General features: G+C 47.6%; 3 protein-coding genes across 6 annotated transcripts in view; all 3 read right to left on the bottom strand.

The window, feature by feature from the left end:
• Window positions 1-5,843, bottom strand: part of Tnrc6b (trinucleotide repeat containing adaptor 6B) — a 206,444-nt gene extending 200,601 nt beyond the window's left edge. For 2 of the 3 annotated variants that reach the window (XM_028789977.1, XM_028789979.1), the window contains exon 1: window positions 5,726-5,843. The gene's annotated coding sequence lies outside the window, so the exon portion shown is untranslated. The remainder of the gene's footprint in view (window positions 1-5,725) is intronic. The other variant, XM_028789980.1, reaches the window with a different exon arrangement.
• An 11,670-nt stretch (window positions 5,844-17,513) lies between these two features.
• Window positions 17,514-45,025, bottom strand: Fam83f (family with sequence similarity 83 member F). 2 transcript variants are annotated; one of them, XM_028790022.1, is made up of 6 exons: window positions 44,504-44,962; window positions 27,833-28,000; window positions 27,258-27,379; window positions 25,293-25,978; window positions 20,099-20,113; window positions 18,951-18,985 (listed from the first exon to the last, which is right to left on the bottom strand). In XM_028790022.1, exons 1-6 carry the CDS (start codon window positions 44,960-44,962, stop codon window positions 18,951-18,953), a joined length of 1,485 nt encoding a protein of 494 aa, XP_028645855.1. The 2 variants fall into 2 exon arrangements, with proteins under 2 accessions (XP_028645854.1, XP_028645855.1); XM_028790021.1 differs by lacking the exon at window positions 20,099-20,113 and having other exon boundaries at window positions 17,514-18,991; window positions 44,504-45,025.
• A 22,532-nt stretch (window positions 45,026-67,557) lies between these two features.
• Window positions 67,558-70,974, bottom strand: part of Grap2 (GRB2 related adaptor protein 2) — a 76,209-nt gene continuing 72,792 nt past the window's right edge. Inside the window, exons 7-8 of the mRNA XM_028789846.1 lie at window positions 69,456-69,572; window positions 67,558-69,007 (exon numbers count right to left, since the gene is read on the bottom strand). Coding sequence (XP_028645679.1) covers window positions 68,828-69,007; window positions 69,456-69,572 — 297 coding nt within the window. The 3' untranslated portion in view covers window positions 67,558-68,827. The remainder of the gene's footprint in view (window positions 69,008-69,455; window positions 69,573-70,974) is intronic.

Genomic DNA, 70,974 nt, shown 5'->3' with positions numbered 1-70,974 from the left:
GCCTAGAACTCACAGAGATCCTCCTGTCTCTGCCTCACGATTAAAGACATGGACCATCACATCCACCCGAAAACTTTATTTCTGATCCAACCTGAAAACTGTAACGTCTAAACAGTTATTTGTTTTTGTATTTTCTACTCTGTGTGAGGGGATTGTATATACATGTTGTATATATGTGTATTATGTGCAAGTCTGTGTGTGTGTGTGTGTGTGTGTGTGTGTGTGTGTGTGTGTGTGTAGGCCTAAGGCTACTATCAGGTACCTTTCCTCTCGTTTTGTTTTGTTTTGTTTTTCGAGACAGGGTTTCTCTGTGTAGCCCTGGCTCTCCTGGAACTCACTCTGTAGACCAGGATGGCCTCAAACTCAGAAATCTGCCTACCTCTGCCTCCCAAGTGCTGGGATTAAAGGCATGCGCCACCACTGCCCGGCTACCTTTCCTCTCTTGCTTGCCACCTTTATTTTTTTCTGACAGAGTCTCCACTGAAGCTCATTGATTCAGCTAAGCTGGCTGCTGGCCAGTGGGTTTCAGCAATGCTTCTTCTCAACTTCCCTCCAAGGCTGGGGTTGCAGGCATGCACAGCCAAGCCCAGCAGTTTACAGGAGTTCTAGGGATCCAAACTCAGGTCCTCATGCTTATAAAGGCATCGTACTAAATGAGTCATCTCCCCAGCCCTGCACAGTTATTTGTTTGGTTTTCGAGACAGGGTTCTCTTTGTAGACCTGGCTGTGCTGGAACTCACTCTGTAGACCAGGCTGGCCTTGAACTCACAGAGATTCGACTGCCTGTCTCCCAAGTTCTAGGGTTAAAGTTATGCACCACTAATCCCTAGCTATCACAGTTATTTTTAACTTTTTTTTTTTTTGAGATAAGGTCTCACTGTATAGTCCAGGTATCCTAGAACTCATTATGTAGACCAGGCTAGCCTCAAATTCATAGATCTGTTTGCCTCTGTCTCCTGAGTGCTGGTATTAAAGGCATCTGTTACCATGACTAATTTGAACAGTTTTGTTTTAAGAAGCAAATCTACTCTGAATATACCAAGTTATATACACTAAATATCCTTAGGCTTCTGAACATCAGTAATACCTCAATAAAGGGGGGAAAATACAAATGTACTCTCAAAAAGGGGGGAATATAAAAATATGATAGAGAGCTAGAGATTTAGTTTAATGGCAAAATGTCAGTGCCCAGCATTTACAAAGCCCTGGATTCAATCAATCCTTAGCATTGCCCCAAAAGCCATATACCTTTCACATGATCTAGTGTCTTCAAAGGATAGAGTGTTAACTACTATCTGACTAGAAATATTTTTAAAGTACATATGGTACACACCTTTAATCACAGCACTGAGAAGACAGAGGTAGGTAGGTCTTTGGATTTGAGGCCAGCCTGGTCTACAAAGTGAATTTAAACAGAGCCAGGGAGGGCTGCACAGAGAAACCCTGTCTTGAAAACAAAACACACAAAAATCAATATATAGATCTATAGATTTCCTAGCACAGGTCAGGTCAAGAGCAAAAATGAGGAAGGCAAAGCTCTGTTCCCAAAGCATCCAAGGCCCAAGGGGGAAGATGTCAACACACATAGCCCAGGACAATCAAGCTATTACTCACTGATGAGAAGAGGGAGGCTATGGACTACTGGCACTGGCTCTAATTTATCAGATAATCATTAGTGTGTGTGCCTTATCATCTGTGATTACAACGCAAACTGACTGTAAACAGTTACAATATAAAAATAATATGAAAAGAAATGACATTAAATATGATACAGTGGCATGTTACTGGTACTCCTAGCTATTCAGCAGGCTAAGGTGAAGAATCACTTGAGCCTAGATGTTCCAGGCCAGCCTGGATAACAAAAGAGAATGCATCTTTAAAAAAATAATAATAATGCTATAAATCTCCGGAGAAGTGGCTGGAGAGATGGCTAAGAGATTAAGGGCACTTGCAGCCTTTCCAGTGCTCAGATTCCAGCATTCACGTGGATGGTTCACAACCACCTCTGCCTAGCTTCTGGGACTCCAACACTCTCTCTCTCTCTTCTGGTCTCCATTGGCACATATGTACACATACATATCTGTACACACACATAGAGTTCCAGAGATTATAAGAATTAAATATTAGAGCTCTCAGGTTCCCCTGTGCTTCCCTCAAAGAGATTTAGCATGTTTGGATTATAAAGATGTTTCTAAATGAGAAAAACTGAATTATGCAAAGGACAGTGGCTGGAATTACCTAGGCCTGGCCTTCCAGTATGCTGAAGACATACTTAAGATCTGTTCTGTCTAATATAAGGTAGCCACAAACAACACATGGCTATAGAGCATCTGAAATCTGATTAGTGTGGCTTGAGATGTTTTAAGTGAAAATACATTCTAGTTTTCAAAAACTTAACATGAAAAAAGACTTTTAAAATACCCTAGTACTAGTTTTTTTTTGTTGTTTTTACTGATAACATATTTAAATACTAAGGTTTTGAATGTTTTGAAGTGAGTAAAATGTTACAAAAAATCAATTTCACCCTTTCTTTCTACTTTTTAATGTGGCTACTAGAAAATTTTAAATGACATATGTGGTCCACATTTGTGGTTTGTTTTCTATTTCTATTGGACAATACTAGTGCAGAGATCTGTAAATAACAGGCAAAGGTACTTAAATCCTTTAGGCAATCAAACACCACTGAGGATTTCTAACCTAAGTGTTTGTGGTATATTTGGGAAGGAGCAGAAAACATAAAGCAAACTTTCAAGAAGATTAGTGTGGGGGCAATGTGTAGGGGTGAAACACTAGAGGCAGTTGTCAATGTCAAAGGCAGCAAATGTCAAAGGGCAAGCAGGCTGCTCTGTTGGAACCTATACAACATCTCTAGAATCAACATGCTGCAGAGAGGAGAAAGAAATCAAGACCAGCTGAGACAAGAAGAATAACAGGTGCAATGCTAACCCGGCCTGAACAACCAGAGTGTAATGCTCGTTCAGTCAGCAAGCTCAACACTGTGATTTCAGACCTATCTTTATGTGGAAAGCTCTCTTAAGAGTGGCATCAAATCTCAGACACTCTTGGGAAGAAGTAGGCAGCAAAGGCTACAAGAAATTAAAAAATAACAATAAATAATAAAAGTAAAAGTCAAAATCATAACATAGTCATCAAATGTTTTTCAGGAGTCTCCTGTATACCTGACACTTGAACAGGCTCTGGCATTAATGGCAAATGAAATATACATGGCCTTGAATCACAAGCTGTTAACTACAAAAATGAACTGGAGTTCTAAGAGACCTGAGTGGAAATAAGGACTTAGTGGACAGAGATGGAGAGAAAAAGTCTTCAGAAGCTGGACACCATGGCTCACACCTATAATCCCAGCATTCAAGAGGCTAAGGCAGGCCAAGAGTTCAAGTCCAGCCTGGGCAACATAATGAATTCCAGGATATCCTGGTCCAGAGTGAGATCTTAAAACAAAACAACACCCATAAAAGGGAGAGAAGGTGATGGACTGACTCTTTTGAGATAGCAAAGGTTAATCCTCCACTGGGGAAGTTGAGACACAAGGATCATGAGTATGAGGCTAGGTAGGCCACATAACAAGACCTAAGGGAAAAAGAAATTTAAAAATTCAAACAAAAACAGAGCTTTGCAGTATTATGTTCAATGAATATGTCAATTGAAAATCAAAGGTTAGATGTATTTTTTTAAGGTGCTTAGTTCTAAAACAAGAATAGTCTCAATTTGACATTAACTTCTTAAGCCAGGCTCAGACAATGAAATCTTAGCGATGAAGTCAGTGGATTCTCCTTTCCTACCTCTCTCTGCTTCTCAGGGTTCTTTTTGCTTTTCTTCTTCTGGATAATCCAGGAGTCGAAAATAAAACAAGCAAAAGATAAAAACAAAACAAAAAAGCCCAACAACAAATAGACCCCAGATTAAACCTAGCTGTATGGCTCTTGGGAGCCCTGTCCTCATCCCTACTGCAATGAGAGCTTTTGCTCTACAAGTTTCAAGTAAGGATTTAAAGACTAACAGAGAGGAAGACATATATAGTGTAAGCACACAATGAACAGCAGCCGGTACTGACATGGAACAAAAGTATTGTTTTGATTTTAAAACATTTAAGAAACCCTGTCTCAAGATAAAAATAAAAACCAAAAACCATTTAAGAGCTTCTATTTGGGGTGATGATTTCAAGGATATGATGGGTTAACAGAGACATGTAGCATGGACAGGTTTGTTTTGTTTTGTTTTACTCTTTTAAGTGCTATCAGAAACTACACTACTCAGATAACCAAGTTTAAGAGAAGCCCTTAAAAACAGTGAAGAACTAAGCTGGGCCTCTTTAACCAGCACTCTGGAAAGAGAGGCAGGTGGTAGATCTCTATGAGTTCCAGGCCAGCCTGGTTTACAAAGCAGTTCCAGGCCAGCTGGGGCTACACGACAAGACTTTGTCACAAAAACAAAACAAGACAAAACAAAACACACAGAGGCATGCATCATAACCCTCCCTCATCACTGCATCCCAAGTGGGACAAACCAGTCTGATCTGTATTCTGGATACTGGTTATCCAGTATGTGCCTACCTGTAGAGACTACTACACTGATATCCCTCCCACTTCCTACACTGAAACTCACACTACACAAGTGCAAGACAACAGTCTACATGCTCTGCTCTTTAAGGAGCGGTTACAAACCACCGCGAACACATAGTTTTAAAGTCAAGAACTGAAATCTCCCACAAGCGAAGAGAAACATTTCACAAAAGGCTAGGATGTGTGATTTTTGTACAGCTTACTGCTATGTTTAACTGTGAAGGAGGTACAAATGATGTTTTATTCACGGAGTTTTGGTTCGTACTCTTTATTCAGAATCTAAGCAGCCAAAAGACACAAGAGAAAACATGAAGCTGAAAGTCTCAGACGGGTGACCTGAGTGCAAGTCTAAGGATGGAAGAGATGCTGCTGTTCTTGGGTGTTGTGATAGCCACTGTAGTGAATTTCGCTGGACCAGATATTTATTTAGCCATTACGGACTAACAAATCCGTTAGTTTGAAATTAAAGGGCACCGGACGAGCAGAAGGTAGCAAACCCTCCCCAGGGCTGTTTCCAACTCTTCTCATCCCTCCGCCCCTCGTCTGTTTCCTCCAAAGTGAGCGTCGCCTCTCCACAGCCCCCACCCCCACCCCACGCAGCTCTCGCGGGATGCCCGTGGGACCATGCCATCGGTCCAGCACACATGCCTGCACGCCCGCCGCGCGGGGACACCGGATGCTTGCGCCCCACCGCCAGGCATTTGCAGCTCAGAGGGCCCTAGGCGACACGAAGCGCTCGGACAGCCGCCGGCCCACCCGGAAGCCCTTTCCTCGGCTCACACCTGCAGGCGCGTGACGCCGGTCTGTCCCGGCCCCAATACTTGGGACACTCCGGTCCTCACGACCGACGTGACCGCGCGTCCCTCACACACCCCTCCCCCGCCTCACGTCTGCCCATCGCGATCTCCGGGCGAGCGCCCCAGCCCGCCGCGGCCCACTTGGATCGCGCGCGCTCCCCCCCGCCCCTCCCGCCCGGCTCGCCCCCGTCGCGCGCGCTCGCGAGGACACGCACACGCTGCACCTCAGTGGGCCGTGCCGCGCGCCCCCGAGGGAGTCCTCAGTCGCCCACCCTGGGTCGCCCGGCTCGGCCTGGCGGCTCGCGAGAAAGAAGAAGGCCCGCGCGGCCCACGGTCCTCACTCACCGCTGAGCCGCGCCGGCTCCGAGTGCGCGACGTTCCGCTGTGGAGCCCAGCGGTGACCGCGGTCTCCGCTTCTCCGCAAGCTGTGGAGGCGACGTCACAGGTAGGCTGAGAGGCGAGAGGGGTCACTGTGGCTCGCTTCACCTTCCCGAAGCTCGGGGACCCCAGAAACTAAAAACAAAATAAACAAACTTTCCCCTCCGCCTCCCTCCCCCAAAACCACAACACAAACACTCTGGCGCCCGCCCACAGCCCCTCTCCATTGGCCTCAGGCAGGATGCCTCTAGCTTTCACTGGTTAGCTTTCGTGCCCGTCAAACCACTGTTCCGCCTTCCCTAAGTCCTCGCCGCTGCCATCTCCCCTCATTGGATAAGTGCTTCCCGTTTGCCGAGCTAGGATTGGTTGAGCAGCCTGCGCCAATCATGAGGGGACACACCCCCTCAGCATCCCAGAGGCCGCTTCCTCGGTCGCGGACTCCGAGAGACGAAGGGGAAACTAGAGCATGATGGCGGCGGAGCTCGCCTAGCGCAGTCATCGTCTCTTTCCTCTTTTTTAGCTCATTAATGCCTCTCTCAGGGGCTGTTTCTCCCAAGCTCCTTTCACCATTCGAGACTGCACTAATAACGGAATCTATACGTGCAGACTCCTTGATTTATCCCCTCCGAATTGCTGAGTGTGGGTTGGTTGTGCGTCATTGGACTGTCAGGGTGTCACTCCCAAGTCACATTCTTAAGCTATTGGTGGAACAGCCAGAAAGCGGCCAACAACAAGGGCCCATGCCATTGGTTTGATTCTACTGTCCCCCACTCCTCCCCCCACCCCCAACCCCGGCATCTTATTGGGCACTTCGGTGTTGTCCGTCAGATCCGGATTCACCACACTATGGTTTGGCTGAGGAGCCGAGCGTCTTCGGTCATTGGAAGTTGACAGTGATAACTACTATCATTTATTGTATTGTATCCCAAATATGGTGCTCAATTCTTTACAGGAACTGATTAAACCCCAATTTTACAGAAAGCAAAGCCAAAAGAGGTTAAGAGACTTACCCAAGGTCACCCATTTAGAAAGAAGTTTTGGGGTACACAGTGGTTCCTAGGCCTGTATGACTCATTTACATACATGCCTTAGTGTCTCTGAATAGTATCTGTCAGTCAACCCAGCATCTTAAAACTGTTTCCTTCAGAACCCAAATTCCTGGCAATTAGAAAGATTGTCATTAATATTATTGGAGACTAATTTTGGAGAGGTCAACATTTTCTCTATGATATCCTTCTCCTAGGAACCAATCTTCCTCGTCCTAAGTTAAACAATAAATTTTTCCTGACGAGAAGCACATTTAAATCTATATTCTCTTTCTTCGTCTTTGTAAATGGCTATTTTTTAACCATCCTTATGTGCCCAAACAACACTCAAACCCACCCCAGCCCTCTTTAGCTTGTTCCTTTGGAAGAATACCGGAGAGTTCGAAGTTTGGAAAAATTAAGTCTAGAGTGAGATAAAGAATAAATCCCTTTAGAAATAATTGATTCCATGCAAATGGAACAGTCCTCTGCCTCCTGGAAAGCTTCCAGAGCTGCTGATGTCGAGCAACCCATGTGTGTGCTCCTGGCTTCTGGCCACTGGATTCTTTCTCTGTGACAGCTTTAATGGAAGTGAATCCACATTTCAGCCAGGATGCTTAAGACTCACTGCCAAAGTGCCAGCAGCCTCAGCCTCTGGGAGTGAAATGATCTCCAGGAACCTACTGCTGGACTCTAACCCACATCTGGGTATGTTAGCATTTTACCATCCCGAATCCCTGTCCCTTGTAGCTGAGGCGGTTCATAGCCCTTGTTCCCCTTCGCTATCCAAGCTGTTGTGTAATCTCATTGTCACTGGTTTAACAATAAAACGGCCACTGCAGCACAGCAAGGGGCTCAACACTTAGAGCCTTTCCGCAGAGGAAGACAAGGTGGTTCACAAGCATCAGTTACGAGCAAATGGCAGGTATTCCTAGGATAATTCAAGGACAGGCAGGAAAACACAAGTCAAATTCTAATAAAGGACCTAAAGAGATGAAACCCAATGACTCCAAGCATAAAATTCATACTAGCATTAAAAACGGAGATTAGGAACCAGATACCATAACGAGAAATGTCAAGCGTTCAAACCTTCCTAGTCTTCAAAGTTGACAGTTTTTGTATCACTTAAAAATATTTACTTCTGGGGCTGGAGACATGGCTCAGCCATTAAGAGCACTGACTGCACTTCCAGAGGTCCTGAGTTCAATTCCCAGCAACTACATGGTGACTCACAACTATCTGTAATGGAATCTGATGCACACTTCTGGTTCGGATGTACTCACATACATTAAATAAATAAATCTTTTTTAAAAAGTTTACTTCTATGTTTATTTACATGTATGTACATCTGTATCTTTCGTGTGTGTGTGTGTGTGTGTGTGTGTGTGTGTGTTTTACTCATGAAGGCCAAAAGATGACTCTGGGTATCCTGGAACTGAAGTTAGAGATCATTATAAGCTGCCTCTAACACTGGTGTTGAGAATCAAACAGGTTCTCTGGAAAAGTAGCGAATGTTTTTAACCGAGCCACTGCCTCCATCCCTTGTACCTCAATCTTAACCCTCAAGATAATGGTTGGTTTTATATGAATTATTGGGCAAATCCCTGTTGTAACTTCTTTGAAATAGTTTTCTTCATCATCTCTGTGTACCTTTATATTGATCTATCTATAAAAGACCCCCCAGTAAATAATTGTTCAGTAATTACATAGTGAGTTCATTAAGAACTTTCGTAAAGTCCAAGCGTTGCTCTACAGATTTAAATTTGTTTTCTTTGTTGCCAGAGACCTCACTGTTGTGGAGGGGGCAGCAGGTACAAAAACAATCATAGTGTAGTACTGTGAGACTGTGTCCTGGAGGAACATCTGAGGGACTGGGGACCCAGTCTGGGAAGGATAGGGCTCTTGACTTTCAAGTAGAAGTGACATGTATAAGAGCTACAGGGCAAGTGTGGTTAGCCAGGAAGAGCTGCTAAGGGGAAGAAGAGGATAAAGAGAACCATAGGAACATCCAGGAGTGGTACCAAGTCTCTTCTTTCTATAATCCATGTCTTTGCCATTTCCATATAAGATTGCTTTTCTGACAACAATATGATTGTTGCAAAGCCCAGTATAAGGACACAGACCTGTAATCCCAGCATCTGGAAGGCTGAAGAAGAGAAGGAAGGGTAGAGAGTTCAGAGCCAGCCTAGGCTATATAGTAAGACTTGTGTCTAAGAAAAATCTAAAAAGTAGCTCTGGATAAATGGAACATTTGCTCAAAACAACAATATGGAATGTTTTAAAGTAGGAAATAAACACCACAATGCTATCCTATAGCTCACAGAGGAGCATGCCTTCCCCTGGTCGTTCAGGAATAGAAACACACATAGGTTTCATCCTCCAACAAACAGTGAAATATGATGCAGTCTTGTCTGGGTGCTGAGATCCCTCATTCCTCCAAACTACAGCTTTGGCCAGAATTTCTCCTCACTTTCTATGCAGATAGGAAGGAAGCCAATAAATCAATAAAATATTTATGGTGGAAGACGAAAGTTTCAAATTCCTGCTGGAGTCAATATCAGGATTTACAGTCTTGCTAAGCCTGGTGTGAAGGTAAAGTTAGTGAGTTAGTCCAAGGTGTTTCCTGGGCTCACTGTCATTGCCAGAGGCCTTCCTAGCATGCTTCGGTAGCTGTGAAATCAACTGGAATCCAGAAAGGCAGGCCAGGCTAGCATATTCTCTTCATCTCCTCTCAGGACGCCACTTGGAGAAAGTGTTGTTTGTTTGTTTGTTTGTTCAAACCCACCCAGATTTGAAGGGAAAAAGAATCCTTAGCCCCTGCACATTTGTATACTGGCCACGTGCACTGTTTTCTTGGAGCCCTGTACTATTCTGGGAGCTTTGTATATGGTGTTCTGTAAGTTGGCTTTCTGCTGGAGGAAAAGACAGATTTAATGAGTGATAGTTGCCTTGGATAGCTACCAAAAGCATTCCCAGCCATCCCAAGCAACAGACTTCCTTTATCTCCCTTGAGAGACTGTGCGGTGGTCTCTGCCTTTAACCTGGACAAGAGCCAAACCAATAGGAACTTTTGCAAATGATTCTGCAAAGACCCATAGGTCTGGGGCAGCTATAGCCAGCTGGATCTCTTCCAGTTCTGACTTCTGCGGCATAAGCAAACACCCTCCATACTTTGGCCTTTCGATGCTCTGAGACTTTTGGCAAGATTTGCAAAGCATTCTATAATTCTTAAAGCTCACAACAATGCGGTGATCCCTGTAAAGGATCCTAATCCCAAAGTCAAGGTGACAGCTGACAGCTGATACTGATTCCTGGAGCATGGGTGTGTTGGTAACCAATAACCAGGGGCAATGGGGGAAGGGAGCATGCCAGAGGGTGTGGGTGACAGAGGACACACTCATAGCTTTTATTACATGTGTGGTAGCATTTATTATGCAACAAAAGCCCTTGAGATAGACGCCATGTCATATCCAAATCACCTGTAGGTTTTTATGACTGCGTTTCCTGAAAAGCAACTCTGCTGAGCGGTGGACATTTGACCCTTTTTGTGTGTTAGCCACTTCTAGACAAAAAAAGAACAGTTCACAGAGAACCTTAAAATGTGGTTATTCACAACACCCCTCTCTGTCGTTGACACATGCTGTATGTTAGACAATGTACTGTGAGCTTTGTTTGGATGACAGCAGTTAATATTTCCCACAATGATAGTTCTCACTCTCCAGATAGAAAAACAGAGGCATCGGAGGGTTAACCGGCTTGTTCCAGGTTACCACAGGGAGTAGCTGAAGCTAAGCAGTCTGACTCAAACAAATGAGCTCTTGCTCATAAAGCTATGGTGACCTAAGAACTCGTGTGAAGCTGGAGAAATAGGTCCCTACTAGAACATCTGACTACCCATCCACCCCCAACTCCCACCAAAGCCCCTACTCAGCCACCCTGCTGTTTCCCTACAAACTCAGGTAAAAAGGTATGCATCTTCCTGGCTAAGTTATGCCCTCTGGTGGCCTTTTCTTGCATTCCAACTGGGACCGGATTTTCTTTAAAGATGCTTACCTCTGGGCTCTCATCTCAGTAATAGCCTATGGCCCTCTCCACCTCGGTCACTGTACCCTTCTTCTCTAGCCCTGGCTTTCCTTAACTCGACTGAAGCCTGTTTCTCTAAGCTCTTCTATAACCTGTTTTGTGGCCGAGATCCAAGAGACATTCCCAGGCCCGTTTCCATGACTTCCCCACTACATTTTACTCTGAGATTTCGCTCTTTCTTTGATTCCCAAAATAGCCAGCTTCCCTCCTACCTCTACAACTGTTCATGAACTTCCCCTGCCGTCTCTTTCTGTAGACCCTTTCAAAGGACCTGCATGTTCTTCAGGTTTTCCATGGGCAAGGGCTAGGTCCTTATCCTGCCTTCACCTCTAAGCTTGCCAGCCTCTTTGTGCAGGAGTAAATATATTAAATCCGATCTGTTACTCTTGACTCTAAGACAATGATATGACCTAAATTAAAAAAAAAATTTAAATACAGGGTCTCATGTATCCCAGGCTGCCATCGACTTCTGATGTAGCTACTAAGGATGGCCTTGAACTTCTGACCTTCCTGTCTACTTCCTGAGTGCTGAAATTATAGGTGTGAGCCATCATGCCCAGTTTATGAAGTGCTAGGGGGTCAGACCCAAGGCTCCATGCTTGCCAGGCAAGCACTCCACCAAGCTTCATTCATCTCTAGCCTCAAACGTAACATTTTAAAGCAAAGATTTTTGCCAGGAAGGGCTGCCTACATAATTTATAAGGCTGGTACAACATGAAAACTCAAGGATTCTTATTTAAAAATTATTGAGCTTTTCAAGATGGGGTAATGACAGAATATTAAATATGGACACATCACTTCCTGGGTGTGTGACTGTGTGGACATGAAGCTGGCTATCATGTCAAGCATACATGCATTAGTTTCTTTGTCCTTCTGCAGAAAGTAAGACAGCAGAGGGAGTAATTGCCAAGGAACGTATTGTTTTAAATCGACGAGGCTGGAAAACAACAACTGTTGTCACCCAAAACAAAACAGATTTACCATGTTTGCCTGTCCAGGTTGTGTGAAACTCACAAGAAAACATCCTGTAAAGCATGGTTCCTTCTCCAGAAGCCCTCAGCCTGGCCATGGCATCATCCTTTCCTCTATTGTGGGGTGCGTGCGTGTGTGTGTGTGTGTGTGTGTGTGTGTGTGTGTGTGTGTGTGTGTTGTTTTATCTGTAGCTCAGCATGCTCCATCCTCCTGGTTCTGTGAACCTGCATTTTCTTCAAAGCACTGTCTAAACTCCTCCACCCCTACCCTTCTGAGGGGCTTCTCCCATGCACTCCAGCTTTCCCCTGCCTTCTTTGTAGTCCGAGGCAAAAGCAACCCCATTCACAGGCTGGCCACAGGCGTAACTAGACCCCAGAAGCAATCAACTGTCATTGCCATTTGAGGCAATCCCACAAGGCTTGAAAAGAAATGGCCTCATATGCTCCCCACAAATCCAAAACAACCTGCTGTCAAGAACAGAGAGGTCTTGGGGACAGATACTGACCTAAGTCTTCAGTTGTGTCCTTAATTGATCTGTCTTTAATGCTTCCAATTCTAAAAGATTTCTCCCTAGGCTTTTCATCGTTCCCTCAGGGATATCTCAGGAACTGCCTTTTCCTTCACAGATTCTCCTTTGAACTCCACACTCAGATCAAATGCCTTCTCTGGGCCTCTATATTCCTTCAGTGTCCCAGTCATAACATCTGTCTCCCTCTGGCCTTGGGGTATAGGCCATATATAACATAGTACCTCAGATACAATGAGTTCTCAGTAAGTTGTTTTGTCTTTAACAAATAAATAAACAACTACAAGTAAATATTAAATCTCTAGGCTCTTGCATGCCCCCTTAGGACAGGGCACCCAGTGGGCACATCTGATAACATATGAAATGAAAGAAAATCAACAATTGCTCCTGAGTGTCCTCTGGGAGGAGGTGTAGGGATTCCTCAGAACAAAACAATGACACAGATGTCAAACTCGATGACTGAGAGTCAGTGGGAACACAGGTGTGATGGAGTGTCCTGGGTGAGTGGAGTGTGCTGTCCCAATCCAGCCTGCCACCTGTCAATACAGCCTATGAGTGCAGAATGGTTTTTCCATTTTAAATAGATCTGTAGTGCTAGGAATTGGACCAGGGACTTACATAGAACGCTAGGCTCACAGTCTGCAACTGAATCTTATATCTTCAGCTTGAGCGTTTACATTTTTATTTAGAACTTGTTTGTTTTGGTTTTAATTACATATGTGTATATGTGTGCATGTGCCTGCAGCAGCCAGAAGAAAGGGTCCGGTCCCCTGGACCCATCATTACAGGTGACTGGGAGTTGCCTGATGTGGTGCTGGAACTCGACCTTAGCTCTTCAGGAAGAGCAGCAAGTGCTCTTAACCTATGCGCCATCTCCCCGGCCCTGAGATTTCATATTTTTAAATGACTAAAAGCATCACAATACTAATATGTCCTGTCATACTCAACAAGTACATGCGGACATTTCCAGTACCCGTAAGTTTTTATAGAAACTCAGCTATGCATACGTGTTGATGTACAGCGTGAGGCTGCTTCAGTGTCGCTCTGAGGTCAGGACAGGCGCCATCATGCCTCAAAGACTAAAGCTTTTTTAAAACTGTGGAACACAGCCTCAGTATGCAGACTTGCAACAGTCCTCTCTGCTTCAGCCTCTGGAGTGATGGGATTAGAACTGTGCACCGTCAGGTTTGCTCGAAGCCCAGAGAGCATTGACTTCTCTGAGCCTTTGTAAAAAGAGCTTGTCCACACCAAGCCTGGCCATCTGAGCTAGACAGGGATGTTGCAAGCTGCCAGCTGGCCACAAGGTGTCAGCCATTCTCCACCAATGCTTCTACCCACTTGAGCTCCTCAGGAGCCTCAACACTCAGGACTCCCGGGGGCAGGCTGGAGGCTCCTCCCAGTATAGTAGCTGTGAGGGTAATCAGGCAGCCACTGACAGAGAAGATAGGTGAACACACCTGAGGGAGTTTGAAGTTTATGGGGGGAAGAATGCCGTATGAAGAAGGTGCTGGTATGGCACCAAGTTGGCTGGCTTCTCCGCAGTACAGAAGCCTGGCTTTGGCTTAAGCTTTATTTGTATTTTTGTATTTACAGTATTCTCTCCAGACAAGAAGCTAAAATTGTCCATCTCACCCAAAACTATCAGTCTAGAAAAGTGAGATTTTCAGGAAACCCTCTACGTTTGCTGCCTTCTGAGGTGGAGGCATGATATACATGGGAACACAGGTCCCCGTCCAACTGAGTGACTTCGGCAGGTTTTCTCTTTCCTACTTTCAGAATCCAGGCCTTGAAACTTCCTCCAGGTAAATGAGTACTTAGTTCAGTGTGCCAGCCAGTAACCATCAATTTGATTAATTGCCAGGGTTGGTATGTGCACAGGAGAATCTGTCAGAAAATACTCTGGAAGCTCCAAGCCTATAGCTTCTCATGATAGATGGATGCTTTGCCCCAGGTGAGTGCCCTCCATGTGACATAAAAGGAAACCCAAATTCTAGAAGTAGGCCTGCTGGGTCCTTAGCCATTCAGTGCCTAGGCCAATCTATTCTACTTCATGTCCCAAGAAAGTTATCACAAACAGCATGCATCCATTCTGTGCTTTTCTTTTTCTTTTTATTGTTGTTTTTTTCAAGACAGGGTCTCATTATGTAGCTCTGGCTGTCCTGGAATTTGCTCTGTGGACTAGGCTGGCTTCAAACTAACAGAGATCTCCCTCTGGGATTAAAGGTGTTCACCACCATCACCTGGCTTCAGCCACTCTGCTTTCAAACATTGCCTTCCTCTGTCATTCTGTGTCCCCAGGCCTGGCACCGAGGAACTACCCACTTACTAAACAATTCACTGCAGACAAGCAGTGAGCTGCCTTTCCCCATGAAGTCTCCTAAGCTCCAAGTGATATCCAAGAGCCACACCAGGGAGTCAAAGCTGCCAGTGGAGAAATTTAAACCATAAAGCAGGATTCTTGGCATACAATGGATTTTCCCCCTTTAGAGCCATGGGTGCTGTGGGCATGCCTTCTGTTCTTGTCTTTTGTGCTTTTTTCCTGCAGGCTCCCACATGCTTGCTGGGAAGCAAGTCCCAGCTCATCTCCTATGACACAGGCTCCTGTTCCTGAAGCTACTTTTGGGTATCTTTAGACACTGCCATAACTTCTAACCACTTTGCTGGATAAAAATTTCTGTCCGGATGGCTGCTGTGGAAAGCAGAGAGACAGTGCACTAACTAGAATGTCCCCATGACTGGACTCCAGCCATGACTTTACAGGGACTTTGTATTACCTGACAATCTCAAGGTCCTTCTAAGCTTCCCTGTAAAAGGACTCAGATATGTATATGTGAATGATGTCTTATGCCACCGTGTATATGTGGAGATTAGAGAATAACTTTTGGGAATTGGTTCTTTTTTACCCTTAGTTCTGGGACTGAACCTAGGTCACCATGTTTGAACAGCAAATGACTTTACCCACTGACCAATCTTGCTCGGCCCCGCTGTTCAATTTTCAACCATTTAGCCAACAGATATTGAGAGAATACTATGGTTATAGCACTGAGCCAGACAGATGTGGTCTTTGTGCTCAGAGCCTGGCCAAGGAAGAACAGGCACCTCTCATGCCAGACAACAGAGCATGCTCTCTGGAAGCAGTGCCTTCCCTGCTTCACAGCTGGGAAGGCAGGCAGAAGCATGGGTGGGAGGGGTGGAAGTCTGGGGCTAAATCTGTGAGGCCAGTGGGTCTGCCCTGCAATTATTTCACCTGTGTGAGCACTTGCGTCTTTGCACCTACTGCCTCTAGCTCTTTCCACCTGGATCAGGCTCCACTCAGGGTGCCATTCTGAAGCAAATCCTGTGCCTCTGGAAAATCAGTACAGGTGATTCATGCCAGCTGCCGGGCCCTGTAGGCAAGAGGAGTTCAGCATAGGGAATGCCAGGTGATAAACCACAGCCATGGCACAGGCAGGGCTTAGTAACTGAAGAGGGTACAACTTTGTCCTGTTTACTGGTTATGGTCATAACAGCTGGACAGGAATTTCTGGCCTGCATCACTTGAGTTCTGAAGGCACTCTTGCTGTCGGCTCTGGCTTTTTTTGGGGGGGCATTCCTGGGCGCACAAAAGTATGTCCCTCGGTGCTTCCAATGGATGAGGCAGAAGAAAAGGGGACAGACTGGGAGGAAATCTGACAAAGCTAAAGGAAGGCAGATGTACACACATAAACACACCTGTTCTGGGGAGAACAAGGTAGTGAAGTGTTAGCCAAGGTAACTAGGAGAGAGGGGGAAGATGTCCCAGGATGGAAAATCTCAGGCAAGTCAGCCAACCTCAGAGCCACAGAACCATGCCAAGGCTACACAAGGTAAACTGGGTGTGGTGGCACACACCTGTAACCCCAGTCAGTATTCAGGAGAACAGGAGCGGCAGTTGGAGGTGAGCCTGGGTCACATCCTACAGCACACAGCAGTCCCTCCCCCAAACAGACTCTGCAGTGCTGGTCACTAGTGTTTGTGATGTGGGGCTTGGGGCTAGCAATGTGCCTTCACTTGGACTCATTCCTGAGCTGGTCTTTGAAGGTTTCATGACTAAAGCATATGGCTCAGTGAGAGAAATGCAGCGTGGCAGGGACGGACACTCTCCCTCTAGCTGCCTGTCCAGGAGGACTGACCCAGGGACAGGGTGAAAGAGGCTAGTCTCACTCACTGGGGAGAGAGAAGATGGCCTCAGCAGAATGGCTTAGAAGCATCTCTTTCTAAGTCTCAGGCCACTACTCTATGTGGAGTCTAATTTCTTTCTGTTGGGGTATGCTGTGTGAAATTGTCTGTCCTTCCTCACCCACCCAAGACATTCTTTGATTGGCTTTAATAAAAATCTAATGGCTAATTAGCTAGACAGGAAGTTGAAGGTAGGACTTCCTGGGAAGGAGGAAACTCTTTAGCCAGGAGACATGGGAGGTGGCAGACATGATCACAGGCCTGGAAGGTATAGCTAGCCACAAGGCTGCATGGGGCTAGGTGGTCAGATTAACTTGAATGAGCGAGTTGAGAATCTGTCCAGCTAAGGCCTAAGGCTTTGAAATATTAAAAGGTTGCTGTGTGGCTATTTGGAAAAGCCTTGGGGTTAAGGAATAATTGCCACCTATCAACTTCCAGCATTAATATATATAGACTATTAATAATCTTTAATCTATAATAGGTGCCCAATGTGAGGTGTCATTTGTAGATGTTTAGTCTGGTTCTTCCTCTCAGCCCCATGCTCCCAGATATAAGACTCAGACTCAAAATATGTTTGCAAATACCTTGGCCATATAACTAAACTCTACTCTTATTATGTCATAAATTATCCCAGGTACTTTAACCTACCTTCTCCCCTGGGGCTAGTTATCTATGCTCGGGTACCATGTGTCCATCTCATCTTTCCTGGTGCATCTCCAGTGCCTGGCTCTGTCCCAGAATTCTTTCTGCCTCCCAGATGTCCCACCTCCTATTCTACCATTTCCTGTAGAGTTTTTAATTGACAGGTGACGCATCCATACAACACATTCTCTCTAGATCTTTCCCACATCTTCAAGGCAACCACCACAGTAGAGGTCCAAGAGCCTACTTCCCATGTCACCCAGGCTTCCCAGCCATTCCCCCAGAATAAGCACACACTACACTGCCAGCATTGTAACAGGAAGCACTTACCAGAAGTGTTTAATCCTCACAAAGGCTTGGGAAGCCATGGTGGGGCTAACCTCAGGGTGGACAGAGGGGACTCTGGACTGAGGCCATCCATTATTTTCCTTCTCCCTCCCCACCAGCAGGGAGGCCAGACACAGGAACAAGATGCCACGTATTGCCCACTTCTGTAGTCCACAGTGCCCCCTCCCTGTCTCTCACCAGCTGCCTCTGCAGATGCCCTTGTCCCTCGCCGGTACTAGTGGTACCCAAGGTCTTTTTAGAAAGGAAAGGGGACAAGATCTTGGTTTGGAGGCCTGGAAAGTCTTCTGTGTGGCCCTCTGCCCCTCTGCCATTCTGCCTGTTCAGGAGGGTTGTCCAGAGTCTAGGGTCAGATGATGTCTTCTATGTCATGCTGACTCTCCCTCAGCCTGGACAGGTCACTGTAAGGGGAGGTGGCTGCTTGTCCTAGCAATTAAGCCAACCTGTTTTAGGGAACCTCAGGCTTCTAAGAGCAGCCTGCAATTCTGAAAGAGGCTAAGGTTAGTCTTTGGCTGAAGTTTCATGGAGGAAGCCCTAGTGGGTGAAGAAGGCTGGGAGGAACCCAAACGCTCTTGTCCTCAGGGCCCAGGCTCCTCCCCTGCACTCCCATCCTCACAGGGTCTGTAAACAAAAGCCTACTGAAAGGAGCAGGCCCAGAGGAAGGCACTGCAAGCTCTGGTTTTCACCAGCACCAGCCAGGGAGCCCCAGGGCACTCAGGCAGGCTACAGTGGAGGAAGGAAAGGGGCTCTTTACCAGCACTGTCAGATCCTGCCACTAGCTGGAGGGAGGCAGAAGAATTCGTGTCCCCACCCCAATTCCAGTAGGAGACTAGTTCAGGAGCTATCAGGAATGAGTGTTTGTAAGGCCATAATGGCCAATATTCCAGCTGTTCCAGCTGGATCTTCTACCTGGAGCAAGACTGGCTCAGAGTCCCACCTTCTTCTCTTTTTCCCAACAACCTCTGGAGTATGGAAAATTACACAGCACCAGATGTCCAAGGAGAAGGCCAAGTGGCTGGGCTGCTTTGGACATTGTTCTACCAAGGCAGAAAGAATGGCCCTTGTCCCACCCAAGGACCTGTAGGGAGGGCTGGCCCAGTGGAGGACAGGTTGGCAACAAGGGAAGCAGACTCTAGGCAGGCTTCTACTTCATGTAAACAAGGTAGCGGCATCCCTTGTCAGACCACCACGTTCTGCTGCAGGTATGCGATGGTTTAGATGCTGAGATGAGATTCAGATCCTGCTGTCTGGAATTCTGGCACTAGGACTGGAATGGAGGCTACAGGGTAGGAGGCCTGCTGAGGGTCTGATGTGTGACCTAGTGCAGGAAGAGGCCACGTTCTCCTCAGCACAGGACCAGATGGGTGGGCATCTGCAGGTCCTGCCCACCAATATCTGCAGCTCAGGAGATCACACAGTTGCTGGCTTTGGTTATTCCTTTACCTGTGGAGACAGGGCACAGACATGAAGGGTATTAGTAATAATCCCAACCTTGAGCCACACTATGGGTTTGGTGTTCAGGGCTAATACCTCTCTGCTGTTTATCTGGACTCCAGGTCAACAGGGAGCCCAGGAAAGCAAAGGTACTATTTGCTTCAGTGGCCTCACCATGATCGGAGGATCCCATGACTGGAGACATCAAGTGATCTGTGTCTCCTGACCAAAAAAGACAGGGACTCTAGAGTCAGCCACCAATGACTTAAAGATTCCTGTCACTAGCAGCTAAATGTTGTAGGCAGCTTAAAGCGCTCAGAGAAATCAAAGGCACTCACAGGGATCCTCACAGGAGGGTATAGGGGTAGCAAGGATGAGAGCCAGAACTATTTGCCTTACTGCAGAGCTGAAGCAAGAAGTAGCCCTGTTCCTGATTGGTCAGAGCCAGACCCTGGCCTTCCAGTCCAGTCTCAGGTCTGTCTGGCACTCAGGTAGCTGAGTTATAGAAGGGCCCTGGGGAGGGCCAGCTGCCCTGATGGGCAAGGCGGTCACACTGCTATGGGGTGACCCAGGGAGAGGATGGAACAGTGTAGGCCCTGAGGTTGGGAAGGCTGTCTTTCTCTAGACTGCCCCTTTCTCTCCTCCCAGCCTTTCTATCTCCTTCATAATCCTAGGAAAAGGTGCCAGCAGTTTTCATGAGTGAACCCTGCTCTGAACTCTGGGGAAGGGAGCTGTGATACAGCCCTGACACCTCTGGCTGGCCCTAGAGGCAGAGTCCATGTCCTCAGAACGCCTGCTGGCTGCTTTTCCCAGGTGGAAGCCACTGTGTTACTTCCTGCCTATTCGTCCTTATACAATAAAGACAACCTCCCTGGCACTCACACCACCTTCTGTATCACTTCAACTGTGAATTTAATTAAGGTGACACTGCCTCTTGTGAGTTGTAGTAGCAGGAGAGGCACTGGGCAGAGGCTAGGCTAGGCAGGGTGGCTTCAGCCTTTTGTGAGACCCCTTGCCTTTCGAAGGCCACACTACCCAGGCCTGCTGTCTGTGCTCCACTAGATATTGACTCACTGAGGCTACAGTGACCTCACACCTCAGGAGCTCCTGCAGAACTGCCTGAGCCCCTCCCTCTGGGTGTCCCCTAGACTCAGGCATATGACTGCCCAGGGGGAGGTAGAACAGGAAACCAGCAGCCTTCTGTGGTGATGCTGAGGTCTGTGTCTGGTATCGCTCTGTGAAAGTCATTAAATTCTACCACCCTGGAGCCCCTTGCTGCTGCTGCAACAGCGGATGCATAGTTCCCACTTCCTCCCCTCAGTGGCTTTTTCTGTTTGCTTTGGCCCAGTAAGCAGATACCCAGTACCTCCCCAGAGGCAGTAGGATTTTGGAGGCAGATAAGCAATATCAATCTCTGGATCTAGAAACGGGGCAGGAGTGTGCCAAAGGCACAGGAGCACCAACAGCCTGTGCCCTGCCAGCTCCTTCCCCAAGAAGCTGGTCTTTGGCAGGACCTGACCCTTTAGTTTTTAGGGTTGGATGCCAGCCTGAAGATATCCCTCAGGGTTCATTGCCATGACTCTGACAGAGAAAAAGGCTTGAGGGAAAAATCGTTTGTGTCCCATCATTCCTTCCATGTTCATTTAACTAGGAAACTGCTAAGGGTAGGTGCCTCAGACCCATGCAGATAATGTGGAAGAATTAAACCAACCACCCAAACTATTTCTTTTTATAAAGTATGTCAGCAGGGTAGTGAATGCCCAAAGAAGCCTTATGGGAGAAAGCCAAGCTATGAAGAGGATTAGCATAGCTGAGCACTGGCGGCAAACACCTTCAATTCCAGCACTCGGGAGGCAGAAACAGGTAGATCTCAGAGTTCAAGGCTAGCTTGGTCTACAGAGCGAGTTCCAGGACAACACAGAGAGACCCTGTCTCAAACAAACAAACCAAACCAAAAAACTAAACTAACCCAAAACATAAGAGGATCATCAGCCTGAAGCCTGGGAAGAGGAATGAGGAGCAGCAGGGATGGGAGAAGGCATGCAGGCGGGGCGTGAGGGAGGCCTAGGAATGCCACAGCCCGGGGCCTCAGGAGAAGGGGCGGCAGCACTGTGGTGACAGTAAGTCCCCTCTTTTTATAGCTTTTAGGGCTTCACATTCTTTTTATCTGGAACATTCTTCCCCTGATGTCCATGCGTCTATTTGCGGCTCTGCTCCAGTGTTCCTTAACCAATGAGCCATCCCCTGGGCACCCTGTCTGGGCATAACCGTGACAACACTTCCTGCCTTCGACGACGGTCTCTCAGGTAATGGGTACCACAAGAAAAAGCTTTCGTTCATTCCATTTCCTGTTTAATTTAGAATGGTGTCCCACAGAGCAAACGCTTCAAAACAAGTAGGAATGACTAGATATTTGGAGTTCAGACCAATTCAAACAGTGCAAGCCTACCTAGCACCTTAATGAGAGAGTGACCAGAGGCCCAAGCAGCCTCAGAGGAACTGGGAAGCACAGCACAGCTGAGTCAGAGAAACGATTCAGCAGCTAAGAACACTTGTTGCTCTTTCAGAGGACCTGAGTTCAGTTCATAGCACTATACGGTGGGTCACAAACACCTGTAACTCTAGTTACAGGGGACACAATGCCTCCTTTTGAACCATAAAGGCACCAGGCATGCATGCAGTACACATATATACACGCAGACAAAACACTCATACACATAAAATGAAATAAATCATATGTGAACAGAACAGCTGCTTCATCTCCGGAGCAGAGTTAGCTTACCTCAGCCATGTGACCAGCACCCTCTGCTGGTCATAGGGCCCAGAATAATCAGATCTGACTACAGATTCCACACACCAGCTGAACTGACCCATGCTCCTCAGAAGCAACACTTGAGTGATATTCCCAAGAATGTAGCCACAGATCCTCAGCCCTGGAAGCACCTCCCCGCCAATCCACCCTGATGAGAACTCAGATTTCCAGGAAGCACGTCAAAAATCACTATCCCCAAAGGCAAAACAGAAAAGCCTGAAGTCCCCAAGTCCAGAACCCTTGTAGCTACAACTCTAAAATCAGAGCTGGTATCACAGGCCTTCCGATCTCTAAAGACACAGGGAAATGGTAACATCTCTATCCTTCTGGAGACAGCTGCAGCTGCTTTGAGGCGCCTGGAAGCAGAGACTATGCTGCCCTTCCCTCACAGCCTGTCTGTGGACATGGGGATTGGCTCTTCTGGAGTGTAAGGATCTTGCTCATGGGGCACCATCATCAGGGAAATGCCTGCAAAAACCACCTGAGTTCTGAGTGACAGAATCTCTCGCTATGTCTCTTTCACACTTGAAAACCACTGTTCATTTTCTAATTGATCCACTAGAGGTTCAAGAACAGCACTTGGAACTCCCTCCTCAAACCTATAGACCCCCAAGGGCAGAGCTTTGCCTGAGACTCCGGTAACTAACTGTGTTTGTTGGTGCCGGTCTGAAGACCCCTGCACTGGAGAGCTCTGTAGGGGAAACCAAGGCTCTTGTTCAAAATGCAGGTATCTACACTCAGTCCTTCCTGACCTTCGAATGTATCAGTTACCATGTAGTGTAACCAGGAAAGGTCTTCTTCCCCTGGAGCCGGCATATTCTAGGCTAACAAGAGTGAGAGTATTCATGTGTTGGAGACACTGAAATCCACTATTTTGTTACTCGAATTTCTTTGATACTGGCATTCCTGTGCTATGCTTCTGATTTAATGTAATGTTTAATTTTTAAATACTTGGCAGTGAGGATCGGTTAAAAGATGAACTGGATCTTCGTGGCAACAGCTGTGACAAAAGCTTTGGTTTCCAAAGCTTTTTTTTCTGTCAGCACTGCCAGCATTCCACATTTTGCCGGATGCCATCAATCCCTAAGTTTTTACCTATATGGTGAATGTCATCCAGAGAATGGTAGATTTAATTGACTAAATCCTGTTTCATAGTGTTTTTTTTTTTTAAATGCAAGTTTCTGAGCCCAGCTCAGCAGGGCAGACTCTATTCACAGGATGTTTAAACAAGGATGCCCCTGGCTATGCCTTCCTGAGACTTTGAAATCTCTGCCCCCAGAGAGCCTGCCCAGAGAGCCTGTATAGGTAGGTGCAGGCGGCAAGTGGCCAGGAAGGCAGCAACTAATAGCAGTGCAGAGGCAAGGTTTAGTTACAGAAAAAGAAAACCGTAAAAGACACCCAGCTTCAGCCACTAGAGGGGGCTCTGGGTCTTCAAACTGCCAGGCTGATTCCATTATGGATTATGGCCCCCCACCCCCCACCCCCCAGCCCCAAAGGAGGCAATTCTGTGAGATTCTCCCCAGGGCCACACCTGGGTTTGCAAAAATTTGCATGCTGTTTGACAACTATATACTTCTTATCAAGCAATTTTACAGGCTGTCAGCTCTCGGCTTTTCCTATCTTTCTCTCTTTCGCCCACCCTGTCATCCACCCACGTTCTCTCTGACAAGAGGGTGCAGAGACAGATAGGACAGTCAGCATCAACTAAAGGGACCTCAGAAGCCCTCCCCAGCTTACCCCTCCTCCTCTAGAAGAGGAGACAGTCTGGAAGAGGGGAGGGCAGCGATCACGCCACCACTGTCTGTCGCAGCGTGAATGCTCCCTGTGGGAAGGGGATTCCTTCCCTGGATGGATTCCTTCTCTGAAGAGGAAGCTGAAGTGGTTCCAATCCAACTCAAGCTCCAGCTCTCTGAGGACTGGGACCCATGCTGTGTTATGAGGTGTGTAGTCAGCTGCTCAGCGGCTGCCACCTTAAAGGAAGGAACCAGAGGCCCCTCAGCCTAGGGCTTGGAGGGCAGAGAAGGTGTAGGAAGGGCCTTTGGGAGGAGAAGCTGCTTCTCAACTCTGCTTAGAGCAAGGATGAAGCAGGGGCCAGAGGTCTTAGTAGAGAGCTGGGATTTCAGGGCCTTGATGAAGGTAGCAGGGTATGTGTAGTGAGGGTGGGTGCCACCTCTATGTTCTTCCCAAGGCTGAAGCTGGACACATTTCAGACTTTTCTATGTGTGTCAGCCACTCTTACCCAGCCTTTCTACTCAAGGGGCTGGGTGCTCTGGAGCCAGCGCTCCCAAGGGTGCAGAATGAGGTCCTGCTTGTTGGCTCCACAGCACCATGTACAAACGCTCAGAGACAGGCAGCAGTGGCAAACACTAACTGCCCAAGTCATCTAAGCAGGGGAATCTGACACCAGAGGCAGCTAGAAGGGACAAGACAATGGGCTTTGTGTTTCTATGGAAACAGCACCTCAGAGTGAGGGGTAAGGGAAGAGAAAGCTTCCACCTCACTTCCAGTCAGGAGTTGGGAAACAGCCCCTTTGTGGTTGGGCTCCCTCTCCTCTTTCTTGCCAGGTGTTCACCATGGCAACCCTCCTTCCAAATAAGAGGCACAGCACATCAGCATCTGGTGCTGGGGAGCCAGGGAAGCCCAAGGGGAATGGGAATGAGAGACCAACCACTCCTTGACAGGAAGAGGTCCAGGCCTGGCTTTGAATCAGGCTTATAGTCATTTCCACGTCCTGCACTGACTGTGCTTCCCCCAGTTTCCACCTGCATCTCGACTCAGTGCATCTCGAAAGTGCCTGTGCATAACCTGGCCTGCCTCACTGCTCAGACACTTCGGTGGGGGAGGAGACCCCAGACCTGCTCTGTCTGATGTCACCACCAGAACCCTGAAAGATCATAACGGAGACTGTTCCGGAGAAAGAGAAAAAAGACAGGGTTTCAAGGAGATCCCAGAGAAATGGTTAGAAAAGCTATCACCACATCACCAATCTCTCCCAAAGGGCAAATCTACTTTCCAAACTGACATGGGGAAAACCAGTTCTAAATATTACCACAGACACTGGAAAGCTGGGTCAGGGTATCAGTGGGACCAGGTAAAGGTGGGGTATGTCTGTTTTGGCCAGATCCTGATGACAGCAAGGAACAGGGTGGCCAGAAAGAGCCTTAGACTCTGTTTGTTTATAACAGAAAAACTTGTCACACTTCCTTTTTTTTTCTGAGTTCCTAGGAAGGTGATCTGAAACCATGGAGGGTTAAGAGTCCTCGAAGGCCAACCCATGCCCACTGCTGTGCTCAACGCTAAGCAAGCCACACATCACCCTTTCCCCTGAGACCAGGAGTCTGAAACTGTGACCTACAGTGACCTGCCCAGGGTCACCAGGTTCAATGATCAGAGACAGACCAGGAATGGAGTTTCTTCTGACCCAGGAGCACCTTCCTGCTTCCTGCCAGGAAACCGTACCCTGTAGCTCGGAGGCCATGTGTGCGGCCAGGAGCTCACCTGATATGTTGGCACTGGAACCCTCATTGTGCCTCTTTCCCAGAGGAAACTCCACATCAGCAAAAGTCTCAGTGGAGGGGGAGCTGGCCATGTTGCTGGGCGTTGCAGGCCTCTTCACTCGCCGGCTGAAGAGCCTGCTGCTGAAGCGTTTGCCCTCCTTGGCAGGGGTGGCTTCTCCATTGACAGCTTCTCCCTTGCCATTCTGTGGGTGTGCCTCTCGGGATTTGTGCCTCAGGTCTGTGTGTGCGTGAGAGACCGTCCTGCCATCTTTAGGTCTCAGCAATCTTGGGGGGATCGGCTCCACTGTGGGCAATACCTGCTCTACTGTAACCAGGTCATTGAGAAAGCTCTCCAGACGCCGGGCAGACTCACCACCGCCACTGTCCTCCTCCTGCCCCTCTGGGTTGCCACCAGCTTCCCGCTGCTGCCGGGCCGCCCAGCGCATCATCTCTCCTGGAGGACAGCGGGTGCCTGCCACTAACGCATACTTGGGGTTGATAAGCTTTCGAGCTACAGTGGAGGAGTAGGTGAGGCCAATCCTGCCTGCCAGGCCCAGGTGCTTGTACAAGTTCACCTCCTCAGAGATGGCATACAGCTCCCGGAACTCTATGTCAAAGGGCTCCACGTTCTGTCCAGTCAGGAGCAAGAGGAGATTCCTGTCCACGTAGGAGGAGCTCCAGGTAAAGCTGGGGATAGAAAAGCAGACTTGGCTAGGCCCAGACCTCTCCAGTGTCCTACTAGTATCTCCTTCAACACCCCCACTGCCCGGCCTCAGCCTGCCTTATGGGCAGGCACACTGCCTGATGTCTGGAGAAAGGTGCCTCACACTGGTCTACTCTCCTTTCACCAGGCCAGATTCTCCTTTCCTTTCCTTGCCATGGGGCTTGAGAAGTCAGACCTGGATCCACATCTACCCTGTTCGGTACAATGCGGCTTATAGGACCTAAGGTAGAACATGCCACAGGGAGATAGCAAGTTCTTAACTCAAGACTTTGAGGCGCAAATGAAATAGCCAGCTAAACACCTGATGCAGACATATGCATAGGAACTAAACCGCACCATTGCTAGTCTGCGTATCCTTCCCAGAGTGCACACTGCCTGCGAAACTCATACTTTAACTGCAGAAGAGGATTCAGGTCATTTACTCATTGCTACAGTATGCTCAAAACTCACCTTGATTTTCACTTTTTCAGAGGAAAGACATGACTCAGATACAGGTTCTTATGCACCTGGTACCTTTTTGCTTTTCTATTCAAATTCTGGAGTCATCTCTCTGTGCCACATCTGTAGCAGTGGGAATGAAGACAGTCCCCATAGCCTCATCCGTTTGAATGCTTAGTCCCCAGTTGGTAGAACTGTCTGGGAAGGATTAGGACTGTGGGTTCTTGTAGGAGGTGTGCCACCACTGTGGATGGACTTTCAAGTCTCAAAAACCCATGTCATTCCCTGTTAGCCCCCTTTGCCACGTGTGTGTGGATAAGATGCAAGCTCCAGCACCATGCTGGCTTGTCTATTGCCATGCTCCCTGCCATGATCATGAACTCTAACCCTCTGGATCCATGACCCCTCAAACTAAAGCTTTCTTTTACGTCACCTTGGTCACGATGTTTGGTCACAGGAATAGAAAAGTAACTAAGACAATATCTTACATCTCTTTCCTAGTTCTTGTCCCTTCTACTTCCTGCTTATTCCACTCAAAAACCAGCCTCAAAGTATAACTGGCTGCCAGAGGACCATGACAAGCTGGCAATGCTTAATGCCTAGGAAGAGTTGATCTTCTATCTGGAATAACTAATCAGTCAACAGAAATTCTGAGGAAAGGAACTGGGCAGGAGGCTATTTGCGATCAGAACACAGACAATGCCTCTGAAAACACATACCATGGAAGCTCCAGGCTAGCTCATTCCTGAACAATTACCATGAATACAGGTCCCCTGGGCCCTCCCCTGACCTGGCCCAACATACCTGTAAGATCCGGTGGCTACTTTGTCCCCATCAACCATCAGGAACTTTGATGAGAGAGTCCCCTTGATCTTCCCCATGGGCATGTAGAACCCAACTCCTGTCACAGAGCGGACACGGATGTTCTGTTGAGAAGAGAAGAAAGACATATTGCCCTGTTTGGGGAGACTGTGAGGCTCTGTAACAAGGCCTAGCTTTGGGAAAGGTCCATAGATCGTTACTGCTGCCCGAGTCTTTCCAAAATTCTGTGCTTGCTCTACCTTTACTTGTTTTACTTTGAACAAGAAAGTTCTTGCTTAAAGCTCCCCACCAGAGAGCTAGCTACAGCCTTGTGTTGATCCTGACAGTGAAGTCAGTGGTTCTACAGACTGACCACCCCAGGGCTGGGTCACCGCTGCCTCCTACTGCCTCAGCAGCTCTAGGACAACATTTAGGATATATAAGTAGGCAGTTATAAGTTCCTGAGTCTTGGCTTCACATAAAAGGAAAAATATTGGGATTCTGAACTTCAGTCTGAGCCCCTGAGCTTGGGAGGAGGCAGGAGGAAGGCCCACAACCTGTACCAGTGGTGAACTCACCCGAATGCGGAAGTCTGCAAGCTCTAGGCCCTGACACATCTCCAAAAAGAATTTCACTCCACCCTCATCCAGGATGATGTATACAGGGACCCGGCGCTTAGAGGCAGCATCCACAATGTCTTGGAATATATCTCCATCAGTGAAGAGATCCATGACCACAGCAATGACCTGGAGGGAGAAGGTGCTACTGAGACGTTATGACTGACACATGTTCTGAGACATACCTGCCCAGAGAGGACCACTTTGCTTTGGGACAACTGATGGCCAAGAGTCAAAACCCCTACCTGCCATCACTCCTAGATTCTTCAAAATTCTACCCACACTTAGACCATACTGAATTCAGGTGAAGGGCCTGGGGGTGCAGGTTCTGCTGCATGTATTTCATTCTGGATAAACCCCAGCCTTATCATGGAAATTTCCGAAAAGCCCTATCAGAAGAGGACTGAGAGGCTGGAAAGAGCGGCCCCTGCTGCTCCAGAGAAAAAGCAGATGTGAGGAGATGCTATGGCAGAGATGCAAGGGGTCCATCAGCCACAGATCTGCGTGAACAGCAGGCCTGGGCACTCTATCTCTCATCTGCTGTACATCTCCAGTCCCGACGCTGGCAGAGTTGGCCGGGTACCCCTGACCTCTGACCTCTGATGTTCAGCATTCCTCCCAGCCCTAACCGTTCATCATCAAATTAAGAACAGTGCTCAGGAACCCTCGCATACAAAAAGCAGCCTTGCTTGGTCCCCTTAGAAGCAGAGGCATTTTTTTGCCCTAGGGAAGACCTAGTTTTCTAATTTGAGCTGCTTCCATTTTTGTACACAAACCATCCCCTGTCCCAGTCCTAAGGTTTTTCTTGTGGGCTCCTAACACTGTAGACCCGCCATTTCTACTTATACGATCTTGGGCAAGACACTAGACCTCAGTAAGCCTGCTTCCTTATCTGCAAAGTGGAGATTCCCTGTACTTCATACATTTGCCGTTAGAACTGGAGATAAGGGACGAGAGATGCTACACACCCTAGTACATAGTCAGTCCTCAATCAACAGTAGTTTTAAATACTGACTCTTCAGCCAGGCTAACTCTGGCAGGAAAATGAAGCTAATCCCTACCTCAGTGTGTTGATGACTCAATGCACACGTTAACATTTGGAGCGATGCTGGCCTTCTATCACCTACAACTCTGTCATGCACGTCAACATCATCACACTATGTTTTACCACGAGTCCAGGCTCTGAGTCTCCCTATTCCCCCACTTTCTACAATATCACTTATTGCTCTCCCTAGCTCTTTCATTTGCCAATCATCAACATCCACAGGATGATGACTGGGCCCCCATAGGCACAGTGAGGATCTAAAGACAGATAAGTTACAATTGCCACGAGGATGATAAGCCACTTATACAAAGTAACTAAGGTACAAGGTGAACAGATAAAGGCCTTACGAGTTACACAAGTGACATGTGATATGCAGGGAGAGAGATAGGCAACACTACTTAGACCAGGCAAGAAGAAGAGAAGCATTACAGTGACTAGGATGTCCTAGGGAAGGACAGGGTGAGGACTAAGTAGGGAACTTGGCTGGGCTCCTGGCAAGGAGCACCCCAGCTGAGCTGAGAGAATGTGCCTTCCTTGTTGTGAGGAACCCACAATGTGAAAGTTTCTGACAAAAGGCACAGCTTCAGCAGAGACACTACAAAGCACCATGGTCCTTAATTTTACATTAACCTGGCTGGGCCACAGAGTCCAGATATTTAGTGTAATACCATTCTGGATGTTTCTATGAAGGTATATTTTGGGCTTCAAATAGGCAGACTATCTTCTAGTGTGTGTGTGTGTGTGTGTGTGTGTGTGTGTGTGTGTGTGTTCTCCAATCAGTCCAAGGCCTTCATAGACAAGACTGACTTCTCCTGAACAGGAAAAAAATCTGCAAGCCTCATGCCTCTGAACTCGTACTACAACTCTCCCCTAGCTCTCTAGCCTCCTTGGTTACCCTGAGGCTTCAGACTTTTGTCTAAAAAGTCACCTCTGTAGCCAGGTGTGGTGGTGCATGTCTGTAATACTAGCACTTGGAAGGTGGAGGCAAGAAACCAGGCAGGATAAGCATTGTCAGCATAGTCACACGCATACACAGACAGACAGAAAGACAGACAGACAGACAGACAGACAGACACACACACACACACACACACACACACAGAGTGCTGATTCTGTTTCTCTGGAAAACCCTGACTAATGCAGGCTGAGGATGAGGGAGAACACGTCCTAAAATACTTCCTGAGTGCTCATGCACTTTGGGGAACTTTTCTGATTCTTCACAACCACTCTATTGGGAAGGACTATCATTCCCATTCCACACTTGAGGAAAGTAAACACACAGGAGCTAAGACTGAGCCCAAGGTCATGCAGCTAGTATACAACAAAGCAAGAAGCAAGGACGTCTGACCTAAGACCACATTTCACTGCTGCATGATATCCTAGAAACACCAAATCAAAAAGCCTATTCTTAGAAAGGACTAAGGTCAGACCAATATCTAGGGAGACTAACAGAAAGAAGAGATACAAACAGAATGCAGAATGAATAGAATTACAGATATGGTGGAGCTCTAAGGAATAGCACAACATGAGCTAGGTGTGGTGGGAGAACTGTCTAAACTCAAGTGTGTGTTATGAGACAGTAGAACCACACCAGGCCAAGCACCCAGGCAACCTCTTAGATCTCCGCTCAGGTCTATAAAGGAAGAGGGAAACAGACATGCTCTGCAGCTCCCCATGGGAATCGAAGAATTGGCAACAATTTCAATGTCTTTCTCTGGGAGGCAAGGTAAGGAAAGAGGCATAGGGTAGGGTGCTCCATAGCTGACTGAAGCAATGAATGAGCTCTTTTCTAAGACTTCTTTGCTTGTGAATTGCCTGATGTGAGTGCTGGGAACAGAACTCAAGTCTTCTGCAATAACAGCAGGCACTCTTAACAGCTGAGCCATCTTTCCAGACAGTTCTTGAAAGAACTATTGATTAAAACATGTCCAAGGACTTACACTGAGCACAGGAGAGAGGGATGCGGAAGAAGTGAGGAAGGGAAATGGGAGAAGGCCTTTGGTGGACTGATGATAGTAGTGTACTGTGAACTATGGAATATGTCAGTTCTTTTGCATACGAGGCCAATCAATCAAACCAAACAGATGCCCAAGTCCTCCAGCGGGGCTGACACAGTCCAGTGTATGTATGTATGGGAAAGGCAGGGTGGCGTTTGCGGAGGAGGTACATGGTCCTACAGAGAGTGGATACAATCTTGATGACCTGAGTTTGAACCCCAGAACCCACGTAAAGGTGGACAGAGAGAACGGTTGACCTCCACATCCCTGCCATGACTAACCACTACCTTCTCATGCCAGTGCTGAGACCACGGTCCACTGCCCTCTCTCATTCCTAAATTGTCCCCAGTGTCCACCTCAGAGTCATTTCATGTCACCCAGGGCTGCCTTGGATACCCACTTTTACTTTTTTCATAACTGAAAAAGCAAGCAAGAACATTAAGACTTGTGCTGGCTGCCACCTGAGACTGTGAAAGACAGACAGTCCTGAGGACTAGCTTGCAGGAGACTGGGTCTGAGACACCCTGGTGAGAGTCAGCCATCTGTGTCACTACCAATTAAACAATGAAATATCTGGAGTAGGGAAAAAAATCAATTGTGTACTGACTCTTGCAATCTAGTTGTGGAGGGGTGATAATTACCCTGCGCTCTGGTCTCAGAGGGCCCCTGCTTGACATTTATTCTCAGCATCAGGCCCCGGAAAACCAACTCCCACCCCTCCGCTGCAGCACTGAATGTTCCCATGATTCTCCACGCCAAGTCTAACTTCAAGGCTTCTGGTGAAGATGGAGGTTGACAAAATAGACAAATAAATAAATGCAATTTTAAAATAAAAGAAAATATTTACAAGAGAATCATAATCCAGGGAAAGAGATTTGGTCAGGAGAGAAAAATCACGGCCCCTTCTGGCTGGCTCTGCATCCAGTATCCTTCACCTGGTTACCTACTGAGGCGCGACGCAGCAGAGAGAGAGGTTAATTCGAGCTGGCAGTTGTTTAGAAGCTGTCGCAGGCATACTGGCAAGGAGGCTCTGATGCTGCAGGACTCCTCATGGGGTGTTTCCATAGCTCATCATCTCCTCCTTTGAAAGCCTGCCCAGGCAGCAGGGGTGGGGGAGTGGGAGGAGGGTGTTAGGGAGCCCTAGGATGCCCTTCTATCTGCCATTCAACTTTAATGACTCCTCTCGCTTTCTAGCTTCTTTCCTTAATTGCCATCAGAGAACAGAGATGAGGAGGACTCTGACTTGCTCTGCAGCCCCCGTATGTTTAGATGACCCAGGCTACAGAAGGCTCTGACAGATGTTCACACACAGAGAGCTGATGGCTGCTGGGACATATCCCCTAGCCTGCTCCACGGGCACTTACAAATTCAACATCCTTCCAGTCACAGACAAAGGCAGAGTCTTGGCTTTTCCTCCTCACTGAGGTCCTCACCTCCTCACCCTCACGGTGCTCCATGAACCCTCTCCTCTTGCTGTTCCTATGAATACTATCACCCTGAAGTTAAACAAGAATCCCTGTCTCTTGTTTAACTTCTGGAAGAGCTTTGTGGCTGGTCCCTTTTGTCCCCTCTGCCCTCTGATTCCTTTCGTAGCCTAAAACAAGGTTGATAAGCCAGTTGGTCCCATGACCCTCAAAGGGTTCAAATTTTTTAAGAGTCTTGGCATCAGCAGGGCCCACCAGTGGGGCAATTTGTTTCAGGCCATTCAGAGTGACCTACAATAACCCTAACCCTGGACTTCTCTGTTGCACTAGTGACCGCTAGAGCTGTTGTGGCACTTTAGGGGATTCAACAGCATCCTTGGTGTCTACCCAGTACCAGCAGCATCACCCCAGAGATGAAGACCAAGTATTTCTAGCTATAAACAAGTAAATAAATGTCTCCTTGAGTATGTAATATCATGCAGCTCAGCCTCTTCTGTTCCTGAACCTTTCATAACCTGATAAAGTATTTATGCAGCTTTTACAACTCCAGGAATTTCCTGAGTCCCTCCTCTCAGGATGTTACCACACTCTGCTTCCCGCCCATCTCCATTCTAAGCAAACAACAGAGGCTCTGGACACTCCAGTGTAATGTCTGTCTTCTCTCTGTCCCCTCTCAGACTGTGGGCTTCTGAGAGGAGGCACCGGCAGACTCCTTTCAGAATTTCCACCCTTGGCAAAGAGCTCAGGGACAGGCTATTCTCCATATCTAAATGGAGATATGTGTATCTGTTGTGTATGGCTACAGCTTCTCAGTGTTCTTCTTTATTTCATTAATGGCAAGGCACTGAGGGAAAAGATATTGAGTAAGATTTTTGGTGAGATGGTTTTACTAGAAGGCAGAATTGCAGTTCTTCCTCAGGGGCAGAGAGAATGATATTACAGCCTCAGCAATCGTTCACAAGCCTGGTGGCTCTGTTTTCACTCTGCTTACCAAAGATCCTGAAGGAGCAGCCAGCCCTGACTGAGAACAATATTTATCCAAGGGGGAGAGCTCCTACATCAAGGAAACCAGGCCAGGAGGCAGGGCCTTCCCCAGCACACACAGCAAGTGCCTTTGTGCAACTCCAGAAGGCAGCCTTTTCTCTAAGACAGCATGCAAGGTCAGGGAGTACAGAGCATCTGCATGCCAGCCCCCACAAAGCCGCCTGACCCTGTCCACATGCAGGGTGCCATTGTATTTGGCTCCCTACGTTCAGAAATATTTCAACCTCAAGACTCTCTGAGAGTCAGGAGAGACTCAGATAGCAATTACCCTAGTTCTAATGTTCAAGTCATCCAGAAGGGTCCTAGGACAACTGGGACTCAAAAGCTCAGGGTTTTTCTGCATCAGTTGTTACCACAGGCAATATGGACATAACAAGCTACAGAACCCTAGGCCACCCGAGGGAATACAAAACCAGGATGCCAATGGAGACTGTAGGTGGAGACAGTTAACACAATTCTCCCCACAAGCTTCCCCAGCTCAGCTCACGTGATGTGGAACTAAAGGCTCCGTGGGTGGGCACAGATGCAGGTACCTGTAAGATCACAATCTTCACCATTCCTCTGCAGAGGGAAAGCCAACCAGCCTGCTGACCTCAGATGTATGGTGGTGAAAGCCACTTCTCTTGGTGGAGGAAGAGAAAAGAGCCAGGGGTGCTTTGCCCCTGTCTGAGCCTGGGGCCCAACTTTCAGCCCACATGCCCACCTTGCAGGGCTACTGTGAGTTTGGATAAGGGCATGGCTGAAATTTCAAGATCACCTGTGCAGTTATGAGGCCTCATTAAATTCACTTGCTATCAGGCTAACTCCCCACACCTTTAGCCTTCTGGTTAAGACGGGCAGAACCTGGGCAAACAGGTCCAGCTGCTGCCTCCCAGAATAGCCACCAGTCTGGTTATTCTACATGGGGTGGGAGGTTGGTTTATTAGGGTTCAGAGAGCAGCCCTTCCCTTCCCACTGCCGAGGGCCATGCTAGCTGGGTCTGATCAAATAGCCTGTACTCAAACACCTTTGACTGCGGAATCCCGTTCTGTGCTATCCCTCAAGAAGTCAAGGTTTACTGGGCAGCACTCAGAATTATCAGCTTTTAGCCTGTAAAGAATCATTGGGAGCCACACCAAAGATGGGAGGGGATGGAAGAGTGTGCTTTCAGAATGTGGATTCCATGACACAAAGATTATGATACCCGGGTCCCAGAAAATACATCAGATCAGCACACCTACCCTCCCCTAGGTGGTCTGAGTGTAAAGTGGGCAGATCACCTTGAGTGAATGCTGGTGTTTAGAAGAGACCATATAACCCCAAGGCAGGAAACCTTTCTGCTGTGTGGCTTTGGGCCATTTACTCATTGTTAAAGGGGAAGGGCACATCTTCACAGGGCTCTTCTGGTATGTGTGTGGTATATGTACATGAGTGTGTGCATGGCCACAGCCTGTAGAGCTCACAGCACAGTTAAGAAACTTCCAGAGTATGGAAATGATTCTCCTCGAGTGGAAAGCACTCTGGGTACATGGTGAGCACGTTCTTTGTCACTAACATTGCAAAAGGCGCCATGTGAATGAGGAGTACTTCTGACACTTTAAGTTTCCAGTTTATGTAACCTAGGGCAGCCAGGTATAAAGGTGGTAAAGCAGACCAAGATAGCCCCAGAAAGAAGGGATTCAGGCTGCAGGACCTCACACAAGAACACTCCCCAATCTGAACCACAACCTCTTTTGTTTCATTCCACCCTGGCCTAAATCCCCACAGTCCAAAAGTACAGTAGGGAAAATAGACTTTGGAATTGGGACGTCCATATTGGCTGTGAGATAGAGACAAGTTGCTTAATTTCTCTGACATCCATCTGGAAAATGTGGCTATTTCATGGTCCTTAAAAAAGAAATGCAATACTATCTGGACAGAATTGCATATGGTATCTTCCCCCGACAGCCTCCCTCCACCCTTCCTCTTTGATGGGATCTAACACACAAAGTTCTCAGCATTGACTAACTGGATACTAGCTTATCCTGTCTTGGTCATTCTCCCTTCCTAAATATGGATCTCATAACACAACCCAAGTACACCCTATCTAGACCCAACTACTCCGTGGCTCCCAACTGACTACAGAGGCAAGCCACAGTCCCTCAGACTGGCTGAAGGTATTCCACATTTCCTGGACCCAAAGCTGGCTTGTTCTTCTTACCCTCATCCCTACTCCCAACAATAAGTTCACAGAGATGAGTCTGTTCTCCAAACACTTGAGCAGGCTAGGGACCTTACACCTCAACTCAGGCTATCAGCACTCTGTTCCTGTTGTGCTAGACCTGCTCCATCCAGGTCCCTGTTTTGTCCTTACAGAGGCTGTTCCAGGATCATTCTCTGTCCCTAGTCCCCAGTGCAGTCTGTGACCTCCTTTGGATGCATGTCTTCCCAGGCCTATGCCTGTTAGGCCCATGCTAGTGTTTCCATGAGCAAACGTGCTAAGCAAGGGATCTCCACACAGGGGATTCCCTCTGGAGTGGATGATGTGGTTTGGGCCTCAATTCTACCCACCAAGAAGGCAGAACCAAAGCCAGGCTTTCAACAATGTCCTGTTCCCTGTGTGGCTGCCAGGCTGCTGCCACCCCACCAGTGGGACTTCTGAGCTTTGTCAGTCTCAGCTTCCCAGCTGTCTGGAGCTATGTTACAATGTTTTGGGCTCACTAATTAGACATCATTAAACAGGAGGCTCCCTGGTTACACTGGCAGACACAGGAAGCCAACTGTGCCCAGGCAGGCCACTTCTACTCCAGACTCCTCAGCCTCAGCTCAGAGGCCTGTCTGTGCTCCTGCAGGGTGGAGCTCACTGCTGCATGCTGGGACTCAGTTTCTACTCCTCTAACCCTATGACATCTGTACTGACACAGGCTGAATGAAGGAGACATACCAGGGAGACCTGACCCAAGCTGGCTCTCCAGAGAAAGAGGACATACATACCCACATGAGCAAGATCAACTCATTCAGCCACCATGAAGCACACGTGACCTGCTGGGGTGTGAGTGCAGCAATCCTGCTTAAGATCCTAGGCCAGCTTTTCTCTGCCCCAAGGCATGCTTCTGGGATGACTTCCCCTGCACTAAGTTGGTGTTAATTAGTGAAAATGATCTAATGCAAGCTCATTTTAACATTAGCTTAAAGCCAAACATAATTAGGAAGATAAATCAGCTACTAAAAAAAAAAAAAATCCAATGAAGATACACAAACGAGTTTTTGGATCATCCGCTAGGCTGGGTTATATCCTTGCACCCCAGGCTCTATGCAAGGCACTGAGAGCAAGGCACTCAGAGTGAGGCACATCTCAAGAAATGCCTGACTAGATGTTTCCTGATGGACCTGCCAGAGTGGGTCAACAGGTTGGCAGCTTGCCTGGAAGGTTCTGAGAAGCAGCAGGAGTAATCTGAGGCCATTGTCAGGTGAGATGGTCTTGGGAGGGCTTCCCCAGAGAGGTGGGGTGTATGCAAAGGGAGGTGCCTGACTGGAGTAAGAGGTAGACTAGGGAGGGGCTGGCAGGTGAGGGCAGTCAGGCCATATACTTGGAGGAGGGGAGCTGTTAACTCAGTGCTCAAAGCCTTCAGCCTTACACACAGCCCACCCACTGATTAACCTGCCCTGCACAAACAGCTGAGTTAGCCCTCAGTGAGCCTTGGCTCATTGGGACCTCAGCAGACACAGGCAAGCCTAGTCTCAGGCTCATCTCAGCTACCATCCAGCCTCTACTGATGAGCAGTGTGACCTCATCCTCTCTGCCCCTCGGTTCCCTTGTCTATAAAGCAGTACATTGCTGGACTGGTATTACACAGTCTAAAAGGGCTGTTGGGCTGGAGATGAAGTTTGGTGAGTAAAGCATGTTCCCAGCACACACACAGCCCTGGGTTGGATCTTCAGCTTTACAAAAACTAAATATCTAGCTTAAGTACCCAGTAAATAATAGCTATCAATACCAAATCCCATTCCTCACTGTACTGAAATGCATTTTCTTTTGGCTTCGCCCATTAGACCTAGGCAAGGTTCACATTTGATTCAGCTGTCAATTTCTGGTAGCTAGCGCATAATAAGACACGGAGTGGTGGTGCCAACGGGGGATTCTCTGGACAGTCTGAAAACCCCTTGGGAGGAGAAGCTAAGGTCTTTCCCACTCTGCCCTCCAGGAGCCACAGAAAGGAAGTGACCTGGTCTCTCTGGTCTCTACTTCTGACCCACCACCCACCCCTTGACTCACTATGAAAGAGAGAGAGAGAGAGAGAGAGAGAGAGAGAGGGAGGGAGGGAGAGACAGGCTGACTTATCCAGACTGACTTATCCAGAGCCTCCCACGTGCCCAGCACAATGATGACCAGCCAACACACAGTATCCAGGCTGAGAGTACAGATCATTTGGGAAGCTGGGCCAGAGACACTAATCATTAGAAAGCCATCGGCTCTCTTCCAGGGCTAAGATTTCTGGGATCATTAGCAAGTGCAGACTCCATGGAGTTCAGAGAAGGAAAGGGAAATCTGGAGAAAGCCAGAGCTCTAAGTAAGGCTGGCTACTCAGTGTACCTGGGGAGTTGGGGCAGGGGGTACCTAGGGTGTGCTAGTCAGTGCCAGGAGCCAGGCCAGGCAGTCAGCCCTGCAAGACCTCTGTTCTCTTCCCTGCTTTCTCCCAGCTCACACTGGCAGCTAGCCTCAGAACTGGCTCTGCTTTGTATGCTCTGAGGGAGGAAGGGCTGGCCAGCAGCCAGCCAAAAGGAGGCAGCATCCTGAGGGCTGAGAACATGGAGGGGGAGGGGTGTTAGTATGGGAATTCCTAAAAGGGTCCTTGCCTTTTAGGGAAACCACAAGACCAGGGGCTATGACCTCAAAGAAGACAATATGGAGAGTCTATGCACACCCCTATGCCTGTGTTACCTGCCCCAACACTGTCTTCTCTCCCTGACTCAGCCCAGATCAGGCAGCTAACAGTCATGGACTTGTCTGTCTCCAAAGCTAGTTTACAAGCCTCCAGGATCAGACTGGCAAAGCATACTGATAACAAATACATTTTGAATGTTTCTAGAAGTTTCAGAGGGAAGAAAAGATGGTTCCAAAGTACAATTCCCAAGAATAACGTACACTTGCCCAAGGACACATCTGGGTAGGATTTCGGTCTTAGAACTTCATATGTCCCGTGAACCTCAGGATTAGTTAAAAGAAACAGGCCCTCTCCTTTCTCAACAGTTTTAACCTTGCCCTCACAGAAATCCTTTTGTCTGCCTGTATCACTCACTCTTTTCAAGACACAGTCCTTGGTGATTCTTAGCAAATCTTGTAAACACAGTAGCAAAAATCATGCCCATCTTACAGATGTAGAAATAGAGGCCCAGCTAAGTTAAATAATTTGCCCCAGACAAGCAAGTAAGAGAGACAGTGAGAGTGAGCAAAGAAGAGGATTCTCCCAATCCTGGCTTCCAGCAGAATATTCCTTTCTCTGGTGATGGCTTAGGTCATCTGAGATCTCTGTCCAAAAGATCCTGCTTTACAACCAGGAATCCCAGAGATCATGAATATGCTTCCAAAACTCCATTTCCTATGTTGTATCCTGAGACTAGTATAAGGGAACTCACAGTGTAAGATTTCTAAGAGGCTACTCTCCCTTCCTCTCCCCAAAGAGATAAATGGACCAAGCTACAATCAGCTTAGCAGTCTAGTTCCCTCCTGGTTGGGGACTCCTCTCCCAAGAAGCTGTGGGTCTCTGTAGTCAAAAGGTCTGGGGATTGTTGCTAGACTCTGGCTGAGCCCATTCTGGTAGTCAGGCCTTTCCAGGGACTATCGTCAAGAACGCTGTCACTTCCCAGTTCAGGAGGGGGGTGGGTGGGTAGGAGTTTCCATGCTTTTCTGTCTCATTACTCTCTACTCAGAGTCCAAAGGGATTCCAGCGTAAGGGTTTGGGTGCCACAGCCAACTCCCTCTCCCTCCTCCAAAGCAAGGCTAACGGATACACTAAAGGGGGGACAGAGTAGCAGGTGCTGACTTTCTATACAGAAACAGAAAATGTATCTCCCCAGAGCCTCGGGCCCTGAGTCTCAAAACTCTCGGTGCAGCTCCCCTCTCCTGCTCACAGAAAGAAGCAGCTGTTTATCAGGACAATAACCATTTCTGCTGCTGGTAAGCTTAGCTTCCACAGACAACTCCCCCTTTTCTAAAGTATCTAAAAACCTAGACATTGTCCCATCTATTTTATTGGTTAGCAGACTCAAGTGGGAAGAGATTTGTCCAAAGGAGCCCAGCTCCTAAGAGGATGGCTGGATCAAGACAGAAGACCCTTCAACTCTAAAGCCTGGCTTCTATCACCGTCATGGAAGTTGGGGCAACATTACTCAGAGATCCCAGCTCCCCAAAACAATGACTGAGCACAAAGACAGACTTAAAACTCCACAGCCAACGTGCCTAGAGATTTCAGGGGAAGCTGGGACAAGCCAGGGCAAGAGCCAGAGGGCTGTGGAGCTAGGGCTGGAACTGCAGCAGGGCCACTCCCCATCAGCCCTCATGGGACAAGGACCCCAGAACTGCCCACATGTGTTTGAGACAACGCCCATGTAGAATATTCACTTGTGGAAGGGCGGAGGAGCTGAGACAGGGGACAGTATGTGTGAACTGTAGACCCCTGGGCAGAGAAGGCACTCAACTTGGTACCTTTTGCTGAATGTGGCTGGAGACTGAAGGTCATGAGAGAAGATAAGCCTGTCACTTGAAAAACCAGATCTCTTGGTGACATAAATTGGTGACTCCAAGACTTTGCTATATTCCTTGGGCACTGGATTCCAGCTGTTCACCCTTGCCTACCAACACCTGTCTGGCCAAAGCAGCTTTATCTAGCATGCCTTGTGCTTTGAAGCCTGGAGCCTCTTTCCTGTTCTCCTCGGCTTTTGTCTACTTCATTCTTTTGTACCTCAGGGTTCCTCTGTGACATGAGAATAATGCCTGCCTTACAGTACCAAGGAAATCAAGCAGTTCATGGAGAAATGGGGAAGCTGGTGCATTTAGAATGTGGGACCTGGGAATACAGGAGTCAGGAGTCAAATGGATGCCACTGGTCATAAGGACAGGCACAGGCTTGGTGCCACCTCACCCTTCTGGCTAGATTGGATGTTCGGACAGCTTCAAAGAGCCTTTGCTAACCTGGCTTAGGGGTGGGACTAGTGTCTCTCCTGCCACACCTCCTCTCAAGCATTTGTCATACTGAATTATAAGGATGGATTAGTAGACTATTACTGCTTAAAAGCAAGGGCATGTCTCCTCCACCTCTTTTCCACTAATGCATGTTTAGACGCAGGAGACCTCCATGATCAAAGGGATGCGAGGCCCTCCAGGTGGCCAGCCCAGTGGATTAAGGTTGTTTGTTTCTCTTACTCTGGCTTCCCAGTTTTCCAAGGGGTCTTGCTGCAGGATACTCCCTGGGAGTTCTGAATGTCCAAGCTGCCCAAGCGGCAGCAGCAGCTTGCCCTGGTCTTCCTTGTTAGCATGGCACAGGCCAGCGTTTCTAAAAGGCTTGGAGTTTAAGTAGACAAAGGAAATCATTAATGATACTAAAATAAGCAGATCTCTCAAGGTGGAAAAACGACAGAAACCACCCCACAAGCAAACACAGCTGGATCTTTGAAAGGTGGGTACCAACCAGCACAGCTTGGGGAAAAAAGTTTTTCTGCCATTTGCAGAGGTTCAGAGAGTAGCTAAAGCTTAACCCCTCAGAGGTGTTTCTCCCATGGACAGGGACCACCACCATACTGATGGTGCCCTCACTGGTTTCATGCCTGGGCCTTCCTCCCCAAACCAAAATTGTGTTTTGTTGTTTTGTTTTGTTGAGACAGGGTTTCTCTGTGTAGTTCTGGCTGTCCTGGAACTCACTCTGTAGACCAGGCTGGTCTCCAACTCAGAAATCCGCCTGTTTCTGCATGGAGAGTGCTAGAAATAAAGGCAAAATTGTTTTCAAAGTGCCCCTCTAAGGCTCCTTTTCTGTTTCCCTTTCTCTTTCCTGGCCAAGTCCCAGCAACTCCCTCTTTCTTATCTGTCTTTTGGGAACAAAAATAATAGCATCTTATAAGATTATTTTGAGGATTAAATGAAATAAAACCCAGAATCCCTAGCACCCAGGTGGACTGCCTACCCTTCCAAGCCATAAGATCTCAACACACAAACCATCATCTCTCAGTCTAATCCAGCCTTGAGGGTGCCAGACACTCCCTGGAAACAAGGGAAACTCCCTCCCTCAGGGTGAACAGGGAGGAGAATCTGATTTGATTGCCAAGGAAATATACTTGCCAGTTGGATGAGCCAGGGGCAGGGCCAGCCTGTGGTCAGGACATGCTGTGTTTGGAGCGCAGGGTAAAGAGCAATCTGGGTCTTTCTATAACTACACAAATGACCTTTAAGCAAACTTCCTTCCTGCTCTGTGCCTCAGTTTCCTCACCTGTACACACCCCGACCACACCTCACAAAGTCCTCGGCTCCCTCCAGTCAAACTACTCTGCATTTGGAAGCAAGAGCAAATGTCCCACTTCCTGCTCAGTAGTCTGTAAGGGAGAGACTGTCCACCCAGTTTTCTCTCAGTCTTCCCTCCAAACCCGTAACCCACCTGCCACAGGCAGCCAGCCTCCCAGGGACAGCCTCGAAACTCCCTTTTCCTCCTAGCAGAAGCCTCAACATTTGCGCAAATTCTTGAAGGGCAAAGTCCACAGCTTGGGTCTTTACGGCTAGTGCCTGGCACACAGTAGATCTCTGGAAATCGGTCATCAGGTCAATCTGCACATACAGCACTGGCTCACAGTGGCAAGATAGTCTGTTCAATGTTTATTTAAAGAGTTAGGAAAACCCCACCATACAGGTCATGCACAGTGGCACAGGGCCTGGTGTCTGCCTTCTAACCAGAGTACAGGATGGATACCACAACTTGTAGACTATACTAGATCCATTCAAACTCCATGCAGAATCCCATCACACCATGACAAAGGACAGCAGGTTAGGGTAGTGCAGTGATTCAGAGCAAGGGCTTCGGTGTTTGGATTCTGGCTCAGCTGTTTACTAAGTTAGGCAAGTAACTTAACTGTCCTAGTAACTTACCTGTCCCAGTAACTTACCTGTCCTGCATCTTGTTGTTGTTGGTTTTTTTTTTTTTCCTCCAAATATAAGAAAAACATCTGTCTTACCCAGAGCATGAGACAGGGCTTAGGCAGTGAAGGTTTGCTGCCAAATTTGACAGCCTAAGTGCTATCTTTGCTCTGGGCCTCAGTGTCGCCTTCTTCAAGGCTTAGCTCCAACTATCAAACTGCTTTGCATCTTGAAGGGAAAGAAGTCTCTCATTTCCTGCTCAGTACTCCACTGAGAGACTGCCCATCCCAGGTTTTTTTTAATCTGTCATTCCAAACCTACAACTCACCTCCCACTGAGAGAAAGGAGAGATGGATTCCTGCAAGTTATCCTGTGACTTACCTACACACACACACACACACACACACACACACACACACACACGCGCGCGCATAAAATGTCAATTTCTTAAAGCAGATGATCAAAAACACGGTGGGTGACAAGTCACAAGCACTAAATAAATTAAGGTTTAGTGAATGTTACAGAATATTACATCATCAGTCCTGACCCTTGACCCCAGCTACAGTTCACTGCCATCCACTTCCTTTTCCTCTTTGTGTGTGTGTGTTCAGTCTTGCCTTTTTCTTCAGCAGAGAATAGTACACAAAGAAAGCTTAGTCAGACAAGGAACAATTATCTAGAGGGAAGGTGGAAGAAAGGACAATGAAAAGCTCACTTCTCTGGCAAGCATCTAGCCCACAGCCTAGGCCACGCCTCCCAGGAAGAAGCAGCCCTCACTGTCCTTCCTAGCATCTTTTCTGTTTGGCCTCCAGGATAAAGACGGCTGTAATTACACTCATGAAGTTAAGTAAGAACAGTGGACTCAAGCCTCCAGTTTTACATTCTGATCTGGGCAGCAAAGGCTGTTGGCATTGCTTAATAAATCCCAGTGGCGGGTTGGCTAAATGCCTAGGGGGTGGAGGATGCTTGCCCTCAACCCTGAATACCAGCATTCAACTTCTAGAACCCACATATATGGTAGCAGGAGAGAACAGACTCTCCAAAGATGTCCTTTGACATTCAAATGTGCCAGGACACCCCAAACACAATAAATACGTGTGATCAAAGTATGTCTATCACTTCTTAGTGTTTAGAAGGTAAAACAATAGATGTCTCCTTAAATCTGAATTTAGCTAAGTGGAAAGTAACTTTTAGCATCAACGCGCCCCATGCAGTATTTGGGATAAACTAACACTGAAGACCTATTTGAAGTTCAGATTTAATGCAATAGCCCACATTTTACCTGGAAACTACCCAAGTACCCAAGGGCACAGAGGAAAAGATTAGTCTTTCACCTATCCCACAGCCAGCTGTCCAACTGGTATTCTAACCAGGCTCCTTGGAAACATCTTCTTTCAACACCCAGGCAGAGCAGATGGGCTAAGTAGGAGCCTCTTCCTGAGCGGCTGAGACCAGTGCCTTGTGGGAGCACCCAACACTGGGCCAAGCCACCGCTAGAGCTCAAAATAGCTTTCCTCATTCATTTGAGCCTGCTTGGGCTCTAGTACCAAACCTGGGAGAGGATGATAATGGGAAAGCCAGGTTGTTTTGGGGAGAGAGGCTCCCAAGAAAAGCTCACCTGGCACGGAGGGTAAGGGAGGTCATTTCCAACCACCTACTTCATGAGGTTGTTAAGATCAAATAGGGAAACGGCTGAGGATACACCTTGTAAATAAATCCATGGTCATAGGTCATGATCAAGACCTTTGAGTGGCTCGTTTAGCACAGGGCCTCATAACCGTCATACTGTCCAAGGAAGACGGATGTGACAGAGGTGTACCAACACACAAGGCTAGCGCATTGGACACTGTAGTAAGAAAGACCAGTGCTTTACCACAAACGTTCACATCCGTCTCTCACAAGGTCTCACCACAGCTCCACAAGGTGAGGACGAGCTGGGGTCCATTTCCCACAGGATGATGAGAGTGGCCTGCAAGTGAGACCAGGCAGGGGAGTTGGGGGTGGGGGGTGGGGTCCCACTGGTGCAGGATAGGGGCGGAGACCTACCTTCTGGGCCTGCTGGATCATCTGCCTGACTACCTGCTTCAGGTGCGGCGCCTTCTCTTCTTTGGGCGGGTGGGTGAAGAGCGTGACTCGGCTCACACCGCGGTAGAAGCTGGAGTCGGTCCATCCCAGGTCCAGCGGGGGCACTTCGGTGTCCGAGCGGTCTGGCCAGTAGGCCAGGGACTCACCGGGCTCGGCCGGGGCCTTGGCCTTGGCACGGGCGTTGGAGACAGCTTCCTCGTAGGGGCTCCAGGCGGCGCAGAGGGCCTGGCGTTCCTGGCTGGAGAGGAAGTCCCGCAGCCGCTCCTTCTTGACCCGTTCGCGGTAGGCCTGCTCGCCTTCACCCAGCAGAGCCTCCAGCGCGGCCCGCCGCCTCTCGCAGTAGTAGAAGACGGCATGCGCCTCGGTCACCCTCTCGTTCACGTGCGCCTCGTCCAGGCAGCTCAGCTGGGACTCGGCCATGGCGCCCCAGCCCCGTCCCGGGCCCCGGGCTCGGACCCTGCTGTCCCCACCGCTGCACCTGGAGCTCTCGAGGGGCGGGGCGCCTCACCTGGCCGCGAGGTCCGCCTCGGCCCGCCCAGCGATCGCCAGCCGGCCAATGGGCGCGGGCCCCGGTGCGGGCGCGGCCGTCGGGCGGAGAGGGACCGCCGCCTCTGCAGGGCTTGCGGGGATCTCACCGGCGGCCCAGCCGTCGCCGTGCGTCTCTGGCCTATCTAGCCCGGCTGGGGTGCGGAGCCCCGGCGTGGAAGTGAACTTGGAGCCGGGCTGTAGTCAGAGGCACGTGCGGCCTTTGAGCCACGCCCGCCTCCCAGCTGCGACCCATCGGTGCAGGGAAGGTCGGCGACATGACCCTTTATGCATCCAGCACCCTCGGGACACAGCCCTGCGGGTTCAGCCTCATCTTCCCGCGGGCAGGACCCAGAGCACGTGTTCTAATCCGGACGGCTGCGGGGTTTAGTAGCATCCTGACCCCTCCGGCCTTCAGAGTCCAAGTGCGTGTGCTGTTGGGCTAGATCGTGCGGACTGTGTAGGGGGCAGTCGGTGTGGGAAAGCAAAGATGCTAATGAAATCCCCAGTTCTGCCCACGCGTCCCAGTTCTGAGATCAGAGGCCTCCAGGGGCTGTCAATTCAACACCGTTACTACAAAATTTTTTCTCCTGAAAGAATCACCCAAATAAAAAAGATGTAAGCAGGCGGCTGTGAATTTGCCCCTCATTTTAATTTGAAGTGGTGTGCGTGCCTGTGTTTGGGCCTGATGGGCTGCCAGAGGCCTGATTACTATATTAGCGATTCAAAATACTTGTCTGAGCCCAAGGAAGGAAGCTGAGCACAGACACGCGCGTGCACACCACCACCAGAGAATCTGCTGTTTCCCATTGGATTAAATACAATCTTCTTAGTCATTAACATATTATTTTGTTCGTGTGCTGCTGTACAATTTTGATTCTCCACATTCAAAATATTTTCAGATCATAGCAACCAAAGGTTCACATTTCTCTCATTTTGTAGCACAGCGACTTGGAGCTGGAAGGAGCTTTAGAAATGAGTCCAACCCCCTCATTTCACAAACGAGGAAATTGAGGCCTAGAAATAAATGCTTTTCTATATCTCCCGAGAAACTAGAGCCTAAGCGGAGGAACTGCTACGCTTTCTGCGGTGAAGGAGGTCCTTTCCCTACATGTGGCCTCCTTTGCTTGTTCTTATGAAGAAACAGGTTATTGAGGTTACTAGGGGTGTGTATGAAGGAGTCAATGAGCATTTCTAGAGCTCGTTCTCTCTCTCTCCCCCTCTTTTTCCCTTCTTCTATCTGTATCTTTGTCTCTCTTTCTCCCTCCCTCTTCTGTGCTTGGGATAAAATTCAGGGCTTTGGCAAATTAGGAAAGGGCTCTTTCATTGAGCTATATACCCCACAGCCCCGTTGACGGTCTGGAGAAATGAGTGTTTAGATTGTCTGCAGGGGCTGGAGAGATGGTTAAGAGCACTGGATGCTTGCCCAGAGTACCTGAGTCTCCATGGTGGCACACAACCATCAATAACTCAAATGCCAGAGCATCTCTGACACTCTCTTCTGTCCTCTGCAGGCACTTAGTATGCATACGTACAGAGACATAAATGCAAACAAAACATCCATACACATACAATTTTTAAAAATTAAATTAAAAATTGCAGGGTTTGTGACAATAGTCACTGCTGGCACTGGGGATGGTGAGAAGTAGCAAAGGTGCCTGTCCCCTCAGATGTTCTTCTCCACTCATGAGAATCAGAAGGTTTCACCCCTCATAACACTCCACTCTAAAAGTGCTATAGGCATAGTCTGCATTAGTTAGGAGAGCGTTTCCTTGCTTTGGAGGCCCTGTGAGAGAGAGGCCAGGCCTTCTGTTCAGGGAATGCAGAGGAGCTTGAAGCAGTAAAGGGGAGGGAGAGACAGCCAAGGGTGAGACAGCTGAGAAGGACAGCATAGTGTAGCAAATGTGCTTTAGCGACTATAGGCAAGCCAGATGCCACACACCTGTCACCCAGCACCAGAGAAGCTGAGATAGGAGGATGGTGAGTTAGAAGCCAGACAGGGCAACTTGACAAGACCTTGTTTCAAAAAATAATAAACCACTACTGCCACAAAAGGCAAGCATATGCTTAGAGGGGAAACTGATTTAATGAGCACTTACTTGGTGCTTACTGTATACCTAGCACAATTCATGCTCACCATTTTATTTTATTTTACTTTATTTTTTGAGAGAGAGTCTCAGCCCAGGGCCTCAAACACATTGTAAGTAAAGGAGACTTGCCTTGAACTCCAGATCCTCCTGCCTCCATCTCCCAAATATTAGGATTACAGGCATCTATCACCCTCCCAAGTTTAGTGTACATTTCCTAAGAGAATGAACCAAAGATCTGGGCATGTTGGTTCATGTCTATATTCTTAGCACTTGAGGGGCTGAGGCAGGAGGGTTGCTATGAATTGAAGGCAAACATTGGGCTACTGGGGCTGTTTGACTAAGAAATGTCCCCAATATGTGTATTCAAACACTTGGTCTTCAATTGGTGGCACTGTTTGGGTAGATTATGAAACCTTTAGAAGATGTGATGTAGTGTTTTCTATTTCTGTTTTGCTGTGATAAAACACCATGACCAAGACAACTTATAGAAGAGTTTATTTGAAATTGTGGTTACAGAGGGTTAATGGCCATGATGGCAGAGCAAAGGCTTGGCAACAGGAGCAGGAAGCTGAAAGTTCATCTTTAACTGAAAACATGAAACAGAGATCAAGGTAGAGATGAAGCCAGTCTTTCAGAGCCTGCCCCAGTGACACACCTCCTCCAGCAAGGCCACACCCCCTCCAGCAAGGCCACACCCCTCCAGCAAGGCCACACCTCCTCCAGCAAGGCCACACCTCTTAAGGCTCCCAAAATAGCACCACCAACTAGGAACCAAGTCTTCAAATGTTCGAAACTATGGGAGGCAACTCATTCTAACTACCACATAGAACCTTGCTGGAAGAAGTATATTACTTGGGGTGGGCTTTGAGAACTCACAACCTCTCCCTACTTCCAGATGGCCCTCTCTGCTTTGTGGCTGTGGCTGAGATGTGATCTCTCAGCTTCCTGATCTGGCTGCCAGGCCTGCTACTTGTTGCCACGGGCCCCTGACACAATGAACTCTTATCCCTCTAGACTGGTAAGCCCAAATAAACTCTCTCTTCTATAAGTTGCCGTTATCGTGGCAATTTGTAGACAAAAAAACAAAACAAAACACCCAGAAAAATAACGATTACGGAAGTTGGTACTGAGAGTAGGTTGTTGCCGGAAAGAACCTGACCATGTTGAGTTTTGGAGAAATGTAGAAGACTCTGGAACTTTGGACAAGAAAAGTAGTTGAATGCTGTGAGCATAGTTTAGTGGTCTGTTCTCATAAGAGCCTGGAAGATAGCAGGGTGGATAGTTATAAGGATGGCAGAGACTTGGCTCAAGAGATTCCAGATGGGAACAACATTAGCAGTGAGCTATAGAGAGTCTGGCTACCTTCTGCCCATGTCCTAAGAACTTGTATGAGCCTAAATTTTAAAGCAGTGGACTGATTAATGTATTTGTCACAGGAAGTTTCTTTAAAATATTTTAAAAATCATTTTATTATTTTGCGGGTATGGGGTATTTTGTCTGCATGTATATCTGTGTACCATGTACATGCAGAGCCCTTGGAGGCCAGGAGAGTGTATTGGACCCTGTGACTGGAGTTATAGACAGTTGTGAGCTGCCATGTGGGGGCGAGATTCATATCTCTGGATGAGCAATCAGTGCTCTCACCCACTGAGCCATCTCTCCAGCGTGTGATGGAAGAAATTTCAAGACTGTGGAATGGTTGTTATTGATAAGGCTTATACAAGTCTATAATGACAAAAAGCAGGGGCAGAAAGAAATACAAAATGTACAGTTGAGGAGGAAGAGAACCAGGAAGCTTAGTGTTACAGCCAAGGGACATGTTGGAAGAGAGGCTGCAATCGTTAAGGAGACCAGCAGCCTTGATGAGAGGCCTGCTCTGCATTGGAACAACAGGGTAATGATGCTGACCTTTCTTGACCTAGGGGTTAAACAAGATCACATATTTGATGGAATTGGTACTTTGGCAGAAGGTGATTTACAGTGATGTTCTAAGATTTTGGAGTCCCCGACAATCACCTGGGCAAGAAGTGTCTGGTTAAAATTCAGGTTTAGATTCAGTAAGTCTTGGATGAGGCCTGAGATTCTGCATTTCTAAGAAGTCCCAGGCTGATGGACAGGTGGATTTTCCTGTGGTTTGTGTTTCAGAGGTGGAAGAATGTAAGAACATGAATGGAATCCAGCTTTCCTGATAGCTGCTGTGTGTCCCTGGGAAAGTGAGTTCTCCTTGCTGAGCCTTCCTCTCATTACCATAAATACAGGCAAGAAGTCCTAGTGGGGAGGACTCTTAGAGAAGGCAAGCAAGTTAGTGGAAACACAGTCAGTGGTTTGCAGAAGTCTGGGGTACACAGCAGCTGGTCATGGAAGTTCGTTTGAGAGCATGAGAAGAGGCAAGCAGAGAGAGAGGGGGGGGGGACAAACTATAGAGACCTCAGCTTTGTTTATTTACCTATTTGAGTCAGAGCTTTGCTATGTGGCCCTAACTGGCCTTGAACCCAAGATCTTCTTGACTTGGCCTCCAAGCTGATTGAGTGAGTTACAGGTAAGCCACCTCTGACTGGGACCTGACCTTAGTCGTCTCTATGCTATAGCTACAGTGGAGCCACTGAGGGACCAGAGATTGATAGGGCTGTAACAATACAGTATCGATTGCTATGCCAGACACCATGCTAAGCATTTGATGCTTCCTTCAAATGAACTATAAGTCCCATTGGAAAATCTCCCATCCTTGTTCTCCATGGTAGTTAAGGGAACACAGAGAAGTTTAGAGCTCACTTTAGCTCGTCCACCTAGTAAGGAGAGGAGCCGGCGTTCAGAGCCAGACTGGCTAACTTCAAAGCCTGCCCACCTCCTCAGGCTGCAATGCTGTCTTAGTTGAAGATATGAGAAAAGGAGAGTAGAAGAAGTGTTTGCTTTGTCTGGCAGTTTACCCCTTCAGTTGTCACTTGCGAAGGGCTTAGCATTGTGCTTCTAATTACTAGCTCTTATTATTATTATTATTATTATTATTATTATTTTACTTTTTATTGGTTCTTCGTGAATTTCACATCATGCACCCCAGTCCCACTCATCTCATCTCCTGGTCCTTTCTTATCAGCCCTCCACCCTTGCAACCTCCCACACCCACTGTCAAAAGAAAAAAAAAAGAATAAAAATAAAATCTTCTCATGGAAGCTATAGTATGTCACAGTGTGTCCCCTCAGTACACCCTTTCCACATATCTTCACCTGCAAATGTTCATGAGTTCTTGGAGTGGTTTGAGGCTTCTGGCTTCTGCTACACTATCAATACTGGCTCCTCACTGGGTCTCCTCTTGGGTATCCTGTTCTTGTCCTGTGTCATGGAGATCCCACAGCTTTGGACCAGCCCCTTCACACACTCCAGCATTTCATAGATGGGACAGATGTTGAGGCGGGCCAACTCAAAGCCCCGGATCTGGGCCTGCTTGGTAGCTGAATTGGTCAGCCCACCAGCTCTCCAACTCTTTATTGACCCTTACTGAGCATCAGGCCCTGTAGAACACGGAAGCAGCTGCTAGCCGAGCCGAGCTCACCCCAGGAATACACTGAAGTAAAAGAATTAAAACATGTTTCCCCCAATTCAAGGGCCACAAATATTATGTGACAGGACTTGGATTTGGAGAGAAGGTTAGAATATTTTTTTTTAATTTTATTTATTTATTATATGTAAGTACACTGTAGCTGTCTTCAGACACCCCACAAGAGGGTATCAGATATCATTACAGATGGTTGTGAGCCACCATGTGGTTGCTGGGATTTGAACTCATGACCTCTGGAAGAGCAATCAGTGCTCTTAACCACTGAACCATCTCACCAGCCCCAGGTTAGAATATTTTAGAAACAGCTCACATTGGAAAAGATTTTTCTGCATCTGATGGGAAACACACTGGTTATTTAGTAATGCTTGCTTTTACATATCAAAGACATACTTATACGCTCGACATTTTTGAGAGGTTAATAAGTACCAGGCAACATGCTTGTCACTGGGAATAAGAAAGAAGACCGGGACACCACGGGTGGCTTCTCTGGTACCTCCTGTATGTAGTTCAGACAGACAGTAAGTATTCACAGTGAGAAGCTGGGGTCGTAGCTCAGTGTAGATCACTTGCCTAGCGTGTGTGAGGCCCCAAGTTCTATCCTCAGCCCTGATCTTCCTGAGGGGACATAGTGGCAGAGGGGCTGTGCGTAGAGATGCAGAATGTACAATTATGAAATTGCATCTGGCCTCCTCTCTGTGAATCTGTTAAAGTTGGCTCTGAAAGGGATTATAGTGAGATGCTACAGGTGGATAAACTGAGGCTTTTCGAAGTGAGACGTTCCCTTTGAGGTCAATGCTGCCAACTGGAAATTCTGGGACACTTAGCCATATGGCTTCATCCCCAGAACTTCACCCTATCCTGTAGCTAAACATTGTAGATTACTGTATAGATAAAATGAAAGAAAACAAACAGACAAACAAAAATCAAACACCCTGACTTCCTTTAGGTACCTGTAGTAATCTTAATAGCTATATAATTTGGGTCCCCCTAGACCCAGGGACACCCCTGGAAAGACTTCTGATACTTCATTGGTCCCTCTAGTTCTGCATCTGGAGCTTCCCTGAGTTAGGTGGGATTTACTCTGGTGGCATTTCCAACTCCACATGCCAAGGTCCTTGACTAAGGTGACTGCTGCCTTCTGAGAACTGTGCATCTCCTAACAAGTCCCTTCCTGCTGGCTCCCTCCTCCTTCCTCTGGAGAACTACCCCTTCCCCCTAGACGCTTGGCTCCAAGTCACCTTCCTCTCACCCTCCACAGCATTTGCTGCAGGCTGTGCCTTCTGCATTTTGTAAAGATATGACACCTTATAGTTAACATTAATTGTAGCTGTGTTCAGCCCCATGCATGTCTATTTTCCTAGGCCCTCCTGTGTAATTTGAGTCCCAAAATAACCCATCTCATGATATATTCTTAGATAAGTTTCCCAGGGGTGACTTTTTTTCCTCTGTAGCAATTTGTGTCATGAATGCCTGTTATAAAACTTTGGGGACTCACACCTTGGTAAAAAAATTTTTTTCCTTGCCGCTGTTCCCAGAGAAGGTGTGAGAGTGAGGGGAAGAGGTTTCTCTTGCAACCGAAGGAACACAGATCCCAGGACCACAGTGGAGTAACCCTGTCCCCTCACCCACTCTGTCGCTCCAAGAAACAAATACATGGAGACTCCTCACCTGCCCCTAAAACTTTTGGCTATCCATTTGGGGGGAAAAGGACCTTTTATGTGTATAGGTATACATGAACCCATGCAACCAGAATCCCACAAACCAGATACCTCATTACCCTTCAGCAATCCTCTGGTGATGACCTTGGTCTGTATTTACCAATAATCCTGTCAGGCTGGTTTTCTCCAGGACACCCCCACCCTATACATATACCACTAAATCATTTCTTCTTTGCTGTTTTTGTGCCCCCAGCCCCATACACTAGTCCCTTTCTATAGGTACCCACCTTCACAGTCTGTTAAAGTTCAGCCCAACCCCTCTACTCCAGTACTTATCCTTGCTTCCTCTGGGAATAATTCTCCCTCAGCGTGCTTTACCTAGTATCTGTGAGTGCTGATTTCTTTAACAGGTACCAGCCAAGAAAGGAATTACTCTCAGAGAGACAGCACCATCCTGGGTCACTGGTAACTTCCCCTGGGTCTCTATTATTATACAGAGCACCCCAACCAGATCAAGCACTTTGTTGCCTAGACAACCTTACCCCTGTCACTCCCTTAAGTTTCAGGCCTCCTTCTACAAACTAGGTTGGGTTGAGGCAGGTCATCAGGATGACTCTTGCTTGACCCTTGAACTTTGCCGTGACTTACCATGTGTTGCTCTTCTGACTGTATTGAGCAGGTCTCCCCACCTGGAGGTGATCTTCCTTTCTATTTACCTCCATCAACACCAGTGGTTCTCCATCTTTCTAATGCTGCCACCCTTAGATATCTTATGCTGTGGTGACGCCCAACCATAAAATTATCTTCATTTCTACTTCATAACTGTAACTTTGCCACCATGATGAATCATGATGTAAATATCTGATATATAGGATATCTGATAGGCAATCCCCAAAGGGTTTGTGGCCTACAGGTTGAGTACCGCTGATCTACATCCTAGCCAGCTCTCAAGGCTTCCCAAAGTCACCTTTGCCTCTACCTTCACCCTTCCATCTGACCCTTCTTCTGGAGTGTACTCCGCTGGTCCTAACCTTCAGGGCTTCTAGCATGTGACATCCAGGTTCCAGGTCACCAGGACAGGGATCAACAAGCACTCAGGAAGTAATCATTCTGGCATAGGTCCTTCAGTTGGTGTGATGATTGTTAATCTTCATTGTACCCAGGAAGTCATGTCTCTAGGTATGCCTGTGAGGACATTTTCAAAGAGGTTTCATTGAGGAGGGAAAACCCACCATGAATGTGTGAGACACCATCCAATAGCCTAAAAGAAAGAAAGAGAGAAAGAGAGGAAAGAGAGGAAGGAAAGGAAGAAAGAAAGAGAAAAAGAAAGAAAGAAAGAAAGAGAGAGAGAGAGAGAGAGAGAGAAGGAAAGAAAGGAAGGAGGAAAGAAAGAGAGAAAGAAAAGGGGGAAAGAAAAACAGCAGCATTCATTTCTCCTTGCCTCCTGAATATGAATGTATTGTAACCAGCTGCTGCATTCTCCTGCCGCCATGCATTCCCTGTCATGACAGACTGTACCCTGGAGCTATGAGTCAGAGTAAACCCTCCTTCCTTAAGTTGCTTTTGTCAGGTGTTTGGTCACAGCAACAAGATAACTAACTAATACAGCTGGGATCAGAGCTGTTTTAGAAGTTGTCTCCAAATGTCCCTGTGCCACCAGCTTTCAGGGAGGGGAGGCAGTCCACCGTAGTGGCTCTCTGCCAGGTTAGGGTTAAGCTGGTCTCTGCTTATGAGAGTGCTCTGTCCCTGAGCCTGTTTTGTGTTCCTGCCTACAGGAGGAAAGAAAAGACTCTTTCTCTCTTGAGAATTCCCTCCTAACCAGTGTTTCCTAATCTCAGAAAGGGAGACACTTTCTCCTTCTCCTTCTCCTTCTCCTTCTCCTTCTCCTTCTCCTTCTCCTTCTCCTTCTCCTTCTCCTTCTCCTTCTCCTTCTCCTTCTTCTTCTACCAGTAAAGTAGCCGGAGTCTGTCTTAGACTCTCCTAGATTCTGTCCCTAAGCTCTGCTATTGCTGCTGTTGCACCATCTCTATCCTGCCAGTCTGTATCTAGCTCTCAACCACCAACAGGAGTCACGCAGCTTGCAATTCAAATGCAAGAGCTTCCATGAGGTCAAACAAAATTTTCTGGACCATCTCTCCTCTCTGTCATTCCCCATGCCTGAGATACACATTTACCTATTCAGACACATGTGCTTACAAACATACAAATTTACTTTTATACACACACACACACACACACGCACATGCACACATGAAACTGCACTAGATGGTGTAGAATACAGTTGTATTGATTTACACTTTCACTTTCATCTGTTCAATACCATCTCAAGATTCAGTCTGTTTCCTAGCTGGGTAGAATGTTCCCATGTCCTCACCTTCAGCTCTAGAAAGTCCCACACTTATCTTCCAAGTTTCCAAGCCCTTTAAGAACTAGCTTAAGATGGGGGTGGAGTTTAGGGGTGGGAGGATGCTGGGGAATGGGGATGGTTAATTAAATCAGGCTGGTCTTGAACTTGTGAGCCTCCTGCCTTTGTCTCTCAGGTTGTTGGATTACAGATGAGTGCTACCACACCCACTTTCAAGCACCATTTAAAATGAATTCTCTCTCTCTTTCTTTCTCTCTCTCTCTCTCCCTCCCTCCCTCCCTCCATCCCTCCCCCCCCCTCTCAATGTGTGTGTGTGTCTGTCTGTGTCTGTGTCTGTCTGTCTCTTTCTCTGTTTAATCCCAGCATTTGGGAGGTAGAGGCAGGCAGATCTCTAAGTTCAAAACCAGCCTGGTCTAGAAATTGAGTTCCAAGGACAGCCAAGGCTTCACAGAGAAACTGTCTCAAAACAACTAACCAACCAACTTACTAACCAACTAACTAACTAACTAACTAACTGAACTAGCTTGAGATTCACCTTCTAGGGAAAGCCTGCCAAATGTCTAGGCCTCTGGTAGCTCTTCTTTTGAGTTCTGTAACAGCCAATGCTCTCAGAAAGAACTTTTCTATGACAATTCACACACTCACCATATGGTAGCCTCCCACCCTATCCCATACCCAGCCAGCAGCAGTACCCAGGTAAGAAGCCCAGAAGCCCAGATCTCAGGCTGATAGCTTAACTCCTTTTATGAGACCTCAGTTAGGGTCTCATTCAAGAGTTCATGGTGGGCTGACTCTGACAGGTGATTGGAGCTGGGCCAGGAGAGAGGCAGAGGCAGGGGACTTATGGAAAGGCTGCACTCTGTCCTTTCCTGACCCTGCTCCTCCTCTGTTAGTTGTAAGAAGGGCCTCATTTAATCTGTGCTTTCCAAATGCTTGCTGCCTTTCTTTTCCTTTGTTTTGTGTTTCGTTTATTTGGCTGAGCTTAAACTCACAGCCGCCCTTCTTCCTCTTTCTTCCAAGTACTGAGATTACAGATGTGAGCCATCTGCTCAGCACTTTTTTTCTATAGGAATGATTGAAAGTGTGCACCATGTCATATTTCTGACAACACAGCCTTCACAAATGCACATGTGCATGTGCACCTTCGCCCCCCCCCCCCATACACACATGCACACAGATACACAGACGGTCTCATTGTTCACCTGAATGGCTGAAAAGGTGTGTGTTCAGTTGAGTTGTTCGCCTTCCACCTTTTCACTGAGGTAGGCTGGGGTTACAGACCTTCAGGCCCCTGAGTCTGAGCGCTAACACAGTATACCTATGCAGGAAGGGACCAAACCCAGCTCAGGAATGATACTTGGGAGAAAGTGACAACTAGGTGAGGACACAGGACCTGGGGAGCCTCAGTAGACAAGCAAGAAATGTGTTTTCACAGTAGGAGCCCCGAGCAACGATAGTGGGAAACATTATCCAGCAGAATGAGCCACAGAGGTGGGGGTTGGAGCAAGAGGGTGGTGAGAAAGCTCTTGAAACAATGCAGAATGACAATGGTGGGGAGGAAAGGGGAGTGGAATCGAGGACTTAAGGGAACAAAACAGACAAAGCCTTTTTTGTGGGAGGGTCCAGAGACTGTGAAAAGTAGATGGTAAAAAGGAGATATTGGTGTCATTTTGGATGTGGGATACTTAGGAGGACCAGGACCAGTAGATCCCTCTAGAACATGCAATATTGGAGGTGTCATGGGATATCTGAGGAGAGAGGCCTGACAGGCATCCTGATACACTGGTGTGGAGCTGAGGAAGGTGTCTTGGAGTGAGTGTAAGAATCAGTGAAGCAGCCAGGGTGATGGTGGCTCACACCTTTTAATCCCAGCACTCTGGAGGCAGAGGCAGGCCAATCTCTGTGAGCTCGAGACCAGCCTGCTCTACAAAGGGATTTCCGGGACAGCCAAGGCTGTTGCACAGAGTAGCTCTGTCTCAAACATTAAGACAAAACAAACAAAAGAAGAGACTAAGGCTGCTGAGGATATGGTGCAGAGGTAGCACACTGTCCTCACGTGCACAAGACCCTAAGTTTCATACCCAGTAAGCGGAGTGAGAGAAAAAGATGTAAATAAAGAAGAGAAAAGAACCAACCTCCAGGCTCAGACATGGAGCTAGAGAGCCCCAAGGGAGGTGTGGATCTCTTTGAGTTTGAGGGCAGCCTGGTCTACACGAAGATTCCAAGCTAATCAGGACTACATGATAAGATCCTGTCTTAGAACAAAGAAACGACAAACAAAAAAAAATCAAGAAGTTAAGTTTTTACCAATAGAAGGCAGAATTTCCACAAGTTCTATTTGTCTTCATGGTAATACACACTTGCTAATCCCTCTATTGCTTTTTTAAAAGATACACTTACTTCAATCCTTGTCTGCACCCATCCTGAGTTGCACCTTGCCTAAGACGGGTCGGTGGACCAGTTCTTCACTGAACATATGCTGTTTACACACACTAAGGGCTTAGAGCAAGAAGAGACGCGGCCACCCCTTCTGTTTATGGATGAAGAAATTGAGGTTCAGAGAGATTAAAGCACTTCTTTAAACTCCAGTAGCTCTGTGAGAGTAAGGACAGTCAAGGCTGCTGTGTGTACCCCCTCCCTTTTCTCTGCACCCCCCCCTCAACCCATCTGGACTTACCATGGTAACTAAGCCTCCTCCAGCGTGGGAAGCAGTTTCCTAGCAACTCCCCATAACCAGGTCAGAGCTGGGGAATGAGACACCACTTGCTGCCTCCCCTGGGGAATTCAGATGTAGAGAAATGGGATGGCCACAGATGACCCGCATCTGGGCTAACTGGAAGCACCTAGGTAAAGGAACTTCTCATCAGGATGAGTAAGATGCTGGGACGATGGCACAGTCCAGGCTAGCCTGGGCCTTGTCCACAGAGCAGACACAGAGCCTCTTCCATATGTGGAGCGTAGATTCTTTTGAATAGCACAGGACCCATTGACTTGCTGGCTTAGTGTGAGTGAAGGATTACATCTAGAAAGGCTCGTGGAGTGCTATAGACATCCGTGTAGACACTTCATTTTCAGAGGAGCTGAGGGTTATTCACTCAGCTTCCTTCTCATCCCTTTATTATCCCAAGAGATGTTTATGGGATGGCCTGCTGGTCATAAACAAGCTGGTTCTTCCTCTAATATTCCCTGTATACCTGATCTCAACAGCCATCCTCCACTCCGCCCACCTGCACCTCCTCCTTGTGGGCGGGCCCCACCTGAGGCTCCCAGGTTCTGCCTTCTATAGGATCTCTCCCTAAAGGCTAAGGCAGCGATGATTGGCTCATTCTTTTGGATATGGCAGATGAGGAGTAGCATCAGTCTTGCCCGTGGAATCTGGAAGGATGGCTGCTGAGAATTTCTGGGTAGGTTTATTTCACTAATTAAGCTTGGAGGAGGGGTGCTCTTCTTCACCAGACATTGCCATGTCTACATGGTGTCATATTGGGAATTGCAACAGCCACTGAAAGGAAACGGTGCTGATGCTCAGGGGGTCAGGGGATGGCACTGTTGTATTCCTGAAGTAAACAAGCTAGGCACTGCCCACTCATAGACTCCTTGTTCAGGTAGTATTGTGGTAAATAATTAAAATCGGCCTCTGGCTCAAGCCGACTATCTAAGCTGCAGCTGCTCTGCCTAGCCCAGCCGCCATGTTTCTCGGCTGGAGGCCACATGTGTGCTACAGCTAGAAATGGCCAACTAGAAACACCAGCCCTGCCACCCACAAGACGCCAGTGTGAGAGATGGCTCTGCTAATCTTCCATGCTGTCTCCACAAGGCAGGGCATTGCCCAGACCATTCCTCCATCCAAGCGGGCCCAGTAAGAGAACAAGACTCTAATTCTTATAGATTATTCAAAGGCTTTATATGTTTGATAATGATTAATAACAAGATGCCCATACAAAGAGAGCTGTATTCCAATTAGCTAACCTAATTATAAGTTTGTAAGTTTTTCCCCACAAGTGCTCTCCATACCTGTGTGGTTCTCCATCCTCTTACATCTCTGCCCTGTCTAGCTCCTCCTCTTCCTTTTTTCTCCTCTCCCAACTCTTCCTCTTCCTCTCCTTACTCCTCCCACCTTAGCTCCTCCTACAAGGTAGATCTTGGCAACCCATCTTTAAAGTACTTCTGGTCCAGGTTCCATGAGTGTATGTCAGGTTCAGGCTGAGTGGGGTTCTCAGTGGATGCCTAGGGCAGGTCTTGATACAAACAAACAAACAAACATCCCCAAGCAAAAATTATGGAACATGCTTCTTTCTGAATAAATTTAAGGTACAACTGACTCCCCAGTCTTTTATCTCCAGGCTAGAATCATGGTCTACCTGCAGCTGCATGCCCAGCTGCTTGCAGGTCTGGCTTCCCTTCCACACCTTCCCACGCCTAGGACGCCCGGTTGGTACAGGAATGAGGTCATCCTGGAGTGGGTTTCCATTTGTTCCCTAGAACCAGCTGCACATGTCTCTTTCCCACTGCAAGCTCAGTGAAGTCAGGCATGGTGGCAGTCAGGTTAGGTATTTATTTTTAAGTAGAATTTTCTTTTCAGTGATTTTAGGCCCACAGCAAAACAGGACATACAAAACTCCCCAGAGGGCATGCATAGCCTCCCCTAGTGTTAACAGCCAGGGACAGAGTGCTATGTCTTCTGTAATTGATGAGTTTGTACTGAAACATTGCCACCTGAAGTCCATAGCTTACATCAGGGGTCACACTTGCTGCTGTAGTTTCCATGGTTTAAACAGGCATGTCTCTACTCTGTGTACCACACAGAGTAGCTGACCTGTCCTAAATGGTACCCACGTTTGGTCCAGTCATTCCTCCACCCCCTGCAACCTTAGTAAACGGACCCTTTTATTCTTATTTTATCACTTGGAAAGGTTTTGCTGTTGTTTGTCTTGAGACCAAGTCTTTCTATATAGCTCTGGATGGCCTTGAACTCACTATGTAGAGTTCACCAGGCTGGCCTCAGACCTGTAGCGATCCACTTGCCTCCGCCTCCAAAGTCATTTTATTTTATTGAAAAACAAAACAAAAGCACCTTTAATCCTAGCACTCAGGAGGCAGAGGCAGGTGGATCTCTGAGTTCGAGGCCAGTTTGGTCTACAGGGTGTGTTCCAGGGTGGCCAAAGCTACACAGAGAAACCCTGTCTGGAAAACTAAAAAAAAAAAACCCAAACCAAACCAAAGCAACAACAACAACAACAAAACACCCCCCACAGCACCCCTCCCTCCCCAAAAAAAACCCTACTAAAACCAACCAACCAACCAACCAACCCACCAAATAACAACCCTGTTTTGGGGAATGAGATGTGCCTAACCTGGTGGAAGTCTGGCTTGCACATTGTGCCCAAACCCCTGGGTTCTATGCCCAGCATCTTGTAAATGGAGCACAGTAGTTAAACCCTGCAACCCCAGTACTCAGGAGGTAGACACAGGAGGATCAGACAGTCAAGTCCTCCCCCCCTGCACTCTAAGTTGGAGGCCAACCTGTACTGCACAAGACCCGTTCTCAAACAAAACAACAATGAAAACTTGTTTTGTGATACCGTCACACTCTGTAGCTCTAGCCAACCTTCAATTCATGATCCTTCTGCCTTCCAAGTTCTGGAATTACATGTGTGTAGCACCATGCCTGGTTATGACTCTGGTCTCTGTAGTGTTATCTTTTCAAAGAAGAGTTAAGGCTGGAATCAGACAGTAGGTAGCAACTCAGAGAAGTTTTTTTCTCTCAGTAATATGCATGAGATTTTTGTTTGTTTGTTTGTTTGTTTGTTTGTTTGTTTTAAGGCAGAATCTGATGCTGTCCAGTCTGGCTGCTACTCACTCCTGAGGACTAGATCTCATGTATGAGACCCTTGCCTCACAATAGCTCCCTTTGAGAAGCACTGAACGACGTGTATTTGCCACACCTACTTTTACTTGCCAAAGGGCCTTGTGCTTACTTCTATTTTGAAAATTCTGAACACAGTGGCTAAAATGTCAATGTGTAGATCTTGTGTTCACAATTTTCAGCTCCTTTGGGTGAAAGGCAAGCAAGGTGGTGCTGGGTCACATTATAAGATGCAGCCAGTCTGTCTTTGAATGTGGTCTTGCACGTTGCATTCCTAGAGCACTGAGTACCCAAGTATCCCCTATTTCACATCTTTATCGGCAACTGCTGTCTGCAGTGTTTTGGATCTGGGCATTCTAATAGCTGGGTAGCGTTAGCTCATTGCTGTTTTAATCTGTAAGTCCCTAAAGGTGTATGATCTCAGGCATCTTAAAAGGATGCTTGCTGCTTTCGGTGCCCTATCCTCAGTGAGGTCTGTTCGGGTCTTTTGACTTTTTTTTTTTTTTAAAAAAAAAAAAAACTAAATTGTGGATTTCTTCTAATTGAGTTTCAAAAGTGACAATCCTGGGACTGAAGAGTTTCTTGGTGGTTAAGAACACTGGCTGTTCTTCCCAAGGACCCTGGTCAGGTTACCAGCAGCCATGTGATGACTCTCAACGGATTGCCTGGAATTCCAGTTCCAATGCCTCTTTCTGACCTCCACGGACACCAGGTACACACATGGTACACAGATGGATGTGTAGGCAAAACATTCATAATAAAATAATTTTTATTAGAAATATTAGAAATAAGAAAAAATAAAAAAAATTTAGAATTATATTAAAAAGTGGCAACTATGTTTCTGCACTGAACTCGCTGTTCATAAAGTTTGTGTAGTAATGCCATATGGATCTCTCTCTTTCTCTCTCTCTTTCATACACACACACACACACACACACACACACACACACACACTTTCTCCTTCAAGGCAGGGCCTCTCATATGACCCTAGTTTATCCTCAAACAGACCATAGTTAAAAAGAACTTTGAATGGTCCATCCTCCTGCTTCCACTTCCCAAGAGCTAGGATGACAGCCACGCACTACCACACTTGGCTTGTGTAGGACTGGGGACATGCTAGGCAAGCACTCTACCTACTTAACCACAGTCCCAGCCTAAGAGTTGTCTTTTTTTTTAAGTAATTTTTTGGTTTTATTGAGACATCTTCATTCATATGTATCATTACACTGAATTCTTACTCCTTTTTCCACACTCTTCCCCTTTTTCTCTCTGTCCCTCCTGCTGCTCATCTGCCTCCTGACACAGTTTCCACTTTAGCCTTCATAGTATACATAAATACATTAAAATTTAAATAAGGTACTTTGTATAAAATTGTAGATATATTATTGCCTTTTCTGCCTCTTCCCTCCCCTCAGTTGTCTTTCACAAATGTTTTCTTGAAGGCTGTGCTCTCTTCCTGTTCTTTTGACACACAGTCTACATCATAGTCTTGGGTAAGAACACTAATCAGTGCTTTTCTCTCAGAGCCGCTTGCTAAGCCCTTACCAGCAGAGCCTGCATTCATGTATCAACCACTCGCTGATCTGTGATCTGTTTACCTTGAGCTATCCAATCTAAGTGTGGAGGCAGGTCAACAAATCATACACTATAGCTCAGTGTTTTGAGTACCAGGACAGAAGCAGAGCGATGAGGCTGTAAGCAGTTAAAGGAGAGACATGCATATCCGCCCTGACAGTGGGTAATTCTAACTCTGAACTAAGAATTAGCATCTGGACCCATGGGTCCTAGTAAGGGAGCCACTCACCACGCAAGTCTAGCAAGTCTATTGCATTCCCTTGTTTTAAGTATCAGTTGCAAGTGGGGTGTGGTGGCACACGGGTATAACCCCAGCACTTGAGAAGTGGAGGATCAGAATTTCAAGGTCATCTTCTACTACATATCCAAATCAAGGCTACATGAGAGCCTCTTTCAGACAAACCAACTAAATAAAAGATTTAAAATGCAATAACGGGGGCTGGAGAGATGGCTCAGCAGTTAAAAGTGCTGGTTGCTCTTTGAGTGGTCCTGAGTTCAATTCCCAGCAACCATATGGTGTCTCACAACCATCTGTAATGGGACCTGATGCTCTCTTCTGTCATTCAGGAATACATGAATCTTTAAAACAGCGTAATAGCCAAGTATCTATAGCTGCACATGGAGAGTGGCCACCACACCAAACAAAACAGTTGCAGAACTAATTTATCATCATTTTAGTCTAAAAAACAAAAACAGAAACGACAAAGTGGGGAAAAGACATTCCAAGCAAAAGGGACAGAAGGTGGGGAAGTCAGAGGCTGGAGACAGGCTGACTCATCCTGGGACCACAGTGAGGCTGATTGAGAAGGCTCAGGAGAGGAAAACTGGGGACGTGACTGAACAAATATGCAGCAGGCAGATGACAAATGCCTTGTGTGGAATGCTAAGGACTTGAGACTGAGAGCTACGGGAGCCCCTGAAGGATCTGAACGAGAGCCTAATGTCATCTGCTTTACATGTGCATAAGCTCTGTCTGGCAGCCATTGGAGGCTAGATCAGTGGGGGGCCTAAGTCAGATAGGAAGCCAGGGAGCCAGAGCGGAGACCAGTGTAGCCACTGGGAGTAAAGTGAAAAATGAGGTAACTGTGGTGGAGCCCTCGATTGGACAGAGCAGGGAGATGTGAGTGAGGAACCCTGGGGGTGAGCTTATCAGACCCCTAAGAAGTGCTATGTAACACTTGCTGATTTAATGACCTAATTGTGGCCAAACTCCAACATAGAACTGTGTGCTATGCATTGGCCCCTATGTGCTATTTACTGCACAGAGGAAGCAATGTGGGGGCAGTTCTCTTCATCCCAAGAAGCGATGTGCACCAAGGAGGGAGAGCACACAAAATGGAAAGAGAAAGGTTGGCATTCCTGTTCTGTCTAATAAAGAGGGCTCAGGTGAGAAGTACAACCAGCTCATGGGAGATTGTGAGGGACCCTGGGCCCAGCTGTGGTATACTTTTGGTCACAGGCTATTCTCCAGCCGACATGGATCCCTGGGGCAGATTCCATAGCCTGCAGGGTCAGACCATTTCATCAGCAGACACATGTGATTGGGGCAATCCAAAACATAGTCAGTGGAGGTGTAACCGCCAGAGCTGCCTCACGTTCGGGGGTCACTTTGTAACAGCCCGTTCTGCTGCTCTGGTCCGTGGGTCAGGGCCTAGCAAGAGAGAGAGTAGGGACGGAGACTCGAAGAATGGAGACAAGACAGGGAGTCTGATCAAGTCTCGTTTATTGAAAGGAAATCCTGGGTATTTATTCCCTTTACCACGTGCCTTGCCCTCGTGGACAAGCACAGCAGAAGGCACTACGTCATGTGCGCCTAGCAGCGTGGAGACCACGTGCACCCTTCAGCGTGGAGACCACGTGTGCCTTCCAGCTGGCCACACTAAACAGCAAAACAAGATATGTGAGAAAAACAAGATGTTTATCAGAGTGCGCTCAGCTGTTGTGGGCTGTTGAAAACAAGTCTCTTGTCAGGGTATATGGCTCGAGATAGCTGCAAAGATGATAGCCACTTTTGGCTAGAAGTTGGCTCCCAACATGGAGGATTTGTGGCACAATGGACAGGAGCAGATGGACCAGGACTCTGTAAGTACCAAGGACTCTAGAAGTACCCAGAGGGGAATCTGAGGGAGGTTGTAAAAGCTTCAACCACATGAATGCCACATGGAAAACCCCGTGTTTGCACCTGTAGGTCTGGAAAGCTTCAGGCACTTGTGGTGAATGAATGAATAGACAAGATTGGGCAGCTACTTCTTGTTCATTGTTGTCTGACTATTCCCGGAAAAACATGAACAAATGTCTACTCATCCAGTCAAGAAACCAGTGATAGAGATACCAAAGTAGAGATACCACCAACATCCAGTGTGTTAAAGCAATGAGTTTATTGAGGTTACTTACAGGGGCATGGATGGGGGTAACTTACAAGAGCCAACCCTCCCACAGAATGGGTGACAGCTCATGAAAACCAGAAACTGAGAGCTCACAGTACAACCTTCAGGCAGCTCAACAGGTTGGAGAGTGTCTTTTCTGGTGGCTCAAATAATCTGAGTCTCTTCCAGGCAGTTCAGTTGGTCTCTTCTTTTTTTTCAGGCTTTTGGCTGATCTTTGCTTATTCTAGGCTGTTTTGTTTGTTCTAAGCATGGCAGCTGTCTTTGCTGCTTATATATTACTGAGGAGAAAGGGGCCTAGTTAATCTAGTCAGTTTCAGGGACTTCCTGAAGGTATTTTGAGTTGGTTACTTCCTGTTTTAATGGGTTTCCTTATAAGATAGAGTGTTTCACCTTCCCCTTAGAGTATCTTGTCTCCCCACCCCCCTTTTCTCATTTTATACCCGAGTTTCCCTCAAAGATGAAGGTTTTCACCTTGGAGGAACACAACATCATTCATTAGACACATATGTACTGACAGCCTTCCCCATATGCCATGAACATACAAGCATCTACAAAACACAATGATCCCCACCCCAAGAAGCATACAGTCTAATGGTCACACCACTCAATCTCTAGTGCCCCCATCTGTGTGCATGGTGTTCAGAAAAAGCATTGGACTCAAGAAGTAATCTAAAGAGATATTTTATTTCATATGGGAATGATAAGAGGAAGTGATGTGTGAACCCGGATCTGAACAGCAGTCAGCTGGAAAGCACAGGATGTGCATCCTGGGGGGACTCACAATTATGAAAACCCTGGGGAGGGTTCTTAACCATCTGGAGGCTGAAGGGGAAGGATAGTGGAGAAGGGGTATGAAAGCTAGAGGAGGTTGGAGACCTGGCAGGACCAAGTTGGGATTTTAGGTTCAAGGCTAAGTGCCTGTGAAGACAAGTGGTGTGCTTGGGTTTGTCTGTCCAAAGAGTGCCTCAGTGTCTGAGTGGAGAGTATACCAGGCACAGGAAGGAATGCAGGGCAGCAAGCACAGAGGACAGTGCAGTTGCTATGGGAGACAGAAGGGTGCCGTGGCTGGGAGGTGAAGTGGAAGGACTTGAAAAACAATAACAAAAATAAATTTGTTTTAAAGAATTGCAGTGGTAGATTTTTTTCTTTCACACTCTTGTCTTACAGATAGTCACGTTGAAACTAGACAAAATAATTGTGCCATGCAATTATTTTGACCGGGCCGATCTGTCCCCTGTGTGTGCTGTGAGCTGAGATCTAGTGATGCCCCCCCGCCTTGCCCAGAGCCCAAAGTGATGGACATTGATTTTTCTCTTTCAGGATTTCCTGAGACAGATTCTACACCTTCCACAGCTTCTGCTCCTGTTAAGGTGATTTCTAGGAATTCCTGTTTGAGTCTCCAGCCAAATGCCTGTCACTTGGAAAATTTCTGATTCCTGATGAAGATGCAAAAAGAAGTCACCGGCCGTCAAACAGCAATGATGTCATAAAGACAGTAATGAGTTGTGCCTGTCCCAAAGCCAAAGTGACTTACTTGCTAGCAACAAAGAGCAGTGGCTGAATATCCCCAGAAAAAGAATCCAATTAGATTTGTGAGGCTGATGCCCTTGCTGATCAAAGCACCTGGGAGCTTGTTAGAGATGTGAGGCTTAGTCAGAACCCACATTTTAACACGGTCCCCAGACAATGCTCAGATACTTGAGATTTTGAGGAGTATTTCCTTAGATCAGCCCAAGACCATCTAATGGTGAGTGGGGCATGGTAGCTGCAGGATATTCAAACTGAAGCGATTTCCAGCAACTGGGGAGGAAACCTTAACTGGACCAACAGGAATTGGCTTTTCTCTGGAAGTTCTCTGCTCAGATGTTACAAAGTCACGCCTAGGGTATGGTGGCCAAAATCTCTTCTAGGCTCAGTCCCCATGAGTCCTTGGTTTCCCTTAGTGGTTTGGGTGACTTTCCTGTTCCCTTTTGAATCCTGCTGATGAGAATATCTCAATAAAAATTCCTCCTACTTTCTCCCACCAGGGCTCCTGCTAGAACAGGATGCCTGTTCCAGGGGTTTTAGAAGCTCTGTCTCTCCAGGCCTAGTGCCCTTGCCGCCCCAAGGTAGGGAGTACCCTCTTCTCCTAGGGCTGTGCCACATGGACACCAGATACAGGCTGGCAAAACTTTATTACTGTATTCTCAGTGTGTTTCAAGGCAGAGTAACTAGACTAGAACCCAGCTAGTCATCTCTGCCTCAGCCAGGGCTCTCCTCCCACAGAATCAGCCAAATGGATGAAGTTTGTGGGCTGCTGAAAGCATATGGTTTGCAAATACTGTAAAACCAAACACCACTTTTGGCTTTTATTTACTGTAATGTCTCACATCACCTACTACCAAGCCTGCTGATCAGGTCCACTTTGCCTTAGCTTCCGGGCTCATTTTCCCTCCTTGGTGTCTTCTCTGCTCTTTGCCTCCTTCTGATGAACTCTTTCCTCACCTGTACTTGGGGGTCGGGGCTGTCCTTTCTGCATCAGCTGCACATGCCTCCTCTCGATGTCCCACTTGACAACCGCTCCCTTCCCCCATCTCCCTGTCTGTCATCTGCCACCCATCTTCTGACTCCCAGCTTTCCTGTCCCAGGGCTGTCGCTGCTCCTCACTCCTGTGCTGCTTCCTTGACCTCCAGACTATGTTCTCTTCCCTCCTGGTCCCTCTCTTTCTCTAAAAGGAACCCAGGGATCAGAGGATTGTTGAATCAGAGTCACAAGGGATAGAGTGTATGCCACACTGCAGTGACTTGTGAGTCACAGACTGTTCTCTTGTCTCCCTCAGTAACAGATGCCCTCCAGTTCCTCCCTAAAGCGAGAAGGGACAGCCCCCCCCCACCCTACCCCCGTCACTTACGATCACCATCCCTTTCAGCCTCACTCTTCCTTTCCTATCTCAGAGCACACACACACACACACACACATACACATACACACATGACTACCGACACCCTCGTAAGTGCCTTCTGTTCTGACATCTTTACTTCCAGGCTCCACAAAAGCACCCGAGCTTCCTCCCCAGTGTCCCTCCCTGCCCACAGGCTTCTCTGTGCTTTATTCCCCAGGTTGGGCACCAGGACACACAATTCTAATTTAAGGTGACAGAGGGACAGCAGCAGTGGTGTTCCTCTTCCTAGGTGGAGAGAGGCCTACGGCTCAAACAGAAGAGGAAACTCATTTCCATGAAGCTCCCGTCTGGGTTAGAGTCAGTCTGTCAATCTATCTATCTATCGATCGGCAGTCAGCGCTCTTGGCTTCCCTCACGTCCACTGGCAAAGATGTCCTCAACCACAGAAGATCAGGAGCAAAACCCAATTGAGTTCCACAGAGACACCCTTGTAGCCACAGAGTGAGGCTGCTGACACTTCTCACATTTTCCGCCAGGGCTTCTCCAAGCACTTCCAAGAATCTAGGCTGCAGCTTTCTTTGCAGCTAGGGAAACAGAAGTTACATTCAAGTAAGCCACAAGGGCCTGTGGAGAACCCCTGTGTGTTCCCTAGCACCTGGCTCTGCGGTGTCCCCATGTTCTAACTCTCTTGTCAGCCATAGGGGAAGAGGATTACCCAAGGGACAGTCTCTGATGGAAAGTAAAAGTCCCAGCCAGACATTGACAAGGCCTGAGTTTGCAGGGTTCTCCCACACCAAGCGGAGCCTCCTGACCACGCCCTTGCTGGCTCCCTGCTCAGACTTGCCTGGTGCCTAGAGCCCTGCATCTGCTACGCCTTAATTCTCAGGGTGCAGTGCCTGCTCTGTGCAGACCCTATAAGTGAACAGGGCCAGGTGAACTACCTAACGTGCCTCACCAAGCCCAGCCTTGCCCTGTCCATCCATCCCTGGGGTGTGATCTCTGCTTAGCTGCTTGCTCTCTTAGAAAATTCCCAAGCCAGGAAAGAAGCCAGGAAAGTTCAAGAGCTGGGAAAGGCCATTTCCCTGCCCTGTTCCCAGCTCCCCACTGCCCCCTTAGACAGAGAAGAGCTGGCAAAATGCCCCCCTCTCCACCTGGGTTCCTTCTCATGCCGGTCAATAAGCCAACCTGCCTGCCAATAAATTACTATTATACAATGTTGTGTGTAGACATAGGTATACATATACATGTTTTGTGTTCACAGGGGCACACATGCACATGTATGCATGTATATGTAGTTATAAAGTTCAGCTTTCCCCCCTTGCCCCTCCCTGTCTTGCAGGCAGCTTCAGACGAAGAGCCCCCAAACCTCCCAGGACGACTCATCATCGCGTCATGGGGGCCACATAGTTGGCGGGGAAAAGACCCAGTTTGTTGTGCAGACGGCCGGTCCACCAAGATGGGTTGGAGCTGTCCAGGACTTCAACCACCTCTCCGCTTCGGAATCCCAGCTCGTCCTCCTCCAGAGCCTCAAAGTCATACAGTGCCCTGGCCCAGCGCACTCGCTGTGGGGGAGGCAAGAGACACAGATGAGCACAGTAGGCTGGTCTTTGGTACAGCTGTTGCCCGGAGGAACTGTGAGCTTCTAGATCTGTTCTGAGTCCTCTGAGCCCTTCCGAAAGGCTGGCCTTGCAGCAGTCAAACGCAGACTTGGCATGCACAGCCCTGGGCACTAAGTTACTGGGACTTACTACCTTTGCTCTCGATATGATCTTGTTCTGCTCTTGTGGTACAGGAGATGGAAGCTGGGTCCTCATATATGTTAGGTAAGTGCCCTACCACTGAACAGGTCTCGAGAACATGTGTACTAGATCACAAGGATAAAGCTCACCCATGCCCTGCTGCCAGAAGAGCGAGAATAGGATGAAAGCTCAACAGTTTGAAAACAGCAGCCTGGATGAGCCAAGCTGACCCCTCTCTGGAGACTCCTCCTCATACTCTCTGCTCACTCACCCCTGCCGCCTGGAGTTGTACGGGGTCTGTATGTCTCCGGTGCATCAGGGTGGCGTTCACCTCACTGCCGATGCCACAGTGTCCGTCGTTTATGTCCAGGCTGCCTCCACGACGGTCCTAGAGACATGTAAGAGAGGGACACTGCGTGATCAGTAGGGGTGACTCTCACAGACCGCCCCAACCCTGTGCCTTGCCTAGGGTGCCCTCTACAGGAATAGCACCCAAGAAGACTCGCTGACCATCACCCTTCATCTTGGAAAGCACACAGGAGGGAATCTGAGGGGATCTTAGATTCTGAAGGCAGATGATGGCCTCCATTTATTCAATGAAATAGCAGTAATTTGGGGGAGTCTCAGGTACTCGGACCTCAAGACTTTGATCAATCAATCAATCAGTCAGTCAGTCATCATCACCATCATCATCATCATCATCTGTGTGAGTGTAGAGGTCTGAGATTGACATGAGGTATCCTCTGTCACTCTCTATTTACTTGAAGGGATGTTTCTGAACCTGGAACTCACTGATTCAGCTATCCTGGTTGGCCAATGAGCTCCTGGGATCTGCCTTTCATCTCAGCGGTGAGGTTAAGGATGTGCTCCCAGTGCTAGCTTTCATGTGGGTGCTGCGAATCTGATTTCAGGCCCTCTTGTTTGCCTAGCAAACACTTTATCCATTAAGCCATCTCTCCAGCCCTAATTTTATTTTTTCTTTTAATCTTAAGACAGGGTCTTGCTTTGCAGCTCAGGCTGACCTTGCATTCACTATATAGCCCAGGCTAGAGCTGGGCTTTTAATCCTCCTGCCTCAGTCTCCTAAATGTTGGGATTATAGGTATGCATTGCCATACCTAGCTTGTATTGTTCTTTTCCCATTTACAAACAAAAACCCAGGAGCACTAACTGGTTTAGAGGAAGAACCATATACAGTGCCGTGCTAAGTGCTAAGTGAGCAGATGGAAAAATGTACAGGTGTGCCTGGGTAGATCATGGAAGGCATCTGGGAAGAGGTGATGCCTGGGCTTCAGCTTGAAGGAGAAGCAGACTGGGCCAGGAAAGACTCATCAGATGGACAGAATAGCTTATAAAAAGCCAGAAAGAAAAATGCTCCGAGCCATGCCAATGACAAAATGTGGTGCCATTTGCTGGGTTGCGTGTTTGCATGGCAGTTGGGGTTGGTAGAAGGATATGGGCCTGGGAAAGTAGATACAGGTAGCTCACAAAGGACCGTGTACCCTGTGGAGGAATGTAGACCAATGTCTTTATTGTGTTGTCCGTCTCCATAAGCCTCTTGCGATTCCCTCTGGAAACAGGCAGGGGTAGATAAACAATCAGGGCTGCGGCAGGTGTTAATCTGTTTTTCTTTTTACAGGTTAAGGGGCAGGAATTGAAATTCTGCTGATGGGAGAATTAGTCTTCATGGTGCGTGTGCGTGCGTGTATGTGTGTGTGTGTGTGTAGTTGGGCACCGGAAGTCAGTATCTTTCTCCCCTCCCCATCTGCCTTGTGTTTTGAGACGGGTGTC

The sequence above is a fragment of the Grammomys surdaster genome, unplaced genomic scaffold, assembly GCF_004785775.1.
Source record: "Grammomys surdaster isolate TR1022 unplaced genomic scaffold, NIH_TR_1.0 125852, whole genome shotgun sequence".
NCBI classification, from domain to species: Eukaryota; Metazoa; Chordata; class Mammalia; order Rodentia; family Muridae; genus Grammomys; species Grammomys surdaster.
Note: the sequence above shows the minus strand (reverse complement) of the source record. Positions and strands in the feature narration are given on the sequence as shown.

Excerpts from the sequence above, each read along its gene's own strand:
- Fam83f (XM_028790022.1), bottom strand. The coding sequence starts at position 44,962 with ATGGCCGAGTCCCAGCTGAGCTGCCTGGACGAGGCGCACGTGAACGAG. Across the intron at positions 27,380-27,832 it reads TTGCAGACTTCCGCATTCGG|AACATCCGTGTCCGCTCTGT; the intron begins GTGAGTTCACCA and ends TCTTCTCAACAG. Across the intron at positions 25,979-27,257 it reads GTAGCCACCGGATCTTACAG|CTTTACCTGGAGCTCCTCCT; the intron begins GTATGTTGGGCC and ends TTCTATCCCCAG.